The sequence below is a fragment of the Triticum aestivum genome, chromosome 4A (genome assembly GCF_018294505.1).
Source record: "Triticum aestivum cultivar Chinese Spring chromosome 4A, IWGSC CS RefSeq v2.1, whole genome shotgun sequence".
Lineage (NCBI taxonomy): Eukaryota > Viridiplantae > Streptophyta > Magnoliopsida > Poales > Poaceae > Triticum > Triticum aestivum.
Genome location: NC_057803.1, coordinates 665,043,138 through 665,115,226, shown reverse-complemented (window position 1 = coordinate 665,115,226; position 72,089 = coordinate 665,043,138). Strand labels below are relative to the sequence as shown.

General features: G+C 47.1%; 2 protein-coding genes across 2 annotated transcripts; one reads left to right on the top strand and one right to left on the bottom strand.

Annotated features, from left to right (window-relative positions):
* Positions 1-47,916: 47,916 nt before the first annotated feature.
* On the top strand, positions 47,917-51,363 carry LOC123084230 (disease resistance protein RGA5-like). The gene is made up of 3 exons (XM_044505943.1): positions 47,917-48,761; positions 49,305-49,384; positions 50,330-51,363. The coding sequence occupies exons 1-3, from the start codon at positions 47,917-47,919 to the stop codon at positions 51,361-51,363; spliced, it is 1,959 nt and encodes a 652-aa protein (XP_044361878.1).
* Positions 51,364-57,541: 6,178 nt separating this feature from the next.
* Positions 57,542-58,262, bottom strand: LOC123082982 (E3 ubiquitin-protein ligase RNF181-like). Its single transcript, XM_044505153.1, has one exon. The coding sequence runs from the start codon at positions 58,066-58,068 to the stop codon at positions 57,646-57,648; it is 423 nt and encodes a 140-aa protein (XP_044361088.1). The 5' UTR covers positions 58,069-58,262; the 3' UTR covers positions 57,542-57,645.
* Between the last annotated feature and the right edge of the window lie 13,827 nt (positions 58,263-72,089).

Below are 72,089 nucleotides of genomic sequence, written 5' to 3'. Positions count from 1 at the left end.
GTTATTCTTCCAGATAAGATAGTGATTGACAGAGTTCTCTAGTCACCATCACTAAGTTAGTAGAACTTTGTGATGAACTATAGTATGCAAGGGATGACAAAAATGATTCCCGAGCTCTTCGTGATGTTGAAATCGACGAAGGTAGAAATCAAGAAAGAGCATCAAGTGTTGATGGTTGACAAGATCACTAGTTTTAGTAAAAGGGCAAAGGTAGAGAAAGGGAACTTCAACTAGAATGACAAGCAAGTTGTCACTCCCACGAAGAAGCCCAAAGCTGAACCAAAGCCTGAAACTGAGTGCTTACACTGCAAAGGAAATGGTCACTGGAAACGGAAATACCCTGAATATTTGGTGGATAAGAAGGATGGCAAACTGAACAAGAGTATATTTGATATACAGGTTATTGATGTGTACCTTACTAGTGTTTATAGTAACCCCTGAGTATTTGATACTTGTTCGGTTGCTAAGATTAGTAACTCGAAACAGGATTTACAGAATAAACAGAAACTAGTTGAGGGTGAAGTGACGATGTGTGTTGGAAGTGGTTCCAAGATTGATATGATCATCATCGCACACTCCCTATACTTTCGGGATTAGTGTTAAACCTAAATAAATGTTATTTGGCATTTGCGTTGAGCATGAATATGATTTGATCATGTTTATTACAATACGGTTATTCATTTAAAGTCAAAGAATAATTGTTATTCTGTTTACATGAATAAAGCCTTCGATGGTCATACACCCAATGAAAATAGTTTGTTGGATCTCGATCGTAGTGATACACATAATCATAATATTGATGCCAAAAGATGCAAAGTTGATAATGATAGTGCAACTTATTTGTGGCACTGCCGTTTGGGTCATATCGGTGTAAAGCGCATGAAGAAACTCCATAAAGATGGATTTTGGAATCACTTGGTTATGAATCATTTGATGCTTGCGAACCGTGCCTTTTGGGCAAGATGACTAAAACTCCGTTCTCCGGAACAATGGAATGAGCTAGTGACTTATTGGAAATAATACATACCGATGTATGCGGTCCAATGAGTGTTGATGCTCGTGGCGGGTATCGTTATTTTCTGACCTTCACAAGATGAATTGAGCAGATATGAGTATATCTACTTAATGAAGCACAAGTCTGAAACATTTGAAAAGTTCAAAGAATTTTAGAGTGAAGTGCAGAATCATCGTAAAAAGAAAATAAAGTTTCTGCAATTTGATCGCGGAGACAAATATTTGAGTTACGAGTTTGGTCTTCAATTAAAACAATGTGGAATAGTTTCACAAACTGATGCCACCTAGAACACCACAACTTAATGGTGTGGCCGAACGTCATAACAGTACTTTATTAGATATGGTGCGATCTATGATGTCTCTTATCGGTTTTACCACTATCATTTTGGGGTTGTGCATTTGTGACAGCTGCATTCACGTTTAATAGGGCACCATCTAAATCCGTTGAGACGACACTGTATGAACTATGGTTTAGCAGTAAACCTAAGCTGTCGTTCTTAAAGTTTGGAGTTGCGATGCTTATATGAAAAAGGATTTCAACCTGATAAACTCGAACCCAAATCGGAGAAGTGCGTCTTCATAGAATACCAAAAACAAACTGTTGGGTACACCTTCTATCACAGATCTGAGGGCAAGATTTTCGTTGCTAAATTCGGATCCTTTCTAGAGAAGGAGTTTCTCTCGAAAGAAGTGAGTGGGAGGAAAGTAGAGCTTGATAAGGTAATTGTACCCCCGAATTGGAAAGTAGTTCAGCACAGAAATCAGTTCCTGTGATTCCTACACCAATTAGTGAGGAAGCTAATGATGATGATCATGATGCTTCAGATCAAGTTACTACCGAACCTCGTAGGTCTTCCAGAATAAGATCCGCACCAAAGTGGTATGGTAATCCTATTCTAGAAGTCATGTCTGTAGACCATGATGAACCTACGAACTATGAGGAAGCGATGATGAGCCCAGATTCCGCGAAATGGCTCGAGGCCATGAAATCTAAGATGGGATCCATGTATGAGAACAAAGTGTGGACTTTGGTGGAGTTGCCCGATGATCGGCAAGCCATAGAAAATAAATGGATCTTCAAGAGGAAGACAAACACTGATAGTAGTGTTACTATCTACAAAGCTCGACTTGTTGTGAAAGGTTTTTTGACAAGTTCAAGGTGTTGACTACAATGAGATTTTCTCAACTGTAGCGATGCTTAAGTCTGTCCGAATCATGTTAGCAACTACCACATTTTATGAAATCTGGCAAATGGATGTCAAAAATGCATTCCTTAATGGTTTTCTTAAAGAAGAGTTGTATATGATGTAACCAGAAGGTTTTGTCAATCCTAGCAGTGCTAACAAAATGTGCAAGCTCCAGCGATCCGTCTATGGACTGGTGCAAGCATCTCAGAGTTGGAATATACGCTTTGATAAGTTGATCAAAGCATATAGTTCTATACAGACTTACGGTGAAGCCTGTATTTACAATAAAGTGAGTGGGAGCACTACCGCCTTTCTGATAAATATATGTGAGTAACATATTGTTGATCAAAAATGATGTAGAATTTTTTTGGAAAGCATAAAGGAGTATTTGAAAGGAGTTCTTTAAAGACCTCAGTAAAGCTACTTACATATTGAGCATCAAGATCTATTGAGATAGATCAAGACGCCTGATAAGTTTTTCAATAAGTACATACCTTGTCAAGATTTTGAAATAGTTCAAAATGGAACAGTCAAAGAAAGAGTTCTTGTCTGTGTTGCAAAGGTATGAAATTGAGTAAGACTCAAATCCCGACCACGGCAGAAAATAGAAAGAGAATGAAAGTCATTCCCTATGCTTCAGTCATAGGTTCTATAAAAGTATGCCATGCTATGGACCAGACCTATTGTATACTCTGCCCTGGTTTGGCAAGGGAGTACAATAGTGATCTAGGAGTAGATCACTGGACATTGGTCAAAATTATCCTTAGTAGAATAAGGATATGTTTCTCGATTATGGAGGTGATAAAAGAGTTCGTCGTAAAGAGTTACATCGATGCAAGCTTTTACACCGATCCAGATGAGTCTAAGTCTCAATCTGGATACATATTGAAAGTGGGAGCAATTAGCTAGAGTAGCTCCGTGCAAAGCGTTGTAGACATAGAATATTTGCAAAATACATACGACTCTGTAATATGACAGACCCGTTGACTAAACTTCTCTCACGAGCAAAACATGATCATACCTTAGTACTCTTTGGGTGTTAATCACATAGCGATGTGAACTAGATTATTGACTCTAGTAAACCCTTTGGGTGTTGATCACATGACGATGTGAACTATGACTATTAATCACATACAAATGTGAATATTGGTGTTAAATCACATGATGATGTGAACTAGATTATTGACTCTAGTGCAAGTGGGAGACTGAAGGAAATATGCCCTAGAGGCAATAATAAAGTTATTATTTATTTCCTTATATCATGATAAATGTTTATTATTCATGCTAGAATTGTATTAACCGGAAACATAATACATGTGTGAATACATAGACAAACATAACGTCACTAGTATGCCTCTACTTGACTAGCTCATTAATCAAAGATGGTTATGTTTCCTAACCATAGACATGTGTTGTCCTTTGATTAATGGGATCACATCATTAGGAGAATGATGTGATTGACATGACCCATTCCGTTAGCCTAGCACTTGATCGTTTAGTATATTGCTATTGCTTTCTTCATGACTTATACATGTTCCTGTAACTATGAGATTATGCAACTCCTGTTTATCGGAGGAACACTTTGGGTGCTACCAGACGTCACAACGTAACTGGGTGATTATAAAGGAGTACTACAGGTGTCTCCAAAGGTACATGTTGGGTTGGCGTATTTCGAGATTAGGTTTTGTCACTCCGATTGTCGGAGAGGTATCTCTGGTCCCTCTCGGTAATGCACATCACTATAAGCCTTGCAAGCAATGTAGCTAATAAGTTAGTTACGGAATGATGCATTACGTAACGAGTAAAGAGACTTGCCGGTAACGAGATTGAACTAGGTATTAGATACCGACGATCGAATCTCGGGCAAGTAACATGTCGATGACAAAGGGAACAACGTATGTTGTTATGCGGCTTGACCGATAAAGATCTTTGTCAATGTCAAAACCGGCGGATCTCGGGTAGGGGGTCCCAAACTGTGCGTCTAGACGGATGGTAACAGGAGATAAGGGACACGATGTTTTACCCAGGTTCGGGCCCTCTTGATGGAGGTAAAACCCTACGTCCTGCTTGATTAATATTGATGATGTGTGTTACAAGAGTAGATCTACCAGGAGATCAAGGAGGCTAAACCCTAGAAGCTAGCCTATGGTATGATTGTTGTTTGTCCTACGGACTAAAGCCATCCGGTTTATATAGACACCGGAGAGGGCTAGGGTTACACAGAGTCGGTTACAATGGTAGGAGATCCACATATCCGTATCGCCAAGCTTTCCTTCCATGCCAAGGAAAGTCCCATCCGGACACGGGACGAAGTCTTCAATCTTGTATCTTCATAGTCTTGGAGTCCGGCCGATGATGATAGTTCGGCTATCCGGACAACCCTTAGTCCAGGACTCCCTCAGTAGTCCCCGAACCAGGCTTCAATGATGACGAGTCCGACGTGTATGTTGTCTTCGGCGTTTGCAAGGCGGGTTCTCCTTCATGTTTCATGTGTTTGCCAGATAGTGTCCGGTTGCTTCATAAATGTTGCGCTCCTTGGCTTCTACGTCCAATAATGGCCTTCTCCCACATGTTGTACGAATGCGAAAAGCCAGGGTATTCTTACGTTTTACCCCTAGCTGCGCGAATAAGCTGCCTATAAGAGAGGCGAGGATCCAGATCCAAATCACACCATCGTACTTCCGCAAGTACTCATCGAGGCGCATCTAACAAAAAACCCATTCCAACATGGACAGTCGACGCGGCTCCTCTTCTCGCGCTCCCAGTCCTCAGCCAGGAGATTGGAGGAGATGCTCAGTCCCGCATAGCGAGTTAGTGACGCTCCAAGCAGAGGGATACCTTCCCCCGGCCTTTATGGTTCCGGTTCGAGCCGGACTGGCCACCTACAAGGGTGGGAAGCAGGCGGAGAGCATCCCCAATCCCTCGAAAGGAGAGCGGGTATGCTTCGTCCCCTACTTAATAAGGGGACTCAGATTTCCTATACATCCGTTTCTCCGGCGGCTCCTGGAGTTTTATGGACTCCAGCTTCACCACCTCACACCCGCCTCCATTTTGCACATTGCGGGCTTTGTAGCTCTTTGCGAGCTATTCTTGGGCATCGAGCCCCATTTTGTGCTGTGGAAGAGGCTGTTTTGCCTCGTACCCCGTTGTTATGAGGGGTCGATATATCAAGTGGGCGGAGCCGAAATATGGCGCATCGCCGGGACCGGATATCTATCCGGAACCCCGAAGAAGGCGTCCGAAGACTGGCCTTCGGAGTGGTTCTATATGGAAGACGCCCCGCTGCCGGATCCAGTCCGGATCGGCCTCCCGGAGTTTAGCAACGCTCCTCTGAAGAAATGCCTGAGTTGGCGCCCACGGAGCCCTCAACAGGAAGATGACATGAGCGTCCATTATCTGATGGGCCGGATACGGTTACTAGCCCATTCCGGATTAACCATGATTGGAGTCATGGCCACATGCATTATGCGAGGGGTGCAGCTGCTCCAATATAGGGGCGACCCCATGTGGGATTTCAACAGGGAGAATGACGCCACCCGTCATGGCCGCACGGGGCTGGGGTCACCGTTGATCTGGTAAAGATCTTGTCCGGCTTGTACAAGGGGGAGAAGGAGGACTTCCTCGGCACGAATCCATTGAATGGATTATCCATGAATAACCCTCGGAGCTGGGTAAGCGGACACTTATATATTTGATCTGTGCTTTCAAAAATAAGTGTCTTACTTTATGATTTCGATGCAGGAACTGCGCCGGGATGTGGAGGGCATAGAAAGCCCAACTCCACAACCCGAGGATCCGGGAAGATCCCTTGATCCGGCCTCCGAAGAGGATCCGGTCATAAAGGTGGATTTGATTGACGAGGTGTTCCACTAGCTCAGCATAGACAATGCTTTAGTCGCCATTACGGCTGACTACCCCGGTTTATGTCCGGCTTCCCAGGTGAGTACGACCGAAGTCCTGACACTGTTACTTTTCTAATGCTTATTCCTGACCACCGTGTACCAATGGTGCTTCGCAGGAGGTGCCTTTACAGCGGGAAGCCGAGCCCGCGGTGACTAACCAAACAAGGTCAGTGCGGCCTAGCAGGCGGAAGAGGAGTGCGGCGTGAATCGAAACGCCGCCGCAAAGGTATGGTGCACCATTGTCTTTTAAGGGAAAGACTCCTGGGAGGTATATTAATGCTCATGATTCTTCGAGGAGAAAGAGTGCTTGCCGGACTGAGTCCGGAGAGGGTGCCAACCAAGCCTCCGCCAGCCAGGCTCGAACACCTGGTCCGGAGGGGGAGGCAAGCACAAGGCGCGAGCCGGATGCTCCTCCAACGGAGGATGCCGACAGGTTGTCCGCCACCAGGTCTGAGGTGGAGAGCGCCATGAATCACAGGCGCCGTTGGACAGTTCTTCGTGATGCGTGTTTTTCCCCAGAGGCGTTGAATGCCTTTAATGCGGGAGACGCACACCTCCGTGCTGCTCAAGATGGTTTAACCAGAGCCACGGAGCAGTATGTAAAAGACATACGGGTGAGGAATTTTAATAGTTATATATACCAGTAGCCCCCGAGACTTAAAATAGTTAAACTAACTGATTTAAGGATCATTTGTAATGCAGGATCTTACCGAGAAGAATACCCACCTGTCCCAGGAGCTTCAAGAATGCAAGGCCCAACTTGAGGCCGCACTAGCCGCTGCTGGGGGAGCCACGGAGACCCCCTCTGGTAATTCATATTTTGAAAAGAGAAGTAGTTTATGAAGTGCGGCATGTGTGTATAGTCTGACAATAATATTGCAGAGGGTGCCGGACTAGATCCGGACAAGCAACAGCTGCTGCGCCAGTTGAAGGCCGGCGAGAGGGTGCTTATGAGGGTGCAGCAGGAGAGGAACAAACTCCAAGATGCCAACACCCAGCTGGGTGAAGAACTAAAAGATGTTCGGGTCCAGCTGTCTAACTCCGTAAAGGAGAATCGGCGGCTTCGTCACGACATTTATAGTAAGTGCTTGAGCAAACTCTTTTGAAAAGAAGAGTTCGGCGAGGAAGTCGATTGACAGAAATGTGTTTGTAGGTGTGCTCACTGGTCGTTCAGCTGAGGAGATGCCTGGTTCCACGGGAGATCCTCTTCCCGAGCTGCTGCAACTACACGAACGTTTTCGGCAGGCGATGAGTGGCGTCGTTCAGGCCTTATGGCCTTCCGTCTCCTTACCTGAGGGCCTTGGAGGGCTTGCTGAGAAGCTTCAGGGAGTACGGCGACGTCTCCGTCTATGGAAGATATCGGCCTGCCGTCAAGGCGCTAGGGAGGCCTGGGCCATGGTGAAGGCGCGGTACCCGAAGGCTGACCCAAACCACATGGCCGAGGTCGGACCTGTGGGGCCTGATGGGAAGGAGATCCCTGTGAGCTTGATGTACGGCCAAGTAGAGTTGGCCGCGAAATATTCCCAACAGGACTGTAAATTAGACAACCTGTTAGATGGGATTGAAGAGGAGTACAATCAGTGATGTAATTTTAAAATGACATATAGAATGCCTTCTAGCCGGATTGTAGATCGTTTGTCTTTGCGGACCTTTTCGCTTCAACCTCGGGACCCAACAGTCCGGAGTGTGTCCGAATACCCTTACGGTTATAAAAGAACCGAGGCGTGCATGGAGACAAGGCGTAGGGATCATAATTGCTTTATCAGACAAGTGCCCAACTAGCTATGTTATATTACATGGTTAGTAAGAAACATCTTCCAGGGAGAATAGTTCCGTTAAGGGTTCGTTTCCCTGGGAGGCATGCCCTAAAGTGCATGTCCGGACTGCGAAAATAGTAGAAAAAGCATCTGGGGGGAGATAAATAAGTAAGTAATAAATCATCTTTCAGGTCACCGACCGAATATTCCCTTAAGAACGCTAGCCTTCGGCTTCACCCAGTCTGAGGTACACATCCGGCTGACCCGCCAGTAACAATCGCAGAGGTGCTCCCTTTACCTCCTAGCCGAACAATCGGGAACGTAGGGGTAAGCACAGGAGCCAGGCAACCCGGCTTGGCCAAAACTTATGTCATATCGATGCATATAATGGTGATCAAAAGGTACATGCGGAAGTATGACACATGTGTTGGGCATGAAGCCCATAGAAATAAGCTTCTGTTAAAGAAGCCCCCAGGTATAACGAGTGCGAGTAGCACATCGAGTAAGTGCGAACAAAGCGCAGATCAGCCCTCAAGGGGTTTGTACTGAAAGAGGGAGGAAAAAGGAGGGAAAACAAAGACATCAAAAACAATGAAAGGTGGACGGAGGAAGGAGACGAACCCTGAGTCCGGCGCTAGGCGTAAAATCTTCGGAGACGAGCTGCGTTCCATGGGTTTGGCTCGAGTCGGTTGTCAGATGCGTTGCATAGATGGTATGCACCACCGGTAAGGACTTGGTCGATGATAAAGGGACCTTCCCATTTGGGCTTAAGTTTGTCCTTTTTCTTGTCCGGCAGGCGTAGAACTAGCTCGCCAACATTGTAAGTTTTGGCCCGTACTTCTCTGCTTTGATATCTTCGAGCCTGCTGTTGATAGAATGCGGAACGGGATCTTGCCACGTCGCGCTCCTCCTCCAAAGCGTCCAAACTGTCCTGCCGATCCAACTCGGCTTCCCTTTCCTCGTACATGCGCACGCGAGGTGAGTCATGAATTATATCGCAGGCAAAACTGCCTCAGCGCCGTATACCATAAAAAATGGTGTGAATCCGGTTGTGCGGTTTGGCGTGGTCCGTAGCCCCCAGAGTAGGGAGTCGAGCTCCTCTACCCAGTGCGTGTTAGATTCCGTGAGGGACCGCACTAATCTGGGTTTGATGCCGCTCATGATTAGACCATTTGCCCGTTCCACTTGACCGTTAGTTTGAGGGTGGTAGACTGAAGCGTAGTCGAGCTTGATGCCCATGTTTTTGCACCAGAGTTTAACCTCGTCGGCCGTGAAATTCGTGCCGTTATCAGTGATGATGCTGTGGGGGACGCCAAAGCGGTGTACTACCCCGGATGTGAAGTCTATCACAGGTCCGGATTCTGCCGTTTTAACCGGCTTGGCCTCTATCCATTTGGTGAATTTGTCCACCATGACCAATAAGTATTTGTGCTTGTGGGTTCCCCCTTTAAGGGGTCCAACCATGTCAAGCCCCCAGACCGCGAACGACCAAGTGATGGGTATAGTTTTGAGGGCGGTGGGTGGCATGTGGCTCTGATTAGCAAAGAGCTGGCAACCGACGCATCGTTGGACTAAGTCCTGAGCATCTGCCCGGGCGGTCGGCAAATAAAATCCTGTACGGAAGGCCTTGCCTACAAGGGCCCGGGCGGCGTCGTGGTGCCCGCCGAGTCCGGCGTGAATTTCAGCCAGGAGATTTCGCCCTTCCTCTTCGGAGATACACCTTTGAAGGACTCCGGTTGTGCTTTTCTTATAAAGTTCTCCCTCATGGACCTTGTAGGCTTTAGATCGCCGAACTATGCAGCGTGCCTCATTTTGGTCTTCGGGAAGTTCCTGCCTGATTAAGTAGGCTAGGAATGGTTCCGTCCACGAGGCAATTACTGCCAGTATTTCGTGGGCTGAATCAACTGTTTCATCGGGCTCTTGCCGTATTTGAGATAGATCGCTTATGTTTGGGTGGGTAGGTGGAATTAAGTTCGGAACCCCGCCCGATCCGAGGCTGAAAGGCCAAGAAGTTTCCGGATTTGGAAGCTTGGTTTGTTGGATGTTTTCCAACGAATCTGGTCTGATGCCTGACTTTAGGTTCAGTATTTGATTGACGTCCGTCCCTCCACGGGAATCCGGCATGGAGGGATCGGGAATCCGGACATAGCTGGTTTTTAACATAGAAGAAGAGTCGCCGCATTGTTCCTCCACCACAACAACATGGTGGGTAGCCTGGGGAGAGTTAATTTCTCTCAGATCGGTTTTAAGCCCAATCTGATCGTAGTCTGTAGCGACTCCCAGGGCGGCGATGCGATCCAAAAGCTCATTTACGGAGGAGAGCTCCATCGGATCTAGCTGCTCGGCAAATTCCAAGCTGACGTGAAGATCGCTTTTGATGACCTGAGAGGTCATTGTCGGAGCGGTGGCCGAACAGGCGGTCATAAGAAAACCACCTAGCCGGATAGTTTGGCCGGCGGCCAAAGCTCCATTGACGACGACGCCGTCTTTAAAGACGGGAAAAGGCATCCTTCCTGATTGCGACGGCATAGAGGAACTCTCAATGAAAGCACCAATGTCAGTGTCAAAACCGGCGGATCTCGGGTAGGGGGTCCCGAACTATGCGTCTAGGCGGATGGTAACAGGAGATAAGGGAAACGATGTTTTACCCAGGTTCGGGCCCTCTTGATGGAGATAAAACCCTACATCCTGCTTTATTAATATTGATGATGTGTGTTACAAGAGTAGATCTACCACGAGATCAAGGAGGCTAAACCCTAGAAGCTAGCCTATGGTATGATTGTTGTTCGTCCTACGGACTAAAGCCATCCGATTTATATAGACACCGGAGAGGGCTAGGGTTACACAGAGTCGGTTACAATGGTAGGAGATCTACATATTCGTATCGACAAGCTTGCCTTCCATGCCAAGGAAAGTCCCATCCGGACACGGGATGAAGTCTTCAATCTTGTATCTTCATAGTCTTGGAGTCCGGTCGATGATGATAGTTCAGCTATCCGGACACCCCCTAGTCCAGGACTCCCTCAATCTTCGTAGAATATGTAGGAGCCAATATGAGCATGCAGGTTCCGCTATTGGTTATTGACCGAGAATAGTTCTAGGTCATGTCTACATAGTTCTCGAACCCGTAGGGTCCGCACGCTTAAAGTTACGATGACGGTTTTATTATGAGTTTATATATTTTGATGTACCAAAGGTTGTTCGGAGTCCCGAATGTGATCCAGGACATGACGAGGAGTCTCGAAATGGTCGAGACATAAAGATTGATATATTGGAAGCCTATATTTGGATATCGGAAACGTTCCGGGAGAAACCGGGATTTTTTCGGAGTACCGGGGGGTTACCGGAACCCCCCCGGGGGTTATTGGGCCTACATGGGCCATGAGGGAGAAGAGGAGGGCCGGCCAGGGCAGGCCGCGCGCCCCCTCCCCCCTAGTCCGAATAGGACAAGGAGGGGGGGCGCCCCCCTTTCCTCTTTCCCCTCCCCCCTTTCCTTCTCCACCAAGGCAAGAGGGGGGAGTCCTACTCCCGGTGGGAGTAGGACTCCTCCAGGCGCACCCCTTGGGGGCCGGCCGCACCTCCCCCTCCCTCCTTTATATACGGGGGCAGGGGGCACCCTAGAAGACACAAGTTGATCTACGTGATCGTTCCTTAGCTATGTGCGGTGCCCCCCTCCACCATATTCCACCTCGGTCATATCGTCATGGAGTTTAGGCGAAGCCCTGCACCGGTAGAACATCATCATCGTCACCACGCCGTTGTGCTGACGGAACTCATCCCCGACACTTTGCTGGATCGGAGTCCGGGGATCGTCATCGAGCTGAACGTGTGCTGAACTCGGAGGTGCCGTACGTTCGGTACTTGGATCGGTTGGATCGTGAAGACGTACGACTACATCAACCGCGTTGTCATAATGCTTCTGCTTACGGTCTACAAGGGTACATGGACATTACTCTCCCCTCTCGTTGATATGCATCACCATGATCTTGAGTGTACGTAGGAATTTTTTTGAAATTGCTACGTTCCCCAACACAAGTAGCAGTAGCAACATATAGCAGCAGCCAACAGATCTAATAGGTCACCCAACACAAGTAGCAGACTAGCTGTAGCACCAGTGCCCCACCGACAAGTAGAAGCAGGCAACAAAAAATTCTGTCCAACATAGTACAGCAAACTAAACTGATAGCTGCTCTCAAACCGTACATCCAAACGACACAAATAAATACTCTAAAGAAACCTTGAAACTTTATCTAAAACTTATGTAAAGGGACCAACTCAAAATTCTGAGCCTAGCTAACTCATTTTTTAGATATAAGATTGCTTGTTTTCCATTGTACCTGAAGAACTAGCTGCTGCTGCTCCTCTGCCCGTGCTGCTGATGCTCCTCTTCCGCTGATCCAAGTGACTGTGTTGTGCTGCTGCTGATTAGAACAATTTTGCTCCTCTGCACTCTGAAGAAGGTACTCCGTCAGAGTACTGTACCTAAAAATTAATGAAGTTGATTTAGTGTTAACTGAATCATGACAATGCCAATAAAGGAGTAAATTCAGTTGTTAACTTAAAATGCATGGAGTACATTCATTTTAATACAAAAACTGCTGCTGATCATTGTGAAAAAAAATCATGGATTGCTGTTAACTAAAAATCATGGATTGCTTATAACTAAAAATCATGGGTTGCTGTTAACTAAAAATCATGGATTGTTGTTAACTAAAAAAAATCATGAATTGCTGTTGACCTAAACTCTAGTCAAATACAGTAGGAAATATATTGCATCCAACTATCATAGATGCAGTGCAAGTGTGTAACTACTGACAGCTGCTGCTGTGCTCCTTGAGCTTAGCCCTTATATTTTGTACAATCCTATACAACTCTGTCTACCTGAATAGAACATGACAGCTTTGACCAAACAATCAAGAAGAGGAAAACAATCAAACATCTTGACCAGCAAATGAATTAGTACCGATTTATTCACACTACTGAACTTTTGCTCTTATACTTGCTCTTATAACATATAGTCTAGATAAACATGACGTAACCATACAGCAAGCATTTCAGAGGGATAGCACCATCTAGAGAAGCTGGGTTGAAGAGATTCAAAGAGGACTACTCATTCCTAGCTTATAGTTTTCTTTTGTTTAATATCATCCTATAACCTTATGATAATTCAACAAGCCATCTGTGTTGTTAGTTTTGTCATGTACTTTGTGATGGCAGTACGACACTAGATTGCACGAAACAAAGAGCATGCACAGTCTTACTGAAAATTTGTGGATTATTCAATGATGGTAGCTACAGTCCAAGATTTAACTTGTTGAGATGCTTGTTTTAATCTTCCTGCAGTGTCATTCTTCAGTGGTAATCAAAGTGTGGTTTTTTTCCTGGAATGTCAACAAATACTATCAATGAAAGGAAAATAGAACATGTTTACTATGTAATCTACAACAAGTTTCATATTGTTTATCCATACATCGTATCAGTAATCTGGTTACTTATATTTATATAGCTAGCTATGAGTACAACACGTCTTGCTATTGCTTGGCCTCATACAATGGAGGTAAATCAAAAACATACATAGTTGTTCTAGTGGAAATACTTTGTTTAATTCAACACTTCTACTAGGAGTAGCCTTTTTAGTGCTGGCTGAACTTTGAGTAATGGCTTTTGAGTGGAGTCCACAGCAAATGCTTTTGGATTGAAGCTCTTGCCTGCCTAAAAGGAAAGACCCTTGGCCTTGGATTACTGACCACACTAGCCAAGTGGTTTAGACCATTTAATTCCCTTCACTGAAGAGGGAAACACATACCTATTATGCAAATGGTTCTGTTTATGGGTGCAGTTATATTTGGTCATGATTAAAATATTATTGCTTCTACAGGGCATTCTCAACATAGAACTGATGGGTTGTTGACCAAAATTAGCAATTTTTTGAACCTAATTTGACCTAAATTAGAGAGGGATTTGACCTAAACCTAGCAATAGAGAGAAGAAGAGGGCATGGCCGGGAGGGAGGAGAGGAGGAAGAGAGGAGAAGAGAGGCAGGGGGAGGAGGGTTACTTGACCATGATGAGGTGGTGACCGGAGCGGAGATGACGGAGGGCGGAGACCGCGAGCTTGGGGGAGGCGGGGATAGACGGCGGGGAGATCATGGGCCTCATCTCCTGGTGGACGTGGGGCCTCCTCTCCTGGTGGACGTGGGGCGGCGCCGAGGCTCCAAGTCTCCGGCAGCTCCGAGGGTTAGGGAGGGAGGCGAGGGAGGCGGCACTCGCGAGGGAGGCGGGGCTCGTGGGGGGAGGTGGCGCTCGAGGGGGAGGAAGGGGAGAGGGAGGCGGCGGGGGCGCGTGGGCGGCTGCGGCGGACGGAGGGGGCGGTGGCGTACGGTTGGGGTCGATCGAGTGGGGAATCTGGCGAGGGAGGGAGGGAACCCACAGTGCGAGGGGAATAGGTGGAGTGGGGGGAGGGTTCTAATGGCGCAACTCCCCTTGGTGCGCCATTAGAATTTTGTATTAATTACTAGCCCGACTGGTCAGGTTATATTCCACCTAACCCTATCTACATCAGAACACACCCACTAGCCCGACTGGTCAACACGCAACACACACACTAGGAGGTCCTGGATTTGATTCCCAGGCTCCCCAATTTTTGTTTTTATGCATTTAAAATGCTGTTTGATATTTATTTGTGTTTAAATATGTTCAAACTTTTTTAAATCATAACAGTAATATTTTTTATAAAAACAGTAATAATTTTTTAAAAAATATCATCAAATTTGTTGTTCGAAAATATTTATGAATATGAAAAAATATCATCAAATTTGTTATTTGAAAATATAATCATTTTTTTGCAATTTTAGTTGCATTCATTTGTGATGGTGGAGCGGGCCGGGGAGGGTGCGGGGGGAGAGGGTGTGGGGGGTCGTCGGCGGCGGTGGAGTGGGGGAGGGTGCGGGCCGGGGGTCGGCGGCGGCGGCCGGTGGAGCGGGGGAGGGTGCGGTGGGTCGTCAGTGACGGTGGAGTGGGGGAGGGTGCGGGCCGGGGGTCGGCGGCGGCGGCCGGCGGAGCGGGGGAGGGTGCGGTGGGTCGGTGGCGACAGTGGAGTGGGGGAGGGTGCGGGCCAGTGGTCGGCGGCGACGGCCGGTGGAGCGGGGGAGATGGTGCGGGGGGTGCTCGGCGGCGAGGAGGACCGGATCTGGCGAGGTGGGATAGAGATCGAGATGGAGGGGGATCGAGATCGAGTGTCCATGAAATTTAAAAACATTCATGAGTTCAAAAAGTGCCCATGAAATACAATCGAGAAATGAAGGCTACAATTTAAATACAATCGATCTTAGCTAGCTATCTGTTCACAATCTTCTTGTCCTTATTTTTCGTAAATGGAGTTCTTCTCTTGAACGGATGTCCTTTAGGTAGGGTGGTCCTGCTTCTTCTTGTGGTGTATGCTGATACTTCATCGTCGTCGTCATGTTCCATCTTCGGGTCGCCGTACTTGTCGAAGTCTTGCTCATTGGCCACTCCATCCATTCCGATGATCTTCCTTTTGCCTCTCCTCACGACAACACGACTGGGCTTTGGCGGGTCGATAATGAAGAAACATTGGTCCACTTGGGAAGCCAGTACCCATGGCTCATTTTTTGCGGTGACGTTTGCGCCCGCGGTCTTGGATTTGGCTTCGGGTATAACCATGGTGGTGAAATACCGGTCTTCTTTTATGACGCTCTTGACCCATCTGACACGGAACATCGGGACCTTCTCTCCAGCGTAGCTCAGCTCCCAGATCTCCTTGATCCTTCCGTAGTATCTATCCTTGTCGTTACCGGTGTAGGATTCCATCGTTACCCCGGAGTTCTGATAACCATCGCTCTTCATGTCCTTGTCCTCGGTGTAGAATGTGTAGCCGTTGATATCGTATGCCTCATAGGTCATCAGGTTGTGCTCGGCGCCATGTGACAAGGCGAATATGAGTTGTTCTTCCGCGGAAGAATCCTCATGTAAAGGGTATGACAGTAGCTTCTGCTTGAACGAACGCGTGAAACATGAGTTGTGCTCTTTGATTATATCTCCGCCCGTCCTCTGTTTGCCTCGGTCATTGTACGTCTTCTCAATAAAGGTTTTGTGCTCTACCACCCAAGGATCAACGACGTCTATGTGTTGTAGCGCGACTAGGTTTGCTCTTTCAAAGTCGGCGAGTCGACCCTCGAAGTCGACATGCATTTCGCGGCGACCCTCACGGTGACCCCATCCAGCGAGCCTGCCAAGGTGCCTGTTGAAGGGCAGACCAACGGGGTCCTCGATGCCTAGATAATTCATGCAGTAGGAGATGCACTCTTCGGTCAGAAAGCCCCTGTCTATGCTTCCCTCTAGACGTGACATGTTGCGAACGTATCCTTTGATGACACCATTCATCCTTTCGAACGACATCATGCTATGCAGGAACATCGGCCCGAGTTGGATGATATCCTCCATGATATGGACCAGCAGATGCACCATAACATCGAAGAATGCAGGCGGGAAGTACATCTCAAGCTCGCATAGTATCACCACGATCTCTTGCTGTAGCCTTCTGAGTTGCCTCATGCCAACCGACTTCCGAGAGATGACGTCGAAAAAGTTGCATAGGCCAAATAGCGTTTCACGGACATGCACGTCCTTGATCCCACGGATTGCAACTGGAAGTATCTGCGTCATCAGGACATGACAGTCGTGAGACTTCATCCCGCTGAACTTATGCTTCGCGGGGTCTAGGTATTTGCTTATCTTCCCCGCGTAACCGTAAGGAAGTTTTACTCCTACGAGGCAGGTGAAAAACTAATCGATCTCCTCCTGACTTAGAGTGAAGCACGCGGGAGGGTAGTCATTTCCGGTCTTCTTGGCCTTTTTGCCTTTGCGATGACTTTCCGTGTCCTGCTTCGCCTCATCATCATCATCATTAGCGTGAAGCTCCTCCCTGATGCCCATTGATTTCAAGTCTGCCCTTGCTTTTGGCCCATCTTTGGTCCTCTCTGGCATGTTGAGCAGGGTACCAAGCAGACTCTCGCACACATTCTTCGTGATATGCATGACATCAAGGCTGTGAGGCACACGGTGGATCTTCCAGTACGGCAAGTCCCAGAAAACAGACCTCGTTTTCCATACCTTCAGCAGCGGCTCTGGCGCCTTTCGCTTCTTTCCCGGCTCTGGCGCCTTTTGCTTCTTTCCCGACAGTGGGCAATCTTTCCAATTTTTCAACAGCTCGTCTATTTCCTTGCCGTGCCCCGTATGCGGGCGTCTTCGGGGTTCCGTTTCACCATCGAACAGATCCTTGCGTTTCCTCCATGGGTCATCATCGTGAAGCCACCTTAGATGTCCCATGAACACGGTTTTCGAAGACCCAGGATCTCTATCTAGCTGGCGATACGTTGTGTCATCCATGCACCTAACGCATCCAGAAAATCCGTGGACCACCTGCCCCGCGACATATCCGTAACCGAGATAGTCGTGCACCGTCGTGAGTAGTGCGGCTCTCATAGGGAAATATTCTTTCTCTGCGGCGTCCCACGTATTGGCTGGCGTTTTCCATAGCGTGTCTAGCTCCTCTTTCAGCAGCCCCAGATACAGATTGATGTCGTTCCCTGGTTGTTTCAGCCCTTCAATTAGCATACTCATGTGAATGTACTTCCTCTTCATGCACAACCAGGGGGGAAGGTTGTACATCCACACAAACACAGGCCAGGTGCTATGTGTGCTTCTCTGGCTGCCAAATGGATTGAGTCCATCGATGCTCGCGCCCAGAAAATTGTTCCTTCGATCCTTCCCAAATTCTAGGTGCTCGAAGTTCAACACTTGCCACTGGCTCCCATCCCTAGGGTGACTCAGCATCTTGTCTTTTTTATTTATCTCCGGATCATTTGCGTCATCTTCTCGCTTCTTCTCCTCCCTATCCGCGTGCCAACGCAGGAGCTTTGCTACCTTAGGGTCCGCGAAATATCGCTGCAGACGAGGAGTGATCGGAAAGTACCACACCACTTTTCGAGGAGCTTTCTTCCTCTTCTTGTATCGAGTGACGCCGCACACCGGACATATGGTGGACTCCGCGTGCTCGTCCCAATAAATGATGCAATTGTTCATGCACACATGGTATTTCACGTGCGGTAAATCCAGAGGACACATGATTTTCTTCGCCTCCTCGAAACTGGTTGGGCACTTGTTCCCCTTAGGAAGACATTCGCGCCAGAATGACATGTTCTCGTCGAAGCATGCGTCGGTCATTTTGTGTTTTACCTTCACCTCCAGAGCCATGACCGTTACTTTCAGGCGGGTATCCTTGGGCCTGCATCCTTCATACAATGGAGTAACCGCATCTATCTCCAGTTGATCCAGCTTGGCTTTCTCTCGGGCGGCAGCTCTTGCGTTATCCGTCTACTTGAGAAGCAGCTCTTGAACATGAGGGTCCTGCACCCAGCCCATCGATGGTCCATCATCGTCTGCTCCGCCGACATCTTCATCTTCATGATCATGCCCTTCGTCTGCTCCGGCATCTTCCTCATCATCATGTCCTGCATCTTCTACATGATGACTGTGTACAACATCACCGTCGTGATCATGTCCTGGAGATTCTTCGTCTTCTCGCCCGCCCGAGCCGCGGTGGTTGTCTTATTGCCCTTCCTCATTTCTTGCCCAGCCCCCATGGACGACTTCATAGTCATCTTCATCACCTTGCCACAGATAGCCATCCATGAAACCACGCAAGAGCAGGTGGTCCCGCACCTACCCGGAATCTGGGTCCGCAATAAGGCTCTTCAGCTTGCATCTTCGACACGGACATCTTATCTCCGTCTCGTTCTTTTCAAGCATCTCGGCCTTCGCGGAGCTCAAAAACCTATTCACGATGTCTTCGGTCATCGTGCGGACCATGGTCGCCTACGGGGTAGAGCAAAACAATATTTTAGAACCAAGAAAAATTTTGGCATGACTTTCCCTAAAAATAGGACAAAAAAGAATGCATAGTGCCAAAATTCTCGCCGAAACGGAAATGAATCAACATTCCGGCAAAATAGTGGCAACTATCGCATTTCAAATACCGGTACCTGCAAACACAAACATATATGCGACACCACAAACATATGCAACACCACGAACATACGTAGATCTAGCTAGGCCATAAAAAGTGCATGTGCACGTTGTTGGAGAGGGAGAACAACATAAATATAGCTTCCCCCCTTACTACCTATCAAAAAAGGTAATTTAACCACTTAATTTGGATGAATCTATGGTGCAAGTGAGGTGAGGAGGAGGAGGCAGCCGAGACAAGCTTGGAGGAGGAGGTGGAGAGAATGAAGTGGGGAAAGTGAATGGGTAGGTAGGCTATCCAAAATATCTTGTTGGTCCCAGGTTACTAATGGCGCACCACCTGCAAATGCGCCATTAGTAACCCTGGTTACTAATGGCGCACCTGCTGCTGGTGCGCCATTAGAAGTTTTGCAAAAAAAATAAAAAAAGTATATATTCTAATGGCGCACCGTGGCACAGTGCGCCATTACTAGTTTAATCTAGTAATGGCGCACTACGCTAGGGTGCACCATTAGTAGTTTTGCAAAAAAAAAGAATAAAAAAAACAACAGTAGTGGCGCACTATGTGGCCGGTGCGCCATTACTAGTTAGCACTAGTAATGGCGCACCTTGCCATGATGTGCCATTAGCATCTTTGGAAAAATAAGAAGAATTTTTTTTACTAGTGGCACACCGTGTTCCTGGTGCGCCATTAGTGTCTTCCACACTAATGGCGCACCTGCACATGGTGCGCCACTACTATATAGTAGTGGCGCACCACATGACAGGTGCGCCATTAGTGGTCATTCCATCTATAGCCCTTTTCCTAGTAGTGAGTCATGCACGCAAACCTGGATCACGGCGGGCATCGTCCTCTCTCCCTCCTTTAGATTCTTCTCTTTGTCGAGGGTTGTGGTGTACTCAACATCTAGCCCAACGACCCACCCCTCATTTGAGTTTTCGAACATGCGTCTGAAGCGAGCAAGGCATCCTTTCACTTTCGCGGAAGAACGGGTGTAGATGACGTCGAACTCATCGCCGATGATGGTTCTAACCTTGTACTCACCAGCGATCATGGAGGTTTGGGACGCCATGGATTTGGGAGGAGGGTTAGGATTAGTGGAACTAATGTAATGTGGAAGGACAGGACGACTAGGAGCGAACTGCCGTAATGTTAAAGGACGTCCAGGGACGAGTAGGAGCGAACTGCCAGTGGTTTTTTGATTGTAAAAATGCCGAGTGGGGCGTGCGAACAGTAGGGTAGTTGCTTGCCTGGTGGATAAATGGATTCATGCATAGTAGTATGGGGGTCCAATTAGATGTCATGTCTACTCGACGCCCAATGAAATGGCTTTCAATGTCATGTCAAGCATTGGGAAAATTACAGGTGATACGAAGCTTTCCTTTCTCCCATGATACGGGCTTCTGAGAGCCCTTGGATCTGAGATCGAACGGTTGCATGGCGTGATTCTAGACCTATGAGTGAATATCCTATCCTGTAGGGTTATTCTGCAAATTTTCAGCAACTTAGCATGCGACCATTCGATCTCAGATCCAAGGGGTGCCAGCAGCCCGTATCATGGTCGCGCCGACCACAACTGTCGCCTCGCTCACGCGGTCGCGCCCTTGGAGATTTAACACGGTGTGTTAGGATATCTGATGTTGGCATGTCAAACATAGTCATTACTTAGTCACTCATACTACAACAAGGTTAGCTATAAGGTTGGCTATAAGAGTATTTTTTTACTTCTCTCTATCTCTTTATTCGTAGTATTTATTGCATTTGCCAAGGAGTGACCTCTTCCAATGAAATGGTGCTTAGATGAGGTGCTAAGGGCATTAAATGGCTTAGCAATCAAGTCCCCAATGCATAGGTGCTTAGTTTTTTGTTGCTAAGTTTGCTTCATTTAATTAGCTATAGACTCAAAATTGTCTTTTCACCTAGGTACACGCGCTTAGCACCATTTCTTCCTTGGGTCACCAAACTAGTCTCTCTCTTCTTAATTAACTTGCCACATCAGACTTTATGCCTATGTGGCAGGCTTAGCACCTGTAGGAGCAAGTAAGTACAATAGTGGGCTATAAGCCCGCTTTACATGGCATTTTTGCATATGTGGAGGAAAGAGGCAAGGAAAAAGTGGAGGAGTGGGCTCTCATGCAAGAGCCAACCTCTACATGGTGGAGCATCGGGAGAGGCACCTGTATGGAGGTGGTCAGGAATCGGGAGACTCACGCCAGTCATAGCGCCATAGTTAAAATGATAATGGCAACTCAAATCACGGGGCCCCTCCTGTCCAGCAGTAACTCGCTGTCACATCACAGAGCCCTACATTTGTAGAAGCCTACTCCCTCATCTTCTCGTGTCTCTATCGAACCGACTAGGCAGAACTGCCCCGCCTACTATGCAGGAAAAGCCCCACCCTCGACTTTTAAATAGTACAGTATACTAATTTTGTATCCATGGATTGCACCATGGAGCAAAGCCTCAAGAAAATGGTGGTACACATGTACGGAGTATACAACACGCCCGTCGCATTTGCGTTGCACCCCAGACGGTCGGTCAGTCTGGCATGCCGCTCTCCGAGTGGAACGCGCGTCATATTGCATTTGCACACACATGTGGGACTGCAATTGAGAACCGACCATAGGCACACTCCCCGGCCCCGCAAGTCGGGTGAGTTAATAGAAGAGAGAGACGAGCGATAGTACTAGAGAAGTGTTGTACATACGTTGGTGCCTGGACGATCCCTGCAAGACACGGGAGATCAGTTTGTCGATGCACGTGACCAGACTCCAGCAGACACGTCTGGATTGGCTATCGTCTACATATCATGCAGACTGTGTTGTACAGGGCTGTAGTTCTGGTGAGAAATCTAAAAAAAAGGTTTCTTGTCATCTCGCAAAATTAGGTGTCATGTGATTCGGATCACTTCGAGGATTAAACAGCAACAAATGAGTTCCTCGAAGGGGCTAGTCATTGGGGGTACATGCACGAGGACTACTCGGCTGCCATCTAGGTCAAGCCAGCTAGTTAATTAGGATATCTATCGATGGACCCCTTTTCTATGAGTTTATCTTTAATTTGAGCTTAGATCCTCGTCTAGTTTGTCCGTCGGGATTCATGTTGTCTCCTTTCGGCAGTGAGGTTACGATTTCTTGTCATGTGGCATTTTTTCGTGTTATATGTTATAATCTGGTGCTTCAGATCAAAATGACGACAACTGCGCTTCCAGGGCACGTGCATGAAGACTTCTTGATAGTCATTGACGAGGTCAAGCCGGCTCCTGTAGACAAAAGAAAACTAGTACTCCACTATATAGGCAGGAGCCTCCGCGCTTGCTTGCTAGTGTTACTCTCTTCACACTATCTCGTCCTCTCCAGATCTAAACACGACAGCGGTGGCCACATTCTCTCTCTCTTCTCACCGCTGGTCACAGATCTAGCCGAATCCTATCCGTCGGGGAAGGTGAGTGTCGGTGTCAAAACCGGCGGATCTCGGGTATGGGGTCCCGAACTATGCGTCTAGGCGGATGGTAACAGGAGACAAGGGACACGATGTTTTTACCCAGGTTCGGGCCCTCTCGATGGAGGTAAACCCTATGCCTACTTGATTAATATTGATGATATGGGTAGTACAAGAGTAGATCCACCACGAGATTAGAGAGGCTAAACCCTAGAAGCTAGCCTATGGTATGATTGTTGGTTTTCCTATGGACTAAAACCCTCCGGTTTATATAGAAACCGGAGAGGGCTAGGGTTACACAGAGTCGGTTACAATGGGAGGAGATCTACATATCTGTATCGCTAAGCTTGCCTTCCATGCCAAGGAAAGTCCCATCCGGACACGGGACGAAGTCTTCAATCTTGTATCTTCATAGTCTAGGAGTCCGACCAAAGGTCATAGTCCGGTCATCCGGACACCCCCTAATCCAGGACTCCCTCGGTAGCCCCTAAACCAGGCTTCAATGACGACGAGTCCGGCACGCATATTGTCTTCGGCATTGCAAGGCGGGTTCCTCCTCCAAATACTTCATAGAAGATTTTGAACACAAGGATAGTGTCCGGCTCTACAAAATAAGTTCCACATACCACCGTAGAGAGAATAATATTTGTACAAATCGAATCTGCTAACGTATTCCGCAGCATGACATCATGCCACGGCCAAGCCTTTATTTGAATCGTTTTACTGTCCCACCTCAGCGCGTTTAGCGAGGTGGTTTCCTTGGCATGTCTTGTCGAAGGAGAGATCATGTCCCCTTATTCCGGGATTCTCATCAATACGGGCGTGGGTAACCCAACCGTGCCATTAATCACGACGCTTGGGAGATAAGCGAGTTTTACCAGGCTGGTGGGGGTACATAGTTTCGTCCGCCCATATAAGGGGATAAGGATCCACCCTTTCCATATACGCCTTCTTCCTCCTTCGCTTCTCCATTTCCGCGCACTCGAGCTCCAGCGCCCAAGTCCGCACTTCCCACCTCAACCTTCTCCAGCCATGTCCAGAGCGGGAGGCAGGTGGACGGCCTCCTCCGCCACGGAGGGGCACATCAAAAAGTTGAGGAAGGCCGGATACTTGTCCAACGACATTGCGCACCGGCTTCCAGATGAGGGGCAACTCATCCCCACCCCCAGGCCCCATGAGAGGGTGGTGTTCCTCCCCCATTTCCTCCATGGACTGAGCTTCCCACTCCACCCATTTGTCCAGGGGCTCATGTTCTACTACGGCCTGGATTTCCACGATCTGGCCCCGAACTTCATCCTCAACATCTCGGTGTTTATCGTCGTGTGCGAGGTCTTCCTCCGCATCAAGCCCCACTTCGGCTTATGGCTGAAGACCTTCAATGTCAAGCCGAAGGTAGTGGGCGGCCGGCAAGCGGAGTGCGGAGGCGCCATGGTGGGCAAGATGCCCAACGTCACATGGCTCGAGAGCTCCTTTGTGGAAACCATCAAAGGGTGGCAATCGGGGTGGTTCTACATCACCGAGCCGTGTGACCCTGAATGGGCAGCGGCCTCCGAATTCCAATCCGACATCCCCACACGGCTCACCTCCTGGAAAGAGACGGGCCTGTCGTGGGGTAATTCAGAAGAGGTGACCGGACTCTAAACCTGCGTCCAAAACCTGGTGGACAAGAAGGTTAAACTTGTCAATGTAGTCCAGGTCATGCTCTTCCGCCGGATCCTCCCGTGTCAATGACGGGCTTTTAACTTGTGGGAGTTCGACCCGGCCCAGCACCAAACTTTGTCCAGGCTCTTTGACACAATGCACGAGGACGCCTGGAAGGTGCTATTCAAGGGCTCCGAGGTTCCCCCTCCCATTACCAAGGATCACGGATTCTGTGCAAAAGCGCCAAGCCAGCGCGGTAAGCTTGTTTTACCCTTTACAGGATACTTGTTTTTCATAGTTTGACTCTATGCGGAATCTAAGCTCCCATTCCTTTGTCAGGACTGGCAGAAGACGTCCGGACGGATCGACTGTCCGGCTCCTTTGCCCGAAGGCCCAGCAGATGCCCGCTTGGCGAAGCTGCTGGTTCCGGCACCTCACGTGGTTCCAGAGAAGAAGGCCACGGGAACTCAAAAGAGTTCCCGGCGCCTGGTGGTGTCGGATTCATTGCCCGACGACTCCGAAGTGCACTCCTCCCACGAAGACGAGGAGGAGGAAGAGCACTAGTAGAAAAGAGGGCTTTGGTCCAGGCCAGGTTAGCCCATTAGTCCCGGTTCAGTCTAGAACCGGGACGAATGGGGGCATTAGTCCCGGTGCGTGTGCCCAGGGGCCACGTGGGCCATTTGTCCCGGTTCGTCTGGACCTCCCGGTTGGTGCCACGAACCGGGACTAAAGGGTGGGATGCCCATCAGTCCCGGTTCGTGGCACCAACCGGGACTAAAAGGTTAGACCTTTAGTCCCGGTTCAAGCCACCAACCGGTACTAATGGGGTTTGAGGCATTAGTACCGGTTCATGGCACGAACTGGTACTAAAGGTCCCGTTTTCAAACTCCACCCCCCCGCCCCTTGTGGATCACCTTTTCAGTTTTAGAAAAAATAAAAGAAAATGATGAAAATGTCAAAAAAATAAAAATAATAAGTTTTCCATGTGATATGTCGTCTAGTTGTTGGGAAAATTTGCAAATGTGAATTTCGACTTTATTTGCAAAATCTCTCTAGAATTTAGTAAAATGGGCATAACTTTTGCATACTAACTCGGATGAAAAAGTTTTTTATATGAAAAATCATCTACTCGAAAAGTTACATCCAAATTTAACTGGGGGAACCCCGTTAAACATTTTCAAAATCCTCAAAAACCTAACAGAAAAAATTTACGGGGCTTTTAAGATCTAGAGTGGAAAAAATCGAAAAAATTTCAAACTGTGGTCAAACAATGATCAAACTAATTATTCTAGAATATTAGTGTTACTAAATAATTATTTCAGTTATTTTTAAATTTTGGTCAAATCTGGTCAAACTGTGGTCAAACTGTGGTCAAACAATGGTCAAACTAATTATTCAAGAAATATTAGTGTTACTAAATAATTATTGTTTTTTAAAACAATAGTTTCAAACTCAAACAGTGAAATGTGTCACTTCATGCTCAAGAAAAATTCCTGAAGGTTAATAGGATTGACATCTTACTATACTCAGGAAAACAACAAGTGCAGACTTGGAAACGAGGGAGAATAGAACCCGGAAGTTAAGCGTGCTCAGGCTGGGGGAGTGGGAGGATGGGTGACCGTTCGGGAAGTTAGATGATTTGGAATGATGAGGGGTGATTAGAGATTCAAGGATAAATTGAGCAGTGATGAGGGGCAGTGATTAGAGATTAGAGGTTAAAATAATTCAGAAATTTGAAAATAAAAAAAATTTCAAAAAAAAATTTCAATTTTTTTTTCAAAAAAGAATCATAAAATTTCCTTTAGTCCCAGTTGGTGTTACCAACTGGGACTAAAGGTGGAGCTCCACGTGGCCGCGGCCTTTAGTGCCGGTTCGTTTAAGAACCGGGACTAAAGGGGAGAGGCATTAGTAACGACCCTTTAGTCCCGGTTCAAAAACCGGGACTAAAGGGCCTTACCAACCGGGACTAGTGGGGGGTTTTCTACTAGTGGAAGAAGCCTCTCCCCCTCCAATGGGGGGAGGAAAGAAAAGGAAGGCCGCCCCAACTGGGGAGGCCGGAGGGTCCAAGAAGGGAAAGACCCTTCTTTCGGACTACTCCACCAACGCCGCCGACGACGGAGAGGAGTGGCCATCCAGGGCCAAGCCCCTGGCAAAATCGTAAGTATCCGGGTACCAGAATAACTCATGGCGCTCCTTTATTGCACAGTATCTTCTGACGCCGAATATGATCATGCAGTCCGCCCAAGGCCCGGCTCGATGCCTCGTCGAGCGGCTCCCTGGACTCGTTGGATGTGAATAGTCTTTCACTCCCGACTGCTACCTCCCCTCGCCCTACGGACGATGCCGAGTTGGAGTCCCAAAAGGGGCCAAGCCAGGAGGAGGTGGTCCTGGAGGCGCCGCAAGGCGACCTCCCGGACTCCAGGCGCCAAGGGGATAAAACTCCAAGGGGCTCTAAGTTCGGCCCTGGGCCGGACACCGCACCGGAACCTTCAGTGGTTCCGGAGTCCGGCAGGCGACCCTCTCGTAAGAAGGGCAAGCCTACGACGCCGGTGACCTCCGTCCAACCGGAGGCACCGGATAATTTGCTCCAGGTGCTTAACGGCGCCTCCATCGACGAGGAGCACCGCACTATTATGAGTGCGGTGATCCAGAAGGTTCAGTCCGCCAAGAGCGGGCTGACAGAAGCCTATGCCAGCCTTCCAACATGCTTTGAGGTATGTATTTAAGACATGTAAAAAATATTACCGCATAGATAGTAGCCCCTGATGCTCAGTTTGTTGTTCGGAAAGAAAAGCCGGACTGAGGATCTAAAAAGATATACGCAGGAGTCTAACATAAATATGTCAATATGGGAATGCAGGTTGCGCTGCTGACCTCTGCCACACTGACTATGGAGGTCGATGCATTGAAGCAGGGCCTCGAGCGGTCCAAGAACGAGCTCGGCCTTGCCAAGAAGCAGCTCGAGGACAAGGAAGGTAAGTAGTACCTTATGTAAGTATATAAAAATACCTGGTTGCAAATAGTGACAGGACCAACGTGAGTGTTACAGGGGCCACAACCGAGGTGGCGACCCTGAAGGAAGCACTGTCCAAGGCCGAAGACAATGCGGCCATGGAGCGCATCGAGCGAGAAAAGCAGGAGGCGCGGGCGGAGGAGGTGCGGCAAGAGCTCCACGCTCTTGTGAAAAAACACGAGAGTTTGGAGCTTGACTCAAAGACTCGAGAGTCCGAGCTTACCTCGGCCCTTGAGAGCGCCAAATCTGCCAAGGCCGAAGCACAAAAAGCCCTCCAGGAAATTGAGGCGATGAAGAAGATAGTGGCGGGTAAGGCATTCTTTATGCAAAGAAAGCACGTGAAAGTGAATTACTTGTTACTTACCCGAGTTCGGAGCTCTCCAGGAGCATTTGCAGATCTGCCCCACAGTGTGTCCGCCGCCGCCGCATTCTACCGAGCCAAGGAAGGGAGCTCGACGGAGAAGGTGTTCTGGTCCCAGTATGTTGAGGCCGGACACCCGGTGCCCTTGAGCGACCAGCTGAAGCAGCTGGTCGAGCTCCATAAGGCAGCCGAACAGGCCATGAAGGGCCTTATAGGCCGGCTATGGCGTGGCGAGGCCATGCCTGGGAGCTACTTTGGGCTGGTGAGGCGGCTGGTGGATGCAGGTCTATGGCTTGAAATCATCAAGCGCTCCGTATGCATCGAAGGCGCCCGTAGGGCCCTTGCCCGTGTTAAAGTACACTGGGGCAAGATGGATGCTGAGAAGCTGGTGACAGATGGGCCACCGGAGGGGAAGGGGCATCGCAAGCCCGAGATGTATCATGAGGGCGTCCTGAAGGGTGCCTGCCTTGTGGCGAATGAGTGTTCCAAGGATGTAATTTTTGAGTAAACTCGCTCATGTTATCCTGTGCGTTGAAAACTTGTTCATATGCGCTAAGCAACGCTTTTTTGAATTTAAAATATTACCTTCTGTGCGGCCATTTATTAAATCCGAGAGATGCGAGTCGTCGGCTTCTACCCCCATGCCACGAGTGCTGGGGTGTTCGGGATAAACCCGAGCGCTCTTGTTCCCATTCTTGGGTCCTTCGAGGGAGGCGCTCAGCACAACGAACAAGGCAATTGGACTATAATGCTTTATCACTCTCACTTAGCCATAGAATTCTATAATTTAAAATTTCAGTGAAGCCCCTAGTATTCGGAAGACCGAGTTCGGGGCGCTATCCACGCCTAGGCCGGACAAAGCCAGCTGCTCGCTCTAAGCGACATAAGTCTTTAGGGACTCAAAAACCTCTCGAACAGCGACCGACTCTCGCCCTATCATGACGGTCAGTTTTAGCTTTCTCTAATGAGGTGATTAACCCAGCTCAACTGAGGCACAATCGCAGTAGTTCTCCCGGCGCTACCTTAGCCGATATTACGGAACGTAAGGTACCAAAACATGGGAGCCGGGCAAACCCAACTATTGACCCAAGACATGATTCGGAGCCGATGCATATAATGCTATAAGTTCAGGGTGCCGCACTCGTTAGAGTGTCCGAACTTCTCACACCATATTCTGGGGTACTTAAGCCCCTGGTGTATTGGCCGTACCAAAGTGTACGGTTGCATAATGTCATAACTGAACATATTTACATAAGAAATGAATGCAATAATAGACGAGATCTATGTATTATTTATTAAAAGGCTGCTGTGAAAGCAGAACGATACAAATAGTGCGATAAGCAAGAGATGGGATTATTTGACATGTCCCCCTCCAGGGGCAAGCTGCGAGACTTTATGTAAGAAAGGTATTTAGCTCATTATAGAGACCACCTGGACATTCGACGTAGTTTGCTGCCTCCCTGGCTGTTGCATCGTGTGTTCGGCGATTGTACTACCAGACAGGCCTTCCGGAGAGTGGAGTCCTGAAAGTAAGAAAAAAGAAATTACAAAACTTGCAGCCCCTAGTGCGGTTGAGCCGCATGTTGGCGTGCCGTGGTTGTGCCCCTCCCTTACTTCCATGGCGTAATTATGTACGCGTAGTACTGGTTTTGCAATTTCGCGAGGGCTGGGGTTGGGGCCGCATTGCTACGCTTGCTCGGAACGTGCCAGGCGGTCTTTTTGTAAGTTACTCCGGGCGCGCTTGATGGTGTCCGGACGTTTAGTAGCCAGACTGGAGAATTGCCTTGAGAGGCTACTTTGTACTTCCGCCGCGAGGGCCGCCGTATGTTCCTCCGTTCGGAGAGAGCGTTCGGTGTTTCCATTGACCGTGATGACTCCTTGAGGGCCTGGCATCTTGAGCTTGAGGTATGCGTAGTGCGGCACCGTATTGAACTTTGCAAATGCGGTTCCTCCGAGCAGGGCGTGATAGCCACTGCAGAACGGGACTATGTTGAAGATTAACTCCTCGCTTCGGAAATTATCCGGGGATCCGAAGACCACTTCGAGTGTAACTGAGCCTGTACAATTGGCCTCTACACCCGGTATGACACCTTTAAAGGTCGTCTTTGTGGGTTTAATCCTTGAGGGATCTATGCCCATTTTTCGCATTATATCCTGATAAAGAAGGTTCAGGCTGCTGTCGCCGTCCATAAGGACTCTAGTGAGGTGAAATCGGTCAATGATTGGGTCTAGAACCAACGCGGCAAATCCGCCATGGCGGATGCTAGTGGGGTGGTCACTTCGATCAAAAGTGATCGGCCAGGAGGACCACGGGTTGAACTTTGGGGCGACTGGCTCCAACGCATATACGTCCCTGAGTGCACGCTTCCGCTCTCTTTTGGGGATGTGGGTTGCGTATATCATGTTCACCGTCCGCACTTGTGGGGGAAAACCCTTCTGTCCCTTATTGTTTGGCGCCCGGGGCTCCTCCTCATCATCACTATGCAGCCCCTTGTCTCTGTTTTCAGCACTTAACTTGCCTGCCTACTTGAACACCCAACAATCCCGGTTGGTGTGATTGGCTGGTGTTTCGGGGGTGCCGTGTATCTAGCACGAGCGATCGAGTATGGACGGGCCCGGAGTATTTCTTTTGAATGGCTTTTTCCACTGACCGGGTTTAGAGCCTCTAAATCTGGCATTAACTGCCGTATCCTCAGCATTGTCGCCATTAATGCGGCGCTTGTGCTTGTTGCGGCGCGGCCTGCCATTGTTGTCCTTGGTATCCGAATTACTAGGGCTCTTGGTCATGTTATTACTACGAACTAGCCAGCTATCTTCTCCCGCGCAAAAGCGGGTCATGAGTGTTGTGAGGGCTGCCATGGATTTCGGCTTTTCCTGTCCTAGGTGCCGGGCAAGACATTCGTCTCGGATGTTATGTTTGAAGGCTGCAAGGGCCTCTGCGTCCGGACAGTCGACTATTTGATTTTTCTTGGTTAGGAACCGTGTCCAGAATTGGCTGGCCGATTCCTCTGGCTGCTGAATTATGTGGCTTAGGTCATCAGTGTCTGGTGGTCGCACATAGGTGCCCTAGAAATTGTCGAGGAATGCGGCTTCCAGGTCCTCCCAGCAACCAATTGACTCCGTTGGCAAGCTGTTAAGCCAATGCCAAGCTGGTCCTTTAAGCTTGAGTGGGAGGTATTTGATAGCGTGTAGATCATCACCGCGGGCCATGTGGATATGAAGGAGATAATCCTCGATCCATACCGCAGGATCTGTTGTGCCATCGTATGATTCGATGTTTACGGGCTTAAAACCCTCAGGGATTTGATGATCCATTACTTAATCTGTGAAGCATAGTGGGTGTGCGGCGCCTCTGTACTGGGCTATATCACGACGTAGCCCAAATGATCTTTGTCTGCTGTGTTTGGTCTGGCTGTATTTGCCATATCCAACATGACAGTTATCGTCACGTGACGTGGGGCGCCCACGCGATCCGTAGATCGATCTTGTTTGCCTTGCCTTTTCCTCCAATATGTCTCGCAGGTCTGGCGCATTTCCCCGTGCCTTGGTATTTTTTGAGCGACGCCGGGGTGCGGCTTGAGTGGATGGCCGAGAGGCCTCTCTATCGCGGCCACGAGGTGGCCGGTCGGCCGCGTCGTGCGCTGGTGATGTAGGTTTAGGTGCTTCCTCCTCTAATCGGGGTAGCAGCCTGCCCTTTGGGTAGCTCTTGGAGGGGCGTTCGAGTTCGTACTCTTCGGCCGCAAGGACTTCAGTCCATCTGTCGGCTAGCAAGTCTTGGTCAGCTCTAAGCTGCTGCTGCTTTTTCTTGAGGCTGCTCGCCGTGGCCATAAGCCTGCGTTTAAAACGCTCTTGTTCGACGGGATCCTCAGGCACGACAAATTCATCATCGTCGAGGCTTGCCTGTCTTCGGAGGGAGGCATGTAATTATTGTCCTCTACCTCTCTGTCTGTTGATCTCTCATGAGGGCTGGCTTCTCCATCCTCCTGTGCTGAATCCTGCTGGAGGGGGTTGTCTTCGGCACTGTCTGGGGTGTTATTATCTCCCATGCCGGAATCGCCATTTTTGCTTTGGTGGGATTTAGAGCGGCGCCGCTGGCGCCGGCGCTTAGGCTGCTTCTTGGAGGGGTTATCCTCAGTTGTTCCATCGCCATTCCCTTCTTTTGGGGTGTCCACCATGTATATGTCATATGACGAGGTGGCCTTCCAGTGCCCTATAGGCGCTGGTTCTTGGTCGTCTCCTGCATCGGCGTCCATACCGTCGATGTCTTCGGAGTCGAAGTCGAGCATGTCGGTTAAATCGTCGACAGTGGCTACGAAGTGGGTGGTGGGTGGGCTTTGAATTTCTTCGTCGTCCGCATCCCAACATTGCTGACCATAGTCCGGCCAGGGCTCTCCTAATAAAGAGACAAACTTTAGTGAATTCAGAATGTCGCCGAAGGGCGAGTGCTGAAAGATGTCTGCGGCGGCGAACTCCATGATCGGCGCCCAATCGGGTTCGATCGGCAGGGGCGCGGAAGGTTCGGAGTCCGGAAAGGAGTCCGGCACCTTGGAGTCACGAGCTTCGCAAAGGACAAGACTGGTGTTCGGCTCGATCGCCGTGAAGATTGCAGCCCCCGAGGCGGTGTCCAGCCACCCGTCCTCGATTGGCGTAGTCGGCTCCGAGCTAAGGGTCGGAGCGGACACTGGGGCGGCCTCCTGGGCACTATCCGGCGGCAGAGCTAGATCATGCCCATCATGACAGTGCGCGCGCTCGGCTGCGGCTCGAACCCATCGAAGATCAAGTCTCCGCGGATGTCAGCCGTGTAGTTCAAACTTCCAAACCTGACCTGATGGCCAGGGGCGTAGCTTTCGATCTACTTCAGATGGCCAAGCGAATTGGCCCGCAGTGCAAAGCCGCCGAATACGAAGATCTGTCCGGGGAGAAAAGTCTCACCCTGGACCGCATTGTTGTTGATGATCGGAGGAGCCATCAGGCCTAAAGGTGACGACACAGAGGAACTCTCAATGAAAGCACCAATGTCGGTGTCAAAACCGGCGGATCTCAGGTAGGGGGTCCCGAACTGTGCGTCTAGGAGGATGGTAACAGGAGACAAGGGACACAATGTTTTTACCCAGATTCTGGCCCTCTCGATGGAGGTAAAACCCTACTCCTGCTTGATTAATATTGATGATATGGGTAGTACAAGAGTAGATCCACCACGAGATCGGAGAGGCTAAACCCTAGAAGCTAGCCTATGGTATGATTGTTGTTTTTCCTACGGACTAAAACCCTCCGGTTTATATAGACACCGGAGAGGGCTAGGGTTACACAAAGTCGGTTACAATGGGAGGAGATCTACATATCCGTATCGCCAAGCTTGCCTTCCACGCCAAGGAAAGTCCCATCCAGACACGGGACAAAGTCTTCAATCTTGTATCTTCATAGTCCAGGAGTCTGGCCAAAGGTCATAGTCCGGTCATCCAGACACCCCCTAATCCAGGACTCCCTCAGTGAGAAGGTGCAATGTTCACGCGGTCATCCTCGGTGATGGCTTTTACCCGCTGCCGACGCGTCCCGATCAGCGTGCCTTGCCGTTCTCTCCTAAGAACCACTGGCTAGGGAGGGCCTCCGACTCGTCTTCCTCGCTGCCGTAGTGTGGGCAGATCTGGCCTCCTGCCACCCACCTAGCGACATCCTGGCGACCCTCAGGTATAACTTCCTTCTAAACCGGCCTTGCTCTACTTCGCAAGTTCCTGACGTTGCTGCATTTGTATATTTTACTATTTCTCAGCCCCCCTCATAGGTAGGATCGACCGGCTGTTCGAAAACCACCTAAAATTTTACTATTAAGAGGTAAAACTAGTTCATGCACTCGAATCTAGTACTACTTGGTTCAAACAAGGAAGAAAGGGGGTGGGGGTGGGGGAAGATTTGTTACATGAATCTCAGACTTGGTTGAAAGAGGAAATAATGGGGGCGAAAAGTAGCAGAGACTGGCTATCCAACTGGTCTCTAGGTTTAATAGGGAAATAAAGGGAAACGCAGTACAAACTCAATATAAACCCAATCTATTGGTTGAAAAAGGAAAGAAAGTGGGGACTGGGGGACAAGTCAACAGAGTAAGTCCAACACTAGATTTGCTAGCCTCACACAGTATAAGGTGGCTATACCGAACAAAAATGGGACCAACCCAATAATCTTGTTCTCATGTTTGTTGCCCCGAGCCACTCTTATGTAATGCCACTGGTAAAATGTAGTAGTCGCACTGTTAAAAGTATGCACAGGTTAAACCAATGTTGTTTTCAATATAATGCCTCTAGTAATATGAATCAATGGCACTTTTTTTCATGTCCTACTAAATTTCCCATTAAGATAAGTTGCTTCTTTTCGTTAGAAATGCAACTGTCCTGGTCCGCCTACTCTCCCGTGCCCGAATATCGACTCTGTAGCAGCTGTTAATGTAATGTTGCTAGTAAAATGAAGCAATGGCACCATTAAAGTAATGTCATATTTAACGGTTGCCACAGTTAATCCTAATGCCCACACTAATATCTAGCAAAGCTGCTGCTTTAGAAATTGCTACTATCCTTGTAGGATTGCCATTCAGATAAGGAACATGCTTCTTTTCATTTGATGCATGTTTCATCACTTGTTAGTCACCCTCCTTTCCACCTTTTTGTGCAAATAGAGATATACATTTCACGCTTGATCTTAGTTGAACTACACAAATGATATCCAAATTGTAGTTGAACATTCCAGGAGCTTCACAACCAACCTTGATGTTGCTCAATTTTATTGCAACTAATGAAGAAGAAGCTCTGTGGATTTCATTTCTGATGGAAATGGAACCGGGTCTGGAGCCCTTTTCTTAAAAAAGAAGAAGAAGAAGCTGCTAGCTCATGGGACATTGCTTCATTTTAGGTGAACTGCACCAAAAGGTCCCCTGAATTGAATTATCTATGTTGGTGACTGGTGTCATCCCTTCTACGATGGCGTTGACTACAGATATGGTTCCCATCATGAGGTATGTTCCTTTTTGGTCTGACCATTTGCCAAAGATCCTACATGTTGAGTCTGCTCTTGTGCTACTGTTTTTGCACTGCCATGATAAAGCAGTAATGTTATTATTTTGCACCTTAATCTAGTGGCACTATTAATTTGAGGCAATGTTTTGGCACCGCTAGTGCCACTGATTTTTTATATATATCGAAAGAGGGGGTTTCCTCCGATTTCATTAAATAAACCCAACCATAGAGAACCATTATCCGACAACATCTCAGTGTAAATGGGCAGTTATGCAACTACTACTAGAACGGACTGAGTACTAGCAGGCGACAAGTTCACCACATAAGTTAGGCAGGTAGGGAGACGCAGCACCAGCTCGACCAAGTTTGGATTACAACCCAAATGCTACCACAGAAACATCAAGGGGAAAGATAGGGACTGAAAGAGCCAGCTTCAGCATCCCAGTCTAAGCACCCCCGGCCTCCATCCTTGCGACGCATGGTACACCTCGTTTGCCACTTGCTCGACTCTAGAGTCACTGATAAAATGAAGTAATAATACAGTTAAAATAGAGCAAGTGTCCTCTCTATCATTTCATTACCAATGTAAATAAAGAAAGTGCTTCTCTTTGTTAGTGTATGTTTCATCAACTAATCCCATTGTTAATGTTTAAGCATTTCTGCAAACTTGGGTGCTTAATTTTAGTTGATCTGCACAAAAATAGAGATTGGAATGTCTCAGGGCCCCTCCTTGTACTACCATTGTACACTAATGTTCATCACTGGCAGAAGGTGTATCAGGGAGACTTGGGTCGATTTCCAGTATGAGGCGTACCGTATGAGGCGTCGCAGAGCCCATCTCGCCCTCGCAACATGGCATACTATGATACTATCACAATATTTCATTTTATTTATTAGTGTATGTTTCATCAACTAGTGCCACTATAATGTATTCACGCCTTTTCATTATCTGAACAAACAGGGTTATTCAGCTGCATTTTGGTGGAACTGCACAAATGTACGGATGGAACCGGCATATATGCAGAGTACGAGGTGTGCCAAGTAAAAATTACTGACACCTACCATGCTCCATGCACGCATTGGCATCCACCACCACCAGTGGGATGTGTGGCGCTCTCTGTGGACACATCTTTCTCGGCAGCAAATCCTCTAACCAAATACTAGTAGCTTGTATTGGCAGTTTTCTAGGGAGTACTCTTTTCTTAAAGAAGCACCAATCTATTTTTCTTTATTTGTAAACAACTTTGACCCAAAGGTCCAGAGATATTTTAGGGTGATTGGCGTAGTACTTGGGGACTGATTGTAGGCATGATTTTCATTAGTTGTCACACTGATTGTAAGCATGAGCAGATAGAAGATTAGGTTAGTGTGAAGCTTACCTTAAACCCTACCACCTCTGTTGAAACGAGGCGAGCATCGAGGGAACCGTGGAGAACGGCGGGGAAGCGACATCGCGCCATCCGACCTCCTCTTGCGGTGGGAGAACAAATACTCCTGTGGCTCCGGCTGGCTCTGCACCCTCACGAATGACACACCGTACTTGATCGATTCGTTATCCTCTGGGTGCTCGACCTTCGACCTGTACGCCCACCACCTCCGCCTGACTTTCACCTCAGGTGAATCTTTCTGCTCCATCACCCAGAGGAGATACTCGATGAACTCGAAGGACTGCGGCGTGACTGCCGCCAAGGAGTACATCACCGCCCTCATCACCGTCATCTCACTCTTTCGCATACATTGCCACATGGCCCTCACCGTCCTCGAAATCTCCCACTCATTGTCAAACCAAGTAAGGATCTCCTTCAACCTCGCTAACTTTGCCTAATCGCTGCCGGCGATCTGCCTGATTCGCTGCTGCATCCTCTCCATAAATGTCCTTCTGAGTGGTCCGGTGCTAGCTTTGGAAGATGGGAGGAGAGAAGGTGGTATTTCAATAGAGAAGAGGGAAAGGCGAGACAGTGGTTTTGGAATGGAGATGATGGAGAAGAGAGGATGTGGTTTTGCAATGGAGAAGAGGGAGAGGCGAGACAGTGGTTTTGGAATGGAGATGATGGAGAGGAGAGGAGGTGGTTTTGCAATTGAGAAGAGGGAGAGGAGCGTGCGGCAGCGATTTAGGATTGGACAAGAGGGCCGGCGTGCTGTGACTGGATCAAAATCAAAATCAATTTACCCTTCAATTAAGAAAGCGACCCCACATTAACTAGTCTCCCTTTTATTCTGGGTCATAATTGACCATGATTTTCACAAATAAAATATATGTTATACATTGCAAAAATAATATAATTTGAAAGTACATTCAGATACGAACCAAATGATACAATTTTTGGTGACATGCATTCACATTTTGCCTGTCAAATACAGTACATGGTCAAACTTTGACCCAAAATACGCAAAACAAAAAATACTTCCAAGACCAGCGCCACACTTCTGCTCTTCTCCTCTTAAACCACCGCCCCGCCTCTCCTGTTCCAATCTAAATCCAGCGCCGCTCCTGTCCTCTAACATTTCAAAACCACCGCCCCTCCTCTCATGTTCCAATCCAAAACCAGCATCGCTCCTCTTCCAACCAGTGCTGCTCCTCTCCTCTTCCATTCAAAAACCAGCGCCTGCGAGTGAAGGTGCTGTGGAAAAGTAGATCGATGGAGGAGTACAACCGATACGTGAGGATCGCAAACGGCGACCCTATGAAGCTAGCTAGGATGTTGGAGATACAGTGTTGGTTTGACAACAAGGACCAACTAGCGGCGACGGTGACATCCATGGCCAAATATCTGCAACAGAGTGAAAAGGCGGCGATACTCCCGGAGGGAGTCGCGTGGAAGTACATAAAGCTGCTCCTCTGGGCCATGGAGCAAACAGATTCACCGAATCTGATCGTGAGGGAGCGGTGGTGGGAGTATCGATCCCAGATGGAACATCCACCAGAGATTGAAGGATCGAGCATCTACAAGGTGTCGTTTGTGAGGGTGTCGTGCCAGAGCGAGCCGGTGGAGTCTTCGTTGACCGGACCCAATTACAAGAGGAGAAAAGCAGTTGTCCCGACGACGCTTCCCCGCCATCCTCTCCCTTGTCGTTCACATCGTCTCACGAGGCGGCTGTCTGCCGCCGAGGAATAGGAGGGGACTGCCCCCCAGCCCAATAGTCGGGAAGGTTGTGAATTGTCAGGAGGAGCTTAGGGTTGTCAGTATTTGCAGGTTGTGAATTGTGTTTTGTTGTGTATTTTGAGAGTACTTTTAGATATGAATGTCTTTTGAATTTCAGATTTGCAGTATTGAGCATATGAAGTATTTTATGAATTCTAGAGATCTATTGTTAGCACTTAAAAATGTAGTTTCATAGGAGTATAAAAGTGCAGACAATGTGATTCTTAGAGAAGGAACTGCAAGTTTCAGTTTCAGATAAGAAACTGCAAATTCAGGTTCAGATAAGAAACTGCAACTTTCAGAGGCAGAGCACTTATATTAACACGACCTTTTCAAACAGGGTTAACATCATGTTGGAAGTTTTATTCATGGTCGAAAATGAAACTACCAGCCAGTTAACATCATGTTGATCAACATTCATGCATAGCACATATGATGCAAAGTCAGAAAGATATGCTATTTTCAAAATGCCCACACAATGTCGAGTGTGCGAAAAACAGAGAAAATGAGGGACGAAGTTTTGGCAAGTGTTGGACGTGGTGTGCGTAGATGACAATGAGGACCCACATGTCAATAATGTCAGAGGCAAAAATTTGGAGATATTTTCCCTGCATCAGGTGGAACCGAACCCGGGCGGAAAAACTGTTGGGTAGTGTCACTTGGCCACTGGGCTAGTTCAGTACTTTCATTACAAATAAGGCACTTCCTCAGGTAGTCGGATCTCCTCCTGCACCTTTGTGCACTCGCCGCGGCACCACTGTCTGCTGTTGTGAACATGCTGAACAAACGAGAGGAATCTGGAGAGGACTGTATGTGGAGAGGCGGACAGTCGGGACCCACCAAGTCTATGGCCGTACGCAAGCAAGTGCCTCATCGGAAAAATACTTCCTCCTAATGCTATACTGACGTTGGGGCTCACGGGTTTGTCAACATAGTTATATTTTTTAGGTGCTTCAACGTAGTTACTATAGGAGATAAATTCACAGCGAAGCCGGGGGTTGGCAGGTATCCTAATGCTAGTTGATTCTTGTTCCCATAAGTTGTTTGCTCACAAAATCCCTAGGCATAGGAAGTGGGTTAGACTTAAATGTTCTAGTCATATTCTTCGTGATGCTCTCTTTGTTTTTCAATTCCTATCTTTTATGTGAGCATTGTTGAAATTATCATGCCTAGCTAAAAAGGCATTAAAGAAAAGCGCTTGCTGGTAGAAAACCCAATATTTACCCCTACTATTTTTGTCTGTTCACATGATTAAGCTACTGTAGTAATCATGTTTTATAGATTTTGTTTCAATAAAGTTCCAAGTAAAACCTTTGGGATAGCTTACGGTGATAGTTGTGTTGATCCTGCTGAAAATCAGAAACTTTTGCGCCCAATAAATTAGTTTTAGTAATTCACAGAAACATGCTTTGGATCTGATTCTTTTTGCTCTGGGTTGGTACACAAATTTCTCAGGTTTTCCTAATTTGGCCACATATGTAAATACGGCCACATACGTACATACGAGCGGTGTCTCGAACGCCTACTCGCGCATACGTATGGCCAGGGCTCGTGTACATGGCTAGGTCGGAACGGAGAAACTATGTCGTCGTCGTGTTCATGGGGATCCAACCGGCTGGGTCGGAACGGAATGCGTCATCGTGTTCATCAGGAGGGCTTGGACGGAATAGCCGATGGAAACGGGGCCTGGTGTACCGCAGAACGGAGGAAACAACCTTGTGTTTGACCGGCCACGGTCGAAACAGGATCCTATTCATCGGGAGGGGTCTGGCGTACCGCAAAACGGAGGAAACAGACTTCTGTTGGACCTCCTACGGTCGAAACGGGGTCCTGTTGATCGGGAGGGGTGTGGCATACCGCAAAACGGAGGAAACAGACTTGTGTTGGAGCGCTATGGTCGAAACGGGGGTCATGTTCATCAGGAGGGGTGTGGCGTACCGCAAAACGGGACTCCACGGGATACTATTCATCTCCACCGTCAACCTCCTCCAGCCTCCACGGGCTACTGTTCATCCACCGTCGACCTCCTCCCGCCTCCACCTGTGACTGTTCATCCACGGGCTCCTGTTCATCCAGCCTCCATCGTGCGCTCCTCCACCGACTACTACTCAACCAGCCCTCTCCACGGGGTCCTGTTCAACCACCCCTCCATGGGTTACTGTACATCTATCCCTCCACCGGCTACTGTTCAACCAGCCCTCCACCGGTTACTATTCAACCTTCCCTCCACGGGGTCCTGTTCATCCAGCCCTCCACGGGTTCCTGTTCATCCATGCCCAACCGGCTCGATCGATCAGGGTCCTGTTCATCCAACCCCCACCGGGAACTGTTCATCCAAACCCCCCAGCAACGCTCATTGTTCATCCAGAGGCAGCATCGACCGGCTTCAGTTAGCAGCAGTAGCGAAGGAATCTCTCGATCACTCGGGTTTAGTAATGCGTAGCCTATAGTACAATCGCTCAGTTTCAGTTAGGCGACGCCTCGCTCGGGTTCATTAGAGCATAACGCCTCGCACCCACGCGCGTACGTGTATGAGAGAAACACGCATCACTCGGCCCCCGACCACCCACCGTAACCAGGAACTTCCCGATATTTTCCTCGCCCTCGCTTCTACCATATTTTTTTCCGTCATGCACGGCCCAAAGAATGTCATGCAGCTGCGTCTCTGGCCCGCCCAGGACGAAAAGCCCATTTTCTATCATGAATTTTTGTCATAGAAATAGGAGCCCACCACATCTATGATGATACTAGGTTTTGTCACAATTATCGTCATAGAAGTCTCTTAAGTATGACGTAAAAGATGTTCGTTCGGCCCAAAATGTCACAGATGTGTCTTTTTTTTGTAGTGTGGGGTACAACCCTTTTTTGTGATCCTCTAACATGCGATCAAACTTCAGCTTCTCCTTTACACTTTCACACTGTCTCTTTGCATCAACAATGACCCGTCGAAGAGCACCATCGGGCACATCGTTTGGTTCCTCTTGATCTTCGGCTTGCCCCGCTGCATCATCACCATATTCAGGGGGCACATAGTTGTCATCATCCTCTTCTTCTTCGTTGTCTGCCATCATAACCCCTGTTTCTCCGTGCTTGGTCCAAAAATTATAGTGTGGCATGAAACCCTTATAAAGCAGGTGGCTGTGAAGGATTTTCCGGTCAGAGTAAGACTTCGTATTCCCACATATAGGGCATGGACAACACATAAAACCATTCTGCTTGTTTTCCTCAGCCACCTTGAGAAAATTATGCACGCCCTTAATGTACTCGGAGGTGTGTCTGTCACCGTACATCCATTGCCGGTTTATCTACGTGCATTATATATAATTAAGTGTGTCAAAAACCATTACAAAACATCATGAATACAGAATTGACCAAATTAATCGACGTTCATCATCACATTAAAACCAAAGTACATACATAGTTCTCATTGAACAACATATAGCTCTCTAGAGCATCTAATTAAACCATACATTGAAACTATCTAAAACATTTCAATGCAACAAAAAATGAGAACATAATCACAACTAAGGTAACAATTGATCCAACGGCATAATGATACCAAGCCTCAGTATGAATGGCATATTTTCTAATCTTTCTAATCTTCAAGATCATTGCATCTATCTTGATCTTGTGATCATCAATGACATCTGCAACATGCAACTCCAATATCATCTTCTCCTCCTCATTTTTTCAATTTTTCCTTCAAGTAATTGTTTTCTTCTTCAAATAAATTTAACATTTCGAGGAATTTCCGGTTCACATACCTCCTAGATAAAAACATTCTATGTCACGTTGCTCGACATAATTGTCATAAACACTAAATGAAACTAATAGTTATAAAAGATAATATATATACCACATCCGAATCATAAACAAGACGAGGGCCGATAGAGGCGGATACCAAAATGATGCGTCTCCAACGTATCTATAATTTTTGATTGTTCCATGCTATTATATTATCTATCTTGGATGTTTTATATGCTATTTTATATGATTTTGGGACTAACCTATTAACCTAGAGCCCAGTGCCAGTTTGTGTTTTTCCTTGTTTTTGAGTTTTACAGAAAAGGAATACCAAACGGAGTCCAATTGACCTGCCAATTTTGTGGATTTTTTATGGACCAAAAGAAGCCCCCAAAGTAAAAGAGTTGGGCTAGAAGAGTCCCGAGCTATCCACGAGGGTGGAGGGCGCGCCCTACCCCCTTGGGCGCGCCCCCTATCTCGTGAATGACTTAGAGACCCCCCTAACGTGAGATCGACGCCAAGAATTCCTATAAATACAGAAACCCCCGAAAAGAAAACTAGATCGGGAGTTCCCTCCACACAAGCCTTTGTAGCCACCAAAAATCAACCGGGACCCTGTTCCGGCACCCAGCCGGAGGGGGATCCATCACAGGTGGCCATCTTCATCATCCCATCGCTCACCATGACGAGGAGGGAGTAGTTCACCCTCGGGGCTGAGGGCATGTACCAGTAGCTATGTGTTTGATCTCTCTCTCTCTCTCTCTCTCTCTCTCTCTCTCTCTCTCTCGTGTTCTTGATTTGGCACGATCTTGATGTACCGCGAGCTTTGCTATTATAGTTGGATCTTATGATGTTTCTCCCCCTCTACTCTCTTGTAATGGATTGACTTTTCCCTTTGAAGTCATCTTATCGGATTGAGTCTTTAAGGATTCGAGAACACTTGATGTACGTCTTCCGTGGAATACCCGTGGTAACAATGGGTATTCTATTGATTCACTTGATGTATGTTTTGGTGATCAACTTACGGTCCGGTTCTGTGACCTTGGGAATCTATGCATAGGGGTTGGCACATGTTTTCGTATTGACTCTCCAGTAGAAACTTCGAGGCACTCTATGAAGTTCTTTGTGTTGGTTGAATAGATGAATCTGAGATTGTGTGATGCTCATCGTATAATCATACCTGTGGATACTTGTGGTGACATTGGAGTATCTAGGTGACATTAGGGTTTTGGTTGATTTGTGTCTTAAGGTGTTATTTTACTACGAACTCTAGGGCTATTTGTGACACTTATAGGAATAGCCCAATGTATTGATAGGAAAGAATAACTTTGAGGTGGTTTCGTACCCTACAATAATCTCTTCGTTTGTTCTCCGCTATTAGTGACTTTGGAGTGACCCTGGGATAGTTATATGATCCAATTATGTTATTATTGTTGAGAGAACTTGCACTAGTGAAAGTATGAACCCTAGGCCTTGTTTCTAAGCATTGCAATACCGTTTGTGCTCACTTTTATTATTAGTTACCTTGCTGTTTTTATATTTTTGGATTACAAAAACCTATATCTACCATCCATATTGCACTTGTATCACCATCTCTTCGCTGAACTAGTGCACCTATGCAATTTACCATTGTATTGGGTGTGTTGGGGACACAAGAGACTCTTTGTTATCTGGTTGCAGGGATGTTTGAGAGAGACCATCTTTATCCTACGCCTCCCACGGATTAATAAACCATAGGTCATCCACTTGAGGGAAATTTGTTACTGCCCTACAAACCTCTGCACTTGGAGGCCCACCAACGTCTACAAGAATAAGGTTGTGTAGTAGACATCAAGATCTTTTCTGGCGCCGTTGCCGGGGAGGTTAGTGCTTGAAGGTATATCTTTAGATCTTGCAATCAAATCTTTTAGTTTCTTGTTTTATCACTAGTTTAGTCTATAAAAGAAAACTACAAAAAAACGGAATTGATGGTGCCTCATATGCTTCATCTTTTTATTGTCTTTCGTGAAAATGATGGAAAGGAAAATTGTGCTCAAGTGCTAGAAGAAGAAGTCAATAAATTTTTTGGCACTAAATATTTGAAAGATGAGCATGATTGCAATGTTGTTAGTATGAATTCCTTGAATATCCATGATGCTAATGATATGCAAAGCCACAAGCTTGGGGATGCTATGTTTGATGAAGATGATATTTTTTGTCCCCCAAGTTTTAATGAGAAAATTTATTGTGATGAAAGCATGCCTCCTATCTATGATGACTATTGTGATGACACGTATGCTATAATGAGTAATGACATCCATGAAACTTGTCATCATGATTTTAATGCTCAAATTGATTATGTGAATAATGTATCACATGATAGTTATTTTGTTGAGTTTGCTCCCACTACTATTGATGAGAATAAATTTGTTTATGTGGAGAGTACAAAAATTTCTATGCTTGTCCTCATGAAAAGAATGCTTTATGTGGTGGTTGTATTGTTGAATTCATTCATTATGCTACTGAAAATTATTATGAGGGAGGAATATATGCTTTTAGGAATTGCAATAATATCAAGTTTCATCTCTATGTGTTGAAAATCATGAAGCTATGCTTGTTTTGCTTTCCTATGCTAGTTGATTCTTGTTCCCATAAGTTGTTTGCTCACAAAATCCCTAGGCATAGGAAGTGGGTTAGACTTAAATGTTCTAGTCATATTCTTCGTGATGCTCTCTTTGTTTTTCAATTCCTATCTTTTATGTGAGCATTGTTGAAATCATCATGCCTAGCTAAAAAGGCATTAAAGAAAAGCGCTTGCTGGTAGAAAACCCAATATTTACCCCTACTATTTTTGTCTGTTCACATGATTAAGCTACTGTAGTAACCATGTTTTATAGATTTTGTTTCAATAAAGTTCCAAGTAAAACCTTTGGGATAGCTTACGGTGATAGTTGTGTTGATCCTGCTGAAAATCAGAAACTTTTGCGCCCAATAAATTAGTTTTAGTAATTCACAGAAACGTGCTTTGGATCTGATTCTTTTTGCTCTGGGTTGGTACACAAATTTCTCAGGTTTTCCTAATTTGGCTGAATTTTTCGAGTGACAGAAGTATTCCAGAGTTACAGATTACTACAGACTGTTCTGTTTTGGACCGATTCTGTTTTCTATGTGTTGTTTGCTTATTTTGATGAATCTATGAGTAGTATCGGAGGTTATGAACCATAGAGAAGTTTGAATACAGTAGATATTACACTAATATAAATAAAGAATGAGTTCACAACAATACCTAAGTGGTGATTTTATTTTCTTATACTAACGGAGCTTACGAGTTTTCTGTTGAGTTTTGTGTTGTGAAGTTTTCAAGTTTTGGTCAAAGATTCAATGGACTATGAAATAAGGAGTGTCAAGAGCCTAAGCTTGGGGATGCCCAAGGAACCCCAAGGAAATATTTAAGGACAACCAAGAGCCTAAGCTTGGGGATGCCCCAGATGGCATCCCCTCTTTCGTCTTCGTTCATCGGTAACTTTACTTGGAGCTATATTTTTATTCATCACATGATATGTGTTTTACTTGGAGCGTTATTTTTTTATTTTATTTTTCTTGCTGTTTGAATAATATCCCAAGATCTGAAATTCTTAAATGTTAGAGTATTCACATAGTTACATAATTATTCGACTACTCATTGATCTTCACTTATATCTTTCGGAGTAGTTTGTCGTTTACTCTAATGCTTCACTTACATCATTAGGGCACGGCGGTGGTTTTATTTTGAAGAAATAGATGAACTCTCATGCTTCACTTATATTATTTTGATAGTCTTAAACAGCATGGTAATTTGCTTAGGTTATGAATTTAGTCCTAATATGATGGGCATCCAAGAGGGATATAATAAAAAATTCATATAAAGTGCATTGAATACTATGAGAAGTCTGATTCTTTATGATTGTTTTGAGATATGAAGATGGTGATATTAGAGTCATGCTAGTAGAGTAGTTGTGAATTTGAGAGATACTTGTGTTAAAGTTTGTAATTCCCGTAGCATGCATGTATGGTGAACTGTATGTGATGAAGTTGAAGCATGATTTATTTATTGATTGTCTTCCTTATGAGTGGCAGTAGGGGATGAACGATGGTCTTTTCCTACCAATCTATCCCCTTAGGAGCATGCGCGTAGTACTCATTTTGATAACTAATAGATTTTTGCAATAAGTATGTGAGTTCTTTATGACTAATGTTGAGTCCATGGATTATACGCACTCTCAGCCTTCCACCATTGCTAGCCTCTCTTGTACTGCGCAACTTTCGCCGGTACCATACACCCACCATATACCTTTCTCAAAACAGCCACCATACCTACCTATTATAGTGGAACCCTTTTTCTGGCCGTGGAATTGTCCATGCCATGCCCTGGGGCAGTTCTTTCAAACTCCAATGCATGCAATCTATTGAGCCAAGCATATTTGGGAACCCGCGAGGTTTGTTCGTCTTCAAAAGCCTTGTGGTGTCTTCAGCATTGGGAGCTCTCAAATACTCTGGACCAAACACTTGCACAATTCCGACTGCAGAGCTGTTGACACACATGATGTCTTGACTCTCACCCATGCCAAGTGGTCATCAACTAGATCAGCTAGAATACCGTATGCCAACATACGCAAAGCCACTGTCACCTTTTGAAAGGTGCTATGCCCGAGTTCTCCGACGACATTCCTCCTTTGCTAAAAAAACCAATCATGACTCGCCAGTTTCCCTACAATGCGTTTGAACAACTCGATGCTCATCCTAAAACGGCGCCAAAAGTACAACTCAGGATATGTGGGATTCTCCACAAAATAGTGCATCATCAATCTATTGTCGACATCGATCTTATGCCTCCAATTTTTCTGACGACCCATAACCGAACCACCGTGCTACGGCTTTTTATTGACGTGCATAGCTAGGATCATTGCACGGTCCTCCTCCTCTTGAATATCAAGTTCTTCGTCGGAAGAATCATATGACGAACTCATCTACAATATTGAATTTAAACTAGTCTGTAAAACTACAAACAACACGCATCAAATTCATCTATAAAATATGAAATTGGAAGCAATACATACCTTGCAAGCGTTTTGTCAAACACCTTGTGGGCGCCGAGCGGCAGTGGGCGGCCGGGCGTTGTTCGTCGGAGGAATGGCGCGCTCGATGGGCAGTGGCGACGAGAGAAGGTGGAGGAAGCAGCGGCAACGCGCGGGGATAGGGCGGGGAAGCACCGATGGGTCACCGGAGCAAATAGGGAAGGTGCGAGCGGCGGCGCTAGCGCCTGGATCTGGCTGTTGGTGGAAGTCGCGCGTGGTCGTAGTTGTCCAGCGCGCCGGAGCGGGGGCACGAAATAAACGGCGTTTTGTTCCGCGCGCTGATCCAATTATAGCGCGCGTTTTTTGCGCGTCTGTTGGAGTGCCCGGAACGGGTGCCCGCGCAAGAAAAAGTGATTTTTCTAGCGCTACTAAGATCACGCGCCTGTAGGAGAAACTGCTCCATGCGTTAAAAACCGTCTTTTTTGACATCCGAGACGCTCCATCAAATGCTGCAAAATAGTGCGAGCGGAAAAGAATTTAAAGCACGCCTCCCGCCGTCGTGTAGTATCAACTCCGACAGGCGGCGACAGTGGCCATCCGCCGCTGGCCGCTGTGCCCGCGCGGGTCTCGAATCTCCACCACGGCTTGTGCCCTCCACGCCGCCCCCCCTCTCCCCCCTCCCTTCGGAGGCAGGGCCAGCGGCCGACGGCGACGGCGATGGTGAATGGAGAGCGGCGTTGACGCTGGAGCCACGTCTTGGGTCGCCGCCCGAGTCGCTGGAGCCTATACCGCTCGGGGAAGTTTCTTTCCTTTTTACTGATTGTTTTTCCATATGTAGTGTGCATAGCTTGAGAACTTCAGAACAGATTGATTTGTTTTGAGATCTAATTTCTAAGAACGGATACGGTCGATCAGTTTTTTTTCCCATGCGAAGCAACAATATGCTCGATTGTTTAACACCCTGTGTCACCTTCTGATTAGACACTAGCTACTCATGCCTATTTCTTTGGCGTGTTAGCTGATGCCCTTAGTGTGAACAGTCAGTCAAGGTCTCAAGGACAACTGATTGTGCGTTTCTCTCCCCTGTCAGCAGCTGTTAGCTCATAGTATTATTTTGGGTAAAGGATCGCCGGCCTCGACGGTATTTTGGCAACTTGAACAAACACACAACGGTATGGAGACAGACCTTTCTCTTGTTACAAGTTTCTGACGGTTTTTCCGGAGTTCTTTAGTTTAGGAAATCTTGGTGGATGCATATGTTTCATTTGAAACAATGATGTTGTCCTTGGTCTTATCAGAAAATTAATCTTATAGTTGTCAGCATGTGCAGATGTCACCTGTTGCTGTCATAACATAGGCCAGCTAGGCTGAAATAATCTTCACTATCTACCCATGCTGCATAAAAGCAAGGAAAATAATTGAGCATCGGAATCATTTTGTATCGTCCAACAATGCTCAGAAAGAAGGGGTTGGTCCTTTAAAAGTAGCCGAGCATTAGGTCTGCCTTGTGATTATCTCTTCATTTCCTTTCTTGTGCATCTCCCAAAATATACCGAGTAGTAGCCTCCATCCCAATGAACTTGAGCTCATACACAACTTGAGCACCTGCTAGCACACGAACGAGAAGACCATGTATGCGTTGGCAGAGGCCGTTATGGGCTCTGTGATTAGGGAGCTTGGCAATTTGCTCCATGGCGAGTACAAGCTGTTCAAAGAAACCAAGGATTATATCATGTTTCTTAAAGCTGAGCTCGAGAGCATGCACGTCTTCCTCAAGAAAATGTCAGACACGGAAGAGGAGCCCGACGAACAAACCAAGTGCTGGGTGGGTGAGGTGCGTGAGCTGTCCTACGATATTGAGGACAACGTTTATGATTTCTTGCTTCATTCTGAACATGAATCCAACAACACCCCTCAGCATGGCTTTAGGGGATTCATTGATAAGTGCGTGAATTTGTTGAGTCACTTCAGTTCAAAATTTTCGTTTGGTCATCATCATGAGACCATATACGAGTTTCAAGGCCTCAAGAGACGTGTTGTGGAGGCAAGCGAGCGACGCACGAGGTACAAGCTTGATGACGCTATCTTGAAGCCAAACAACACAGCCATAGATCTTCGCCTGCTCGCACTCTATGCAGAGAAGACGGCCCTTGTTGGCATCGAGGGGCCAAAGGGGGAACTAATTCAGTTGATGATGGATCAAAAAAGTGTTTCTGCAGGCCAGCTGAAGGTTCTCTCAATTGTGGGATTTGGAGGTCTTGGTAAGACTACACTTGCAAATCAGATTTATCACCAACTAGAGACCCAATTCGAGTCTCGAGCTTTTACTTCCGTGTCCCAGAAACCAAATATAAGGAAGATTTTGAGACATATACTTTCTCAAGTTGGTTATGTAGCCCGGAAGGATACCAACATGGAAATGTGGGATGAGGATGAATTGATCAGGACAGTCCAACAATTTCTTAAGAACAAGAGGTGACTTTACTCCAAAGTAATTTATCATGTCTGGTATATTTTCTATTAAACCATTGTTTTACTGAATATTTTAGCTAGCTAGTATGTTGTTGCCGAAATTCCTGCAGGTCGGTGCTGTTCTTACAGGCTTACATAATCCCTGTTTAAGATCCATTGGGAAGGTCATTTGATTAGTGCAACAAATTAAGCCGTCAAATTTCATAAAGACTGCTCTATAATCATGCAATTAGTTGATTCTTGGAAACTTTGTTGTCACTTAATAAGAAACAGTCTGCAAAGTCAGAAATCGGTATGGCTCCTCCAAGCGCCAACATAAAATTCAGTGTTGACAACATACATGGTTCCATTCAGCTTGGCAGGTGGACTATCCTTGTTTTATTTTAGCTAGCTACTCGTGGGCTCTTCTGACATCACGAAGGCTCAACTAACATGCATAATCTTATGCGGATTTATCCGAAACAAACATGAACATTCAAAGTTTATTCATATAACATTTTACCTTTGCATGAGACTCATTATACTTCGGATGAAATTCTTTGGCAGATACTTTATTGTCATCGATAACATATGGGATGAAATCACATGGAACATTGTTAGATGCGCTCTTCCAGAAACCATGAAAGGTAGCAGAGTAATAACAACTACACGAATTCATACTGTGGGTATGGTGTGCTGCTCCAATCATTGTGAGTATGTTTATAGGATGAAGTCACTAAGCAACCAAGAGTCAAGGCAGTTATTTTTCAAGAGAGTATTTGGCTCAGAAGATCTTTGTCCTCCTTTTCTGGAAGAAGTTTCATGCAAAATTTTAAGAAGATGCGGCGGCTTGCCACTCGCAATTATTATTATATCTAGCCTTTTGGCTAGTCAACGAAGCAAACTGAAGGAGCAGTGGGAGCATGTACTGAATTCTCTGGGCTCCATCTTGGAAGTGCATCCCACGTTGGAGGGAATGAGACAAATACTAAGCCTTAGCTACAAAAATCTTCCTCACTATCTGAAGACATGCATGCTATATATCGGTATATATCCAGAGGATTACACAATCGAGAAGAATGATTTGGTTAGACAATGGGTAGCCCAAGGTTTTATAAGTAAAGCCCATGGGCGAGATCGGGAGGATGTTGCAGAGGGCTATTTTAATGAGCTTGTCAACCGCAGCATTATTCAACCAGTAGATACAAATTCTAATTACGAGGTCTTGTCCTGCAGAATACATGATATGATGCTTGATCTTATTATACACAAGTGCAGGGAAGAGAATTTTATAACCGTAACAGACGAATTACAGGACATGGTTGGATTGCATGGTAGGGTCCGTCGACTGTCACTCAACTTGGATGGTGTAACAGATGCCACAGTCTTGGGAACCATCAGGCTCTCACAAGTAAGAGTGCTAGCGAGATTTGGTACCTCAGAATACAAACCTTCTTTATCAGAGTTCAAGCACCTCCGGGTATTAACTCTCGAGTTTGCAATAGGAAACAATGGACCTGTCCTACTAGACCTCACTGGAATGTGCCATTTGTTCCAATTGCGCTATCTAAAAGTTTTTGCTACTTTGTTAGTGCTACCAGAAAAAATTCGGGGACTACAACAATTGGAGACGTTGGAATTAGGAGCTTCGGCTCGAGTTCCACTTCCACCAGATGTTGTCCATCTGCGCCGGTTGTTGCACTTAACTACTCCTTTTGGGACACGTTTTCCCGACGGGATTGGAAACTTGACAAAGATACGTAGACTGGGACACTTTGATTTGTCAGGGAACTCAATAGACAACATCAGAGACCTTGGAGGTTTGACCGATTTGAGGGATCTTAGAATTGACTATAGCAAGTGTAAACGTGCGGCAGATGTGAGTAACATACATATGGATGCTTTGAGCTATGCACTTGACAAACTTTGCAGCTCCAAATATTCTTCGTGCTGCCTTCTTCAGAGACTTCGTATGTGGTGCATGTTACCTAGGGTTCCCAACTCTATAGGAGAGCTCCGTAATCTCCACCACCTTGAACTTAAGGTTATAGAGGTGCTGGAGGATGATATTGGAATTCTTGCACAGCTGCACTCGCTTATCCACCTTGAATTGCACATCTTCGGTACTCCGAAACGGGCCATCATGTTTGGAACGGGATTCCCTGTTCTCAGTTGTTTTAGGATCACATGTATCAAGATATCATTCCTGACCTTCGAGGCAGGGGCATTGTCCAAGCTCCAACGGTTGGAGATAAATTTTAACGCACATGGATGGGAGGATCAGCAGGGCACTCCACCTATCGGCATCGAGCAACTGCCAGGTCTCAAGAAGGTCATTGTACGCATTGGGTGCTACCAAGCAAAGGAATCCGATAGAAAAGCTGCACAGTATGCTCTAGGAAATGCCATTGACATGCACGCGGGTGACCGTACAGCTAACATCGTCAAGTGCAAAGACATCTTGTATTGTTTTGAAGACTTTGGATGGGAGGATATCAAGAATTCAAGATTACCGATGTTGTTAACTTCAGAACTTGAAGGCCAAATGCCGGTGTGTATGTACACTGCTACTGTAAATGAGCCAAAAAATAATAATGTTACACCTCATTGTTTGTCTATCGGTTGATTTTCTTATCATGGTCATATACTTCTCCTTTTGTATTCCCTGCATATATTGTGTTTGTGACTTGGCCATGCTTCCTTCTTTTCCAGATCTCACAGGGATGCACATGAAATTGCTCTGTTCCAAAATATGGCATTGGCCACAATTTGTCGGGTTGTCGTCGACGAGATTTCTTCGTCAAGTGGGATTGACCAAGTGATTATCTTGGATTGCCACGCCAGCACTTGCTTCACGTGTACAAGTGATGAACTGTTCGTAGAGAAATGTGGATGGGCGTTGCATACCCACATACATCTACATGCTTTGCCGTTACAAGATTCTGCTTTCGCTCTGTTGATTTGCGTTTCTCTCTGAAGAACCTGTTTTCTACCAGCAGGGACCTATAAAAACTGAGCACGTTTCCTGTATATTTTATTTTGGCCTGATGTTTACTACTCTGCCATGTGAACATATTTATAGAGAGTACTTTCTTTTTGAATTAATCACATGTATATGGGAGGAACGGCATCATAGTATCATATGCTACAACATGCTAAACTAAGCCTTCTAACCTGATAGTACAAAATATACCCCTTGGCCCTCATGGCCTGAACCATTTTGTTGTGGAGACTTAGCCCTATAAACTGAATTTTCCTTTTGTGTGTGCGTGTTACACATATCACATAGTCATAATATTTGCACCAAAATTTCCAAGGCTACTTGTCATAGCATGACGTACATCCATAGAAACAGAAACCAACTTCCTTCACAAACTTTTGATATGAAAAATGCTAAGTACATTCTGAATATTGCCATCAGAAGAAGAGGGAGCGAGAGAAGAACAAAGAGCAGAGCACTCCAAAGATCACTGAATGCAGTTAGCCTGCTGCCTACATCTAACCTCAGTTGGCGTCCTGTTCTTGCATGCCCTGAGCTTTATATTTTCACTGCACTTACCTGTTCGTGCAATTAACTTCCCATATAAACTTGATCGACCCTGATTGTAGCAGCTTTAGTACTGAGAGGAGAGTATCTTTACTATTAACAATATCACTCCATGAAGATGCAATACTCTCCTAATCTGCATGGCAGGTTGATGTATATCTTAATGTGTTCTAAGTAGCTCATTTAAGCAGAGATGTTGCCCTGCAGAACATCTTTTGAAGAACACACCTATATGAGTCTGATTGCTATACGTCGCAATCTATGAGAGTAGGATGCTCTCTAGTAAACTCATGAAAGGTCTCGGAATATGACGCATAAGCTCCAGCCGCGGGGAAGACCCATGGTAGCCAAGTATCGGTTAAGGCTTTGTGTGAAGTTAGATTCGCAGAAAACTTGCAGTTCAAGGCCTAGTCCACTGTTCAAGTTCTTACTAGTGTAGCATAGAGTTTTAGGTGGAAGTTCAACTTAATAGTCTCCACTGCAGTACCGGTATATAAAACAGTGATTTGGAATCAAAGGCAAATTTTGTATGCCTCTGGGATCTGGTGGGGGATTGATAGAATTTTGTCTATATATTGGGCCAGCCCAATAACAATTTCAGAAATTCCTAATAAATCCTAGAGACGCATTGCAGCCCATTCGTGCAAGGCAAGAGGTGGAACCAAAGTTTAGTCCCCCATGGCTAGTTTGGTGGGAGTTGGACCTCCTTATAAGGGAGGTTGTTTCCCCACATATATGAGCATGTGAACAAGAGGGACATTCACGCGCACTCCTCCTCCACCGCCCATCACGCCACACCACGCCACGTCACGGGTTGCGGGAATGAGCCGAGTTGATGTCTAAATTTTTCCACACACGAAAGTTGAAAAGATTTTTGCTATAGTGGAGACTGAATGTGAACGGCGTATCCCTTCGGCTGCTGGCTGCTCACTTAATCTCCCACTCTTCTTTTCACCTCCCGTCGCTCCCCTCTTGCCTACTTCTCCTGTGCCTATAAAAGAGAGGTCGCTCCTCTCGAGATAGACATGTCAGAAGATCATCTCCCTCTCGCCACCGAGTTCCAGTCTCTGAGCTGCTGCTACGATCTTCCTCATCCCGGCTTGCGGCGTGCACCGCAGGTCGGGACAGTAGGCCTTCGGAACCGCACCTCATTGAGTCCTATACGGGAGAAGGCTGATAAGGTTTTTGGGGAGCGCTCTGCGCGACTACAGACCGATTCATCACGGACACTCCTAACACCAACGACCACTTCCCCAACGACGATTTCTTCCCCGACGTCGACAACCTCTTCGATGACATGGCTGGCGAGGATGTTGACCCCAAGACCAGTGCTTCTGCTGCTGTACCGTATGTATTCATGCTCTTTCTATTTGAGGTTCTTCTACAGTTTCTGTCTTTAGTGTCTGCTCTAGATATGTTTGGTTCTACTTCATATATGCAAATGCTATTTACCTTCTCTCTGTCAGATAGCATGACCTATTTTTTCTCTGCTATATTAGCCATGCTTTATCTAGTATTTCTGTTAATAAAATCATTTGGTAAATTGCTCATATTTCTAACATATTCTACCAAAAATTAGATCGCTTCAGGAAGATAAATGCATTGAACTGAAAGGAAGCTGTGTAAATTTCTAGCACGTGTCTTGATGAAATAAATTGTGAACATAATGCGTTGTCGCCCAAATATGAGTGGAATGACCTTTTACAAACACGTGAGATGCAAGTATGTGAGAGAATACCGTATAACATTTGAGGTTTATAAGAGCAACTCTAGCCGATCCCCTAAAAGGCTATAACAGGCACCTAGCTAGCCGATCCTCTCTAAAAAGAACTCCGCCTCCTATCTGGCGCCTAAATATGCCCGGCCAGGACAACGCGGAGTAAAAATTCTTCCTCTCCCGCATCTCCCCTCCCCCCCCCCCCACACACACTGCCTCTTCGCTGTCGCACCTCCCGGTGACATTCCATCGGCCCCGCCGCTACCTCACCGCCCCCCTTGGCCCTCGCCGCCCTTCTGCCTGACCCCGAGCATTCGCCGGCCATCGCCATCGTCGGAACCAAGGTGAAACGTCACCACCGCCTCCTTAACCGATTCGTCGGATTGCTCTCGAATCTTATTCTTGGTTGGCGGCCGCTGCATATGACCTTGCATGTGCACCGTTATAGGTCTTCCCCACGCGTTGCAGCGCGCCGGTTTGGCCTGAACATCATCGTCCGGCCGGCGCACCACCACCACCTTGCAAGTGTTCGACGGGTTGCTTAGGTGATTTTTTATTTTTTATTTCTTTCTTCCGTTTTGTTTTATACAATCAAATTGAACCGAGCCGTTTGAATTGAAGATGAAGAGGATGAGAGAGATGATCTTCGAGGACTCATCGTCATCCAAAGAGGAAGAAGACAACGAAGACCTTGAAACTGTTCTTGGCATGATTTTCATTGATGTAGTTGGCGGACGAGGAGAGGGTCGTAGTTTGGCCGGATACAACTCAACCATGATGGAGCAGAGGGCCATGCCAAGATCATGGGAGATTACTTTGATCCAAATTCAACCTATCTGGAGAAGTACTTTCGTCGGCACTTTTTGATGCACACAAGTCTTTTTCTCACCATTGCAAAAGCCGTTGAGAAGTATGATGATTGGTTCAAGCTTAGAAGGAATGCATGCAGAGAGATAAGTACAAGCCCTCTGATGAAGTGCATTGTGGCTGTTCGATTTTTGGCATATGGCTGGGCCGATGCAATTGATGACTATGGCTGCATTGGTGAAGACACAATCTTGGAGGCCGTTCGAAGGTTCACTAAAGCAGCGATCGATGTTGTTGGACCAGAGTACTTGAGGGCACCCAAAGAGGAGGGAACCGAGAGGCTAATGGCAAAGAGTGACGCAAAAGGATGGCCAGGGATGCTTGCATCACTTGACTGTGTGCACTGGACATGGCAGAATTGTTCTGCAGGGTGAAAAGGTCAGTACAAAGGCCACTGCAACAATCCAACGATCATTCTTGAGGCAGTTGGAACGAAGGACCTTTGTATATGGCATTCATTCTTTGGTTTGTAGGCTCTCACAATGACCTGAATGTGCTATCCAGATCACAACTATTTGCTAGGCTTATTACAGGAGATGCTCCTCTTTGCAACTATACAGTTAATGGGCACAATCTGCACTATGGCTTATTACCTTGCAGATGGCATCTATTCCCCAAGGGCCACATTAGTTAAAATAATTCCCCATCCAAAAGGTAAGAAAAATATTTACTTTGCCCAACGTCAAGAGGCTAGGAAAGATGTGGAGGGAGCCTTTGGTGTGCTTTAGAAGCGTTTTGCAATTGTTCGTGGCCTTGCCGAGTACTGGAGCTCCATGGTTCTATGGCAAATTATGATGTGTTCCATCATATTGCATAACATGATCATTGAAGATGAGAGAGATATGCCTGAGGGCTATCGATACATCACCAACAAGACTCCGGTTGATTCAGAGTATGATCCAAATTGGACCCATGCATTTCTTGAAGCACATCGTAGGATCGAGAACCGACAAGTTCATAATCAGCTCCAAAAAGATCGTGTTGAGCATCATTGGCAACTTCATTGCACTTCCTAGTTGTGATTTTATTTGGTACATTTGAACCATTTGGTGTGTTTAAATTTGAATAATTTGATTTGTAAACTTTGAATACCGTTTGTAAACTATATTCGTGATTTGTTTGAACCTTCATATTTATCTTTAGTTTTTATATGTGTGCTAATATGTAGTTGCAAAGTAAACTACAATTACATAAGTTAGAAAAAACAAAATGATACTTCGTTATATTGAGGGGATTGACTAGTTCCAGCCAAAAGTTAATGGAGTAGATATACTCCACTAAGAGCATGTACAACCGGACTTGGCAAATCTGACTCCTCAATGCTCGCGGACGCGCGTCCGTGGACAGTGACCGAGCAGGCCTCAAAAAATGTATTCCCCATCCGGATACCTCCAATTAGAAACCTCAAATTCATATTATTACATGCAATGTGGAACCTAATCTAAGCGGATCTCGCCCGGTACCGCTCCCCGCTCGCCAAGTACCGCTCCCCGCTCACCCGGTACCGCTCCCTGCTTGCCCGACTCTGCCCTGGCCATGTCTAGAGGCCGGCTGCGCTCCTCAGAATGTTGGTCCGATCGCCGGCAAGGCAGAGTAGGGCATGCAACACGAGCCGGCTCATGGGACTCAAGGCGGCGCCGTCTCCCATGCCCTACTCTTCCTCGTTGGAGCCCGGAACACGAAGGGTGCCGGTGGTCGTCAGATCGATGATGATCCGTTCGGGGATGAGCCGCTGACGTCCACCATGATGCGGTTGCGTCGCCCCGACTGATGTCCCATACGGGGCGCCGAAGAATGCGACTCCGTCTCGCTGACGTCCGCCGCCTTCCACGCCCGGTGCCTTGCATGGCGGGCCGCCGTGCCATGGTCTCGTGGGACGATGGTGCGTCCCGAATATCGGTGCGCCAAGGAAGGGGTTGTGCGTCCGCCAGCGCGTTCGGACACCAGACAGACCACACGGCCTTCCGCGAGGCAGCTACGGCTAGCCTAGCGTCGGATCATGCACCATTTGGGCGGATGCAATGGATTCCCAACCGATGGAGTCCGAGCGCAGCCGTGCACGGGCATCCTCCCGGGCAAAGCGGAGCGCAAGCCGGACGACCATCTCCTCCTCGGTGCCGTGTGGGATGAGTTCGGAGTCGACGGGTCTAGAGGTGAAGGACTCGGATTCGCTGCCCGCCATACCGGAGACGGCTGGTAGGGGCCGCAGACGAGCTTGGGTGGCGGAGGGGAGTGGAAGGAGGGGAGTGAAGTGGCTAGGGTTTGGTCCGGCGAGCGGATGGGGAGGAATTTATGTGTGGTCGGGTGGGTCAGTATAGGCCGGGTTCGACGTGGCGGGCGCGCCCGGGCGCCCCCTTATCCGCCCCATATTTGGGCTGGATATAGGGGTGCCGGTCAGCCCGGGCATTTGAGGGCCGTTTGAAGGGCCTGACTGGGTCAAAAAATTGCTCTAAAAGGAGCAAAATACTAAAAACCGAGGGTCGTCATCCTACATATAATATGCACTATGAAGTACTAGTAATTAGCCTAACTTGACGACTTATATAGATGTGGTATATGGACTCACAAAGGTGTGGCGATGTGTATGTGAGGCATAGACTGCTAGATCAGGGTTTATCGGCAAGGATGCACGGATTACACACACTTTACATCTGGTTTTTACACACAAGGAAGACCAAAGTATGGCAAGATGGTAAGGTGCCTTCGATTCGAGACCGATCTCGATCAAAGCATCTGAGCTTTGAGCCTGGTGCCCGACGATCGACCGGAAGCTCACCCTAATCAGTTTCCATGTCGTCCGTAGGAACGACGCCAAACACATGCAACCGCAAGGTAGCCACCCACAAGAAATCTAGGAATGCAGCGGTACAATCTGCGGTGGCGGCGGGCGCCGTGACGACCTCGCGACGGCACATGGGGCAGCTCTCTTTCTCCTGCAGCCACCTCTCTACGCACCGCCCGTGGAACCGGTGCCCGCACGGCGTCTCCTTCCACGCCGCGGCGTCGTCCTCCTCCAAGCAGATTGGACAGCCGAGATCATCCTCGTCGCAGGGCGCGTCCACCGTCTTGAGCGCCTCGGCCACCAACGCGGCCAACTCCGGGTCGTCTGGATCTCCCATGACGCCGACGAACGCGGAGTCCTCGTGACCACCTTCTTCTTGTGGCAGGTTCATGGCAAGCGATGGCATCAAGCTAGCCATCGCGCTTGAGAGAAATCGAAGAGCTTGATCAGTTCCTCGCCGGCTACGTACGTAGGTACGTACGTGATGGTGAAGTGAAACCGGATCTGATCGCAGGAGATCGATGCTTTGGGAGGCAATGGGAATATGCGAGCGTGCGGCAGTTTACTTATAGTGCTTCGGGCTTGGATCGTAGGAGCGATCGATCGGAAACACGTTCTTGTGCCGGAGTAGGATAGGATTACCACGGGTACGTACGCCCGACTTCATTTTTATATCGATCTCGTTCCGGCAGGAAGCAACGAGTTCGTCTCTGATCGGCATGTTGGGCAGTTGGACTCCGTCATGGGGGGATTTTCCAACGAAATTTCTACAGAACTTCGGATTTCGGATTACCACGGGTACGCCCGACTTCATTTCTACAGAACTTCGGATTTCGGATTTTCCAACGAAATTGATCATGCAACTCTGATTTTGTAGAAACACGGTACAGAGCCAGACGCTCATCCACTCATCCCTATGAACGCACGCACGCACACTCTATTCATATGAGTGTCTTCGAGTGACCGAGCTGGCACATCATCTTGACATTGACAAACTCGCCACAGATTCCTTTGTAGTCAACGGAAACGTCTCCTCCCGCTGAACGCACATCGTCGGAAATAAATCTAGAAAAATGCTAGCACCAACCTCAAGTCTAGGACTTGAACGGATACCCACTGTCCTTTTAACCATCCAACCACTCGTTGGTTTGTAACTCTGTTATGAGTCTAGTGACACGTCAGATCATATTTTGCAACATAGCGTATGTAGATACTATTTTCGTGTACTTAAAACCTAGCTAAGCGCTAGCCCCCAACCTCGCCACCATTGCTGTCGGCTGGTTGCAGCGGCGCTTGGACCCATGTCCCGCTTGTTACGGTGGTGCTACTTATCCGCGTTTGCAACTGCATCTTAGGACATCTCTAGCCGATCCCCAATGACCAGTTAAAAGAGGATAAATTAGTTTTTTCTTCTCTAACCGAGAACTAACATAACCCCCCAACCTGTTAGGGAGGGGGGGGGGGGGGGAGGGGAGGGGCGATTTACACAGACTCGACCGCGACTCACAAATATACTCAGCCGACCCCTCATGGACTGAAAATTCTCCACCCACTTCGCCTCACCTCCCACCATCCCCGCCTCCCAATCCCTGCCGGAGCGTCATCACCCTTAGCTGCATCCACTTTGGCGCCGGCCCGCTGCCGATAATGGACGGATCCAGCTGCCACCCGTCCCCAGCGCAGATCCGTGTCGCCACAAGCGGCCCCGAGCTTGTGGCCATGGCGGTGCAACTTTCTCCCGTGCCGGCGTACTTCCTCCCGCGTCGTCGCTGCTACTTCCACCCGCCAGTGGTGCTTCTTCCTGTCGCGTCGGCCGCTTGCCCGAACTCCCACCGCCGGCACCGCCACCGAGGCAATACATTGGCGTGCAGTACAGCCGGCGAGGAACATGGGTGGCGGAGATAACCGATCGCTACATGCAGCAGAAGATATGGATAGGGTCAAAACCCAGTCCTTTGCATGATTTTTTTAGAAGAAGAGGGCAGCGCCCCTGTTCCATTCCATTTCAGAAACGAAACAAACGATCCAGTACAGGCCTTTACAGGGGAAGTTCACGACGGACAGCAGCTATACTGCCGCAGTAGCAGAGAATAAAACTAGAGAAACTGCATTTAGGCAGGGACTACGGTGACAAACACGTATTTTCTAGATAGCAGAAAAGGAAGGTACTTAAAATTGCAACAGCTGCTAGGAAGAAACTACAATTAAAATCTGCAGGCTCTGCAAGGGAGGACATTCAGGTCCTTTGCATGATCCACCATAGTTATGTCTTTGGGGCTGAGCATCCCCTTCTCCTTGATACTCCCTTTTTAGTCTTGCCTCTTTGTATGTGACTAGCTACAAGCAATTTGCGTATTCACGAAAAAAGTTCACTCTATGTGACTATGTCACATCTTTTCACTCTCATCTGTCTCATTCACCCACTGCCTCAGGCAACCCTGCCGCGCAGCGCGTCTAGATTGGGCCATAGTGACAACCACCCAAGAGAGGGTTAACAGCGTGAGGTTGGCAAATTTATGGTTTTTTCTTGCAATATATTACTACTCCAGAATGCTCAGTTACAATGCTATAGCAAACGAAGCATGGCACATCAGCCTGTAGCGCTTAGTTTGCAATAGTTCAGTCAGATTAACCACTTATGTAGTGTCCACAAGTTGGGATAATTTTTCTGAATAAAGTTTCAGATAGAAGATCAGTTTAATTAAAGAACGTTAATCATAGGGAGAGGTCAAGAAACAGAGGCGGGTGCCAACCTGCTGCGAACGGGGAGGACGGCAAGGAGTTGGACTCGCCGGACAGGACCGAGAGAGACGGCGGCCGGACGATGGTGAAGCTGCGGGTCACCGTCGGCTGGACATGCACGGCCGGCGCGGCTGACGAGGAGGGCGAGAAGGAGGAGTACTTTCGCAGCCTGCCGAGACCGTCTTCCGGTGCCGGCGACCGTGTCGTCCCAGAGCAGCTATGCTTGTGGAGGCCCATGCCACTGGTACCGCGTACCTGTGCAGCTATGCTTGTGGCCGTCGTCTTTCTGGTTGGGAAGCAGAGAGACAAGAACGCTGAGATAGAGTGGCCTCCGAGAGGATACACACAACACAAGGCTGATCGGTGGCTCCCAAACAATTCCAGAAGAACACACGGAAGGCCGTGCAGCAGAAACGCACAATATCACAATAAAAAGACATGCGTAGAACCCGTCATGTTGACATGGAGATGGAAGCAACCCCTCGACGACCCACATCATATACTTAGGAAAAAAGTCTGCAATAGATGAGTTCAGGTGAACACCAAGGTTAATGACGAATCCGCAACAGCTATATTGATCTAGAGATTCTGCGGCAAGTTCTACGATGACTTTGTATGGCAATATTAATCTAGCAAGCAGTAATGGGTAATTATAAGACAAGGAATAAGACGAGTCTGATATGCCGATATCAATGAGTCTGGTATGGCCAGAAACGACAGCATCGGAAGGCCATGAAGTTATTTGAATAGATGGTGATCCCATGTCGGCAAATAGGGATGCAAGCGGGCACATGGCAAACGGCTTAGTAGTACATGATTTTTCCATCCTCCGTGCAACCGCAATTTGGTCTATAATTATTTCCGAATCACATGCGCCGAGACTCAAGTTCAGAATTCAGCGCCATAAAAAATTTGTTCGAACTGACCACGGAATGGATCAACTCGATTCAAATAGATTGTGTTACCTCCCATTTGAAGAAGCAATCCACACGTCAAATGAGTTGTAGATGCATTGCACTAAGACTTGGTAAAAAAATTTTACTCCGTAGGAAGTCATCCCAGCGGAAGATTGATAAATGATAGAAGCATCACATTAGATTGTACGGATCTATCCATCAGTATCAATAGTAGGACGGGTCGGCAAAGAAAATTAAAATACACACCCATCATGGTGCGCTTGGAAGTTAAGACGAAAGAAAGAAGGAAACTTTCATAAGGGCCCATCAGAGACGCCCAAGTCATAACCAAATATGTGAATCTAATCATCACTTTCTTTTAGGTGACTATACATCAGTTATTATAGCAAAGGGGTCGACTGGAAAACAAGGCACAACATTAGGTCGAAATATTATCTGCAGTATACTAATCGTTGTAGCTCTCGTTGCAAACAAATAGTGCAAAATAATATATTCTTTTAATTTTTATATGAACACCAAAGAAAATAAGTCACTACAATTCGTCAACATAGGATGATATATTTGCAACAATGATTGTGGTTCAAGATTACAATGGTGTAGAACTATAGATGAACCAAAATGTTTATAGAAACCATAGCAGATACAGATAGTCATACTTAGTAATAACTTAATAAAATGAAAATCAGATGTAGAATGGTTTTCCCCTCTATCTCCTATACATAATGATCACATGCAGATCCCCTACATGGTTCACAAAAAATCAGATGAAGAATGTAAAGCACACTGTCCGTATGAAATTTGGATGAAAAATAAAATGAAGTTTACAAATAGTGTTTTCATTCCTTATGAAATTCATAAACAAATAATTTAAACATATTTGGCCCAAAATTAATTGTACGATTAATATAAGAGACTGGACTTTCAGCTCCCGGGTGCAGGGGCACCCTCGTGAACAGTAAATTCAAAACAATATGAAAAAAGTCGAAAAAATCTGAAACTTTGGGGGATCAAATATGAACAAACATTCAACGTTCATGCAAAGTTTTAGCTTCAAAAAACAATCATGCAGCCCTCACCAAAAAAAAAACAATCACCTCTCAAACCTATGTGTACTTTTGAGCAGTAATTTTTTTAGGGCTCCTCGAGAGTTATTTCTGGCTGAAATTTGCAATAACAACAAAAGTTTGATCATATTTGATCCCCAAAATTTCAGATTTTTTTTTCATATTGTTTTGAAGTTACTGTTCATGAGGGTTCCCCTGCACCCGAGAGCTGTCACACCTTTCCCTTAATATAATTAATGAAAAATACAAAAATACAAGATGATGCAATAAAACAACCATGCTCATCATGAATAAGCTGAAAAGGGAGTGAGTCAAAGATAATATTTTGTAAAATATTATAACAACAACAACAACAGCAACAACAACAACAACAACAACAACAACAACAACAACAACAACAACAACAATAACAACAACAACAACAACAACAACAACAAAGCCTTTAGTCCCAAACAAGTTGGGGTAGGCTAGAGGTGAAACCCATAAGATTCGCGACCAACTCATGGCTCTAGCACATGGATAGCAAGCTTCCACCCACCTATATCCATAGCTAGTTCTTTGGTGATACTCGAATCCTTCAGGTCTCTCTTAATGGACTCCTCCCATGTCAAATTCGGTCTACCCCGACCTCTCTTGACATTGTCCGCACGCTTTAGCCGTCTGCTATGCACTGGAACTTCTGGAGGCCTGGGCTGAATATGCCCAAACCATCTCAGACGATGTTGGACAAGTTTCTCTTCAATTGGTGCTACCCCAACTCTATCTCGTATAGCGTCATTCCGGACTCTATCCTTCCTCGTGTGGCCACACATCCATCTCAACATACGCATCTCCGCAACACCTAACTGTTGAACATGTCGCCTTTTAGTTGGCCAACACTCATCGCCATACAACATTGCGGGTCGAACAACTGTCCTGTAGAACTTGGCTTTTAGCTTTTGTGGCACTCTCTTGTCACAGAGAATGCCAGAAGCTTGGCGCCACTTCATCTATCCGGCTTTAATTCGATGGCTCACATCTTCATCAATACCCCATCCTCCTACAACATTGACCCCAAATATCGAAAGGTGTCCTTCTGAGCTACCACTTGCCCATCCAGGCTAACCTCCTCCTCCTCACACCTATTTAGTACTGAAACCTCACATCATGTACTCGGTTTTAGTCCTACCACCTGTCTCCATAACTCTAACTTGCTATTTACCCCCGTCCGACTATCGTCAACTAGCACAACATCATCCGCAAAGAGCATACATCATGGGATATCTCCTTGTATATCCCTTGCGACCTCGTCCATCACCAAGGCAAAAAGATAAGGGCTCAAAGCTGACCCCTGATGCAGCCCTATCTTAATTAGGATGTCATCAGTGTTGACATCACTTGTTCGAACACTTATCACATCATTATCGTACATGTCCTTGATGAGGGTAATGTACTTTGTTGGGACTTTGTGTTTCTCCAAGGCCCACCACATGACATTCCGCGGTATCTTATCATAGGCCTTCTCCAAGTCAATGAACACCATATGCAAGTCCTTCTTTTGCTCCCTATGTCTCTCCATAAGCTGTCGTGCCAAGAAAACGGCTTCCATGGTCGACCTCGCAGGCATGAAACCTAACAGGTTTTGTCACGCTTGTCATTCTTCTTAAGCGGTGCTCAATGACTCTCTCCCATAGCCTCATTGTATGGCTCATCAGCTTAATCCACGGTAACCAGTACAACTCTGAACATCCCCCTTGTTCTTGAAGATTGATACTAATATACTCCGTCTCCATTCTTCTTGTTGGAAATATGCCATAGAGGCAATAATAAAAGGGTTATTATTATATTTCTTTGTTCATGATAATTGTCTTTTATTCATGCTATAACGGTATTATCCGAAAATCGTAATACACGTGTGAATACACAGACCATAACATGTCCCTAGTGAGCCTCTAGTTGACTAGCTCGTTGGTCAACAGATAGTCATGGTTTCCTGACTATGGACATTATATGTCATTGACAACGGGATCACATCATTAGGAGAATGATGTGATGGACAAGACCCAATCCTAAGCATAGCACAAGATCGTGTAGTTCGTTTTGCTAGAGCTTCTTCAATGTCAAGTATCTCTTCCTTAGACCATGAGATCGTGTAACTCCCGGATACCGTAAGAGTGCTTTGGGTGTACCAAACGTCACAATGTAACTGGGTGACTATAAAGGTGCACTACAGGTATCTCCAAAAGTGTCTGTTGGGTTGACACGGATCGAGACTGGGATTTGTCACTCCTTATGACGGAGAGGTATCGCTGGGCCCACTCGGTAATGCATCATCATGATGAGCTCAAAGTGACCAAGTGTTTGGTCACGGGATCATGCATTACGGTACGAGTAAAGTGACTTGCCGGTAACGAGACTGAACAAGGTATTGGGATACCGACGATCGAGTCTCGGGCATGTAACATACCGATTGACAAAGGGAATTGTATACGGGGTTGTTCGAATCCTCGACATCGTGGTTCATCCGATGAGATCATCGAGGAGCATGTGGGAGCCAACATGGGTATCCAGATCCCGCTGTTGGTTATTGCCCGAGAACCGTCTCGGTCATGTCTATGTGTCTCCCGAACCCGTAGGGTCTACACACTTAAGGTTCGGTGACGCTAGGGTTGTATGAATATGAGTATGCAGCATACCGAATGTTGTTCGGAGTCTCGGATGAGATCACGGACATCACGAGGAGTTCCAGAATGGTCCGTAGGTGAAGAATTATATATAGGAAGTGATATTTCGGCCATCGGGAAAGTTTCGGGGTCGCCCGGTATTGTACCGGGACCACCGAAGGGGTCCCGGGGGTCCACCGGGTGGGGCCACCCATCTAGGAGGGCCCCAAGGGCTGAAGTGGGGAGGGGAACCAGCCCATAGTGGGCTGGTGCGCCCCCCTTGGCCCACCCCCTGCGCCTAGGGTTGAAACCCTAGGGTGGGGGGGGGGCGCCCCACTTGCCTTAGGGGGTACTCCACCCCCTTGGCCGCCGCCCCCCTTGGGAGATTGGATCTCCCAGGGCCGGCGCCCCCCTGGGGGCCTATATAAAGGGAGGGGGGAGGGGGCAGCCGCACCCTGAAGTTCTGGCGCCTCCCTCCCCCTGCTACACCTCTTCCTCCTCCGTCACGTGCTTGGCGAAGCCCTGCCGGAGTGCTGCTATTCCACCACCACCACGCCGTTGTGCTGCTGCTGGAGCCATCATCATCAACCTCTCCTTCCCCCTTGCTAGATCAAGAAGGAGGAGACGTCATCCGCTCCGTACGTGTGTTGAACGCGGAGGTGCCGTCCGTTCGGCGCTAGGATCTCCGGTGATAGGATCACGACGAGAACGACTACTTCAACCCCGTTCTTTTGAACGCTTCCGCTCGCGATCTACAAAGTGGTATGTAGATGCATCTCCCATGACTCGTTGCTTAGATGAACTCATAGATGGATCTTGGTGAAACCGTAGAATTTTTTTTAATTTTCTGCAACATTCCCCAACAGTGGCATCATGAGCTAGGTCTATGCGTAGTTCTCTATTGCACGAGTAGAACACAATTTTGTTGTGGGCGTAGATCTTGTCAACTTGCTTGCCGCTACTAGTCTTATCTTGCTTCAGCGGTATTGTGGGATGAAGCGGCCCGGACCAACCTTACACGTATGCTTACGTGAGACCGGTTCCACCGACTGACATGCACTAGTTACATAAGGTGGCTGGCGGGTGTCTGTCTCTCCCACTTTAGTTGGAGCGGATTCGATGAAAAGGGTCCTTATGAAGGGTAAATAGAAGTTGACAAAATCACGTTGTGGTTATTCGTAGGTAAGAAAACGTTCTTGTTAGAACCCAATTGCAGCCACGTAAAAGATGCAACAACAATTAGAGGACGTCTAACTTGTTTTTGCAGCAATTGTCATGTGATGTGATATGGCCAGAAGTTGTGATGAATGATGAATGATATATTGTGATGTATGAGATCATGTTCTTGTAATAGGAATCACGACTTGCATGTCGATGAGTATGACAACCGGCAGGAGCCATAGGAGTTGTCTTTATTTTTTGTATGACCTTTGTGTCATTGAAGAACGCCATGTAAATTACTTTACTTTATTGCTAAACGCGTTAGCCATAGAAGTAGATGTAGTCGTTGGCGTGATAACTTCATGAAGACACAATGATGGAGATCATGATGATGGAGATCATGGTGTCATGCCGGTGACGAAGATGATCATGGAGCCCCGAAGATGGAGATCGAAGGAGCTATATGATATTGGCCATATCATGTCACTACTATATAATTGCATGTGATGTTTATTATGTTTATGCATTTTGTTTACTTAGAACGGCGGTAGTAAATAAGATGATCCCTTATAATAATTTCAAGAAAGTGTTCCCCCTAACTGTGCACCGTTGCTAAAGTTCGTCGTTTCGAAGCACCACGTGATGATCGGGTGTGATAGATCCTTACGTTCACATACAACGGGTGTAAGACAGATTTACACATGCAGAACACTTAGGGTTAACTTGACGAGCCTAGCATGTACAGACATGGCCTCGGAACACAGAAACCGAAAGGTCGAACACGAGTCGTATGGAAGATACGATCAACATGGAGATGTTCACCGACGATGACTAGTCCGTCTCACGTGATGATCGGACACGGCCTAGTCGACTCGGATCGTGTAACACTTAGATGACTAGAGGGATGTCTAATCTGAGTGGGAGTTCAATATAATAATTTGATAAGATGAACTTAATTATCATGAACTTAGTCTAAAACCTTTGCAAATATGTCTTGTAGATCAAATGGCCGCCGCTCATGTCAACATGAACTTCAACGCATTCCTAGAGAAAACCAAGCTGAAAGATGATGGCAGCAAGTATACGGACTGGGTCCGGAACCTGAGGATCATCCTCATAGCTGCCAGGAACAATATGTCCTAGAAGGACCGCTAGCTGATGCACCCATCCCAGAGAACCAAGACATTATGAATGCTTGGCAGTCTCGCGCTGATGATTACTCCCTCGTTCAGTAATGCATGCTTTACAGCTTAGAACCAGGGCTCCAAAAGCGTTTTAAGCAACACGGAGCATATGAGATGTTCGAGGAGCTGAAACTAGTTTTCCAAGCTCATGCCCGGGTCGAGAGGTATGAAGTCTCCGACAAGTTCTATAGTTATAAGATGGAGGAAAATAGTTCTGTCAGTGAGCATATACTCAAAATGTCTGGGTTGCACAACCGCCTGTCCCAGCTGGACATTAACCTCCTGGATGAGGCGGTCATTGACAGAATCCTTCAGTCGCTCCCACCAAGCTACAAGAGCTTTGTGATGAACTACAATATGCAGGAGATGGTGAAAACCATTCCTGAAGTATTTTCAATGCTGAAGTCAGCAGAGGTTGAAATCAAGAAAGAACATCAAGTGTTGATGGTCAATAAGACCACTAAGTTCAAGAAGGGCAAGGGTAAGAAGAACTTCAAGAAGGAAGGCAAAGATGTTGCCGCGCCCGGTAAGCCAGTTGTCGGGAAGAAGTCAAAGAATGGACCCAAGCCTGAAACTGAGTGCTTTTATTGCAAGGGTCGGGGTCGGGATCTCGGCGTCGGGGTGTCGTGTCGAGGTGCCGGGTCGGGGTCGGTGTTTTTTTCCTCTTTTTTCCTTTTCTTCTTCTTCCTCTTCTTCCTTTTCTTCCTTTTCTTCCTTTTTTCCTTCTTCTTCTTCTTCTTCTTCTTCTTCTTCTTCTTCCTCCTTTCCTTTTTCCTCTTCTTCTTCTCCTCCTCTCCTCTTTTTTCTTCTTCTTCTTCCTCTTCTTCTTTTTTCTTCTCCTCCTCCTCTTATTCTTCTTCCTTTCCTTTTTCCTCTTCTTCTTCTCCTCCTCTCCTCTTTTCTTCTTTTTCTTCTTTCCTAAACCTAAACTTAAACCTAAAACTAAACCTAAATCTAAAACTAAAACTAAAACTAAAACTAAATCTAAACTAAACATAAACCTAAAACTAAAAAAACAGAAAAAAGGAAAAAACTAAATCTAAACCTAAAACTAAACTAAAACTAAACCTAAACCTAAAACTAAACCTAAAACTAAAACTAAAACTAAAACTAAATCTAAACTAAACATAAACCTAAAACTAAAAAACGGAAAAAAAACAGAAAAATTGAGGAGGTAGAGCTCACCTGGGGCAGGGCCGGTGGAGGAGGTGGCCGGTGGAGGAGGGGGGCGGGGCGGCCTGGGGCGGCGGCGCCGGGCGGCAGTAGCGACGGGGCAGGGGCCGGGGCGGTGGGGCGCGGGGGGGGTCGGGGCGCCGTGGGGCCGGGGCGCGGCGGCGCCGAGACGGCAGGGCGGCGGGGGCGATGGGGCGGGGGCCCGGTGGGGCGCCGGGTGGTGGGGCACGCGGGAGGGGGGGTGGGGGGCGGAGCCGGGGCGGTGGGGCGCAGGGGAGGGGGGCGGTGGCGCCGAGACGGCAGGGCGGCGGGGGCGACGGGGCCGCGGTGGCACCGGGCGGGGGGGGCGGTGGGGCGGCGGGGTGGTGGGACGACGGGGCAGCGGAGAGTGGTGGGGGCGGCGGCGCGCGTGTGAAGAGGGAGAGAAACAGAGAGAGAGAGGGGCGGGGTGGGGCGCGGCCGCCGTTAGATAGGTTAAATCTTTGCCATCCGCCCCCCTTTATCGTCCGCTTTTTTGCTCTTTGCCGTCCGCTAGCAGACGACAAAGAGGGGGGCCCGTTAGGTTTTTTTTAAGCAGCTCGTCAGTGGGGCCCCCTCCCTCTTTGCCGTCCGCTAGCCGACGGCAAAGAACTGGCTGATGGCAAATATGATCTTTGCCATCAGCCAGTTCTTTGCTGTCTGTTTTTTTGGAAACGGACAACAAAGACCTCCTTTTCCGTCCGCTAGCAGACGGCAAAAATGGGGCTGATGGCAAATCATCTGATTCCAGTAGTGATAGATAGCAGATAGATAGATAGATAGATAGATAGATATAAATAGATATACATATAGATAGCATATAGATACGTGGGTTGTCGTTGTACTATGTGCTTTTTTTGCTAGTTATGCTATGATATAAAAATGTTTCTGCATGTTGTTTTCTTGCAATTTGCTTATCTTCATCTGAAAGAGTCCTCACTAAATCTCACTTGTCCTAAGCCGTCTGATTTAGTTTGCACACCATTTGTTTATTTGATTTACTTTTTTCAGTTTTTCAGTTTTTAAATTTTTCCATGTCAGTGCTATTAGAATTCTATATGATTGTCAGCCCACAACTGGCAAATCACCAACTTGGTGATGTGTGTTAAATAAACAAGTGGGCGATGTGCATGTAGATGAAAGAGCATAATAGACAATCTAGTCAAAGCACCACAACCAAAGGATTTGAACTTTGTAAATATGCGAGACAACTAGTTACTTGGATTTCTTTCATCAATTTTTTCCTTGTTGGATCTCCACGGAAACATACGGGCTATCTAATGTTTACTTGGAACCTAATTGCCCAAACCATATAAGGTGCCTTTTATTACCGATGGAGAAATTTTCCGAGCATATGGAATTCTATCCCAGAGCCCCGATGAAGGTGGGCATTAACCGTTGTAGGAATGGCACTTCTGCAGGCACTCACTCTTCGTCTTGTAACAGTCGCCATTCTTATTCTGGCAACAGTAGCACTTAGCCCGGAGCTCAAAGTTGAAATAACATACGAGATAGAGGCTGCAAAATAGCTCAGTTTTCTTGCTCTCGCCTACAGATGTTTAGTTGACGATGGTAGCGTTGGTACTTGTGTTCGCCGCATGATCATCTTGGTTGACCTTCGTTTGCTTATTATCGACAGCACCTGTATAGTATATTTAACCTTAGTATGCAGTACTTCAGATGTGTGTGTGTGTGTGTATGTATGTCTGACCCAAAGAATTAGTGGCGAGAAGTTAACACAAGATTCTAAAGACGATGATGATATATACTTACACTGTGCACAAAGCACAAGGCATCCAATGAAGAATATCATGGTCGCCTTGCACTAGGCCACTCCCTCTCATATTGGTAGTCGAGTGTAAGGTTCCAGTAGGAAATAGGTGGACTCCAAACGTGGCAGACATGGACGACAAGTCTATATATAGCAAGGGTTGGAAAATATTTTAAATATTCATTAATGTACTACAAAAGATTGCAAGTGCACGAGATATATGTTCATTAATGTCGAGATTTTTGCACATATATATACACATACTAATAGGCACTCCCAAGAAATTCCCACATTAATTAGAGGAAAATATAAATGGAGGCTGTTGATTTTGTGGGTCAAGATTAAAACTGTATAGATCTAATTTTTAATCATAGAAACGAAAAAAAATTAAAACGGCTTTAATTCTCACGTATCTCTCTTATCTCTCTATTTCTCGTGCGTAGCTCTTTAATTATAGAAAAAGAAAGAAATTAAAACCGCTTTAATTTTCACGTATTTCTCTCTATCACTCTATTCCTCATGTGTCTCTCTATCAAAGTCCGCTTTAATACTCATGTATCTCTCTATATCCCTATTCCTCACACGTATCTCCCTCCATCTCTCTATTTTTCACGTGTCCCTGTATCAAGTCTCTATGCCAACCTCAGTTCTACTCAAGTCTCTCTATTTTTCACGTGTCCCTGTTTCAGGGTCACCCGGTATTGTACCGGGACCACCGAAGGGGTCCCGGGGGTTCACCGGGTGGGGCCACCCATCCCGGAGGGCCCCAAGGACTGAAGTGGGGAGGGGAACCAGCCCATAGTGGGCTGGTGCGCCCCCTTTGGCCCACCAACTGCGCCTAGGGTTGAAACCCTAGGGTGGGGGGGGGGGGCGCCCCACTTGCCTTGGGGGGTACTCCACCCCCTTAGCCGCCGCCCCCCTTGGGAGATTGGATCTCCCAGGGCCGGCGCCCCCCTGGGGGCCTAGATAAAGGGAGGGGGGAGGGGGCAGCCGCACCCTGAAGTTCTGGCGCCTCCCTCCCCCTGCTACACCTCTTCCTCCTCCGTCACGTGCTTGGCGAAGCCCTGCCGGAGTGCTGCTGTTCCACCACCACCACGCCGTTGTGCTGCTGCTGGGGCCATCATCATCAACCTCTCCTTCCCCCTTGCAGGATCAAGAAGGAGGAGACGTCATCCGCTCCGTACGTGTGTTGAACGCGGAGGTGCCGTCCGTTCGGCGCTAGGATCTCCGGTGATAGGATCACGACGAGAATGACTACTTCAACCCCGTTCTTTTGAACGCTTCCGCTCGCGATCTACAAAGTGGTATGTAGATGCATCTCCCATGACTCGTTGCTTAGATGAACTCATAGATGGATCTTGGTGAAACCGTAGGAAAATTTTTAATTTTCTGCAACGTTCCCCAAGAGTGGCATCATGAGCTAGGTCTATGCGTAGTTCTCTATTGCACGAGTAGAACACAATTTTGTTGTGGGCGTAGATCTTGTCAACTTGCTTGCCGCTACTAGTCTTATCTTGCTTCAGCGGTATTGTGGGATGAAGCGGCCCGGACCAACCTTACACGTACGCTTACTTGAGACCGGTTCCGCCGACTGACATGCACTAGTTGCATAAGGTGGCTGGCGGGTGTCTGTCTCTCCCACTTTAGTTGGAGCGGATTCGATGAAAAGGGTCCTTATGACACTACTAGAAATACCACTACTAATGGCGCACCTATTATGGCCATTAATGGCGCATCACTGGTGCGCCACTGACAGCACGCCATTAG

What these genes read in the sequence shown, in the direction of transcription:
- LOC123082982 (XM_044505153.1), bottom strand. Translation starts at nt 58,068, where the DNA reads ATGGCTAGCTTGATGCCATCGCTTGCCATGAACCTGCCACAAGAAGAA.
- LOC123084230 (XM_044505943.1), top strand. Translation starts at nt 47,917, where the DNA reads ATGTATGCGTTGGCAGAGGCCGTTATGGGCTCTGTGATTAGGGAGCTT. An exon ending in CAATTTCTTAAGAACAAGAG is followed by an intron (nt 48,762 to 49,304) that starts GTGACTTTACTC and finishes ATTCTTTGGCAG; the next exon opens with ATACTTTATTGTCATCGATA. An exon ending in TCTTCCAGAAACCATGAAAG is followed by an intron (nt 49,385 to 50,329) that starts GTAGCAGAGTAA and finishes CTACTTTGTTAG; the next exon opens with TGCTACCAGAAAAAATTCGG.